General features: G+C 37.2%; 5 protein-coding genes across 5 annotated transcripts; 2 read left to right on the top strand and 3 right to left on the bottom strand.

Annotated features, from left to right (window-relative positions):
• Nucleotides 1-35,219: 35,219 nt before the first annotated feature.
• Nucleotides 35,220-37,545, bottom strand: K441DRAFT_668289 (phosphoglucomutase-like protein). The gene is made up of 2 exons (XM_067649975.1): nt 37,068-37,545; nt 35,220-36,951 (listed from the first exon to the last, which is right to left on the bottom strand). Exons 1-2 carry the CDS (start codon nt 37,393-37,395, stop codon nt 35,642-35,644), a joined length of 1,638 nt encoding a protein of 545 aa, XP_067498528.1. The 5' UTR covers nt 37,396-37,545; the 3' UTR covers nt 35,220-35,641.
• A 735-nt stretch (nt 37,546-38,280) lies between these two features.
• On the top strand, nt 38,281-40,114 carry K441DRAFT_585813 (uncharacterized protein; the record flags this gene model as incomplete). Its single annotated transcript, XM_067644599.1, has 2 exons — nt 38,281-38,513; nt 38,563-40,114. 2 exons carry the CDS (start codon nt 38,281-38,283, stop codon nt 40,112-40,114), a joined length of 1,785 nt encoding a protein of 594 aa, XP_067498527.1.
• Nucleotides 39,788-41,262, bottom strand: K441DRAFT_700170 (uncharacterized protein). The gene has a single exon (XM_067653231.1). The coding sequence runs from the start codon at nt 40,978-40,980 to the stop codon at nt 40,285-40,287; it is 696 nt and encodes a 231-aa protein (XP_067498526.1). The 5' UTR covers nt 40,981-41,262; the 3' UTR covers nt 39,788-40,284.
• A 123-nt stretch (nt 41,263-41,385) lies between these two features.
• On the top strand, nt 41,386-43,388 carry K441DRAFT_668287 (uncharacterized protein). The gene has a single exon (XM_067649974.1). It carries the CDS (start codon nt 41,608-41,610, stop codon nt 43,057-43,059), a length of 1,452 nt encoding a protein of 483 aa, XP_067498525.1. The 5' UTR covers nt 41,386-41,607; the 3' UTR covers nt 43,060-43,388.
• Nucleotides 43,389-65,131: 21,743 nt separating this feature from the next.
• K441DRAFT_700168 (uncharacterized protein) lies at nt 65,132-66,437 on the bottom strand (the record flags this gene model as incomplete). The annotated part of the gene is made up of 3 exons (XM_067653230.1): nt 65,132-66,192; nt 66,250-66,347; nt 66,400-66,437. 3 exons carry the CDS (start codon nt 66,435-66,437, stop codon nt 65,132-65,134), a joined length of 1,197 nt encoding a protein of 398 aa, XP_067498524.1.
• Between the last annotated feature and the right edge of the window lie 5,652 nt (nt 66,438-72,089).

The following is a 72,089-nucleotide window of genomic DNA, read 5'->3' as shown; positions in this document are numbered from 1 at the left end:
GTTAATAGTAAATAACGCAGTAATAGAAGAAAGGGTTAATAGAATTAGAGTAGTAAAGATTAAGTTACTATCTATCAAAAGGTACTTGGGAGAAAGATTAAAGCTTAAAGGATTTCTTACGTAAATGCACTTTAAGGTTACGTAAGAAGGAGCTAAACTACTAACACCTATAGATCGAATAGCCTATGCAGGACTATTCCTGTTAGGAAGGGCACTTAAATAGTTTAAGCTTTACCTTATGGAGATATAAGTAAATAGAATGACGACCACTAATTAAGAGGTGTGGTTTATATTTTTAAGCTAGGGAGGGCTCGCGGAATGACTTATATAGATATTCGGAGATTTAAAGGCGGTAACTATAGCAGAAAGAAGACTCTAAGATATTACGTAACGAACCTTAGCAATTAAGTATATAACGCAGTTCTAAACGCTAGCTATATAAGTTAAGTGGAATAATAAGGCGCTTATAGCATAGTATAAACAGGGACTTAAGGCTAAAGTTTAGGACGCGATTATCCTAATAGAAGATGCGGACACCCTAAGGGAACTAATAGATTAAGCAATTAAGATTAATAATTGGATCTACTAAAGGGAACAGGCTAAGAGAGGCTAGGATAGAGTTCTATAGTTATATAAGACGCAAAGTACATAACAACTAAAGCTAAGTTAGAAAATATAGTATAGCGTAGAGCTAATAAACCTAAGCGGTACTAAAGAAGCCTATAAGAGATAGAGTAAAAAACTATAGAAACCTAGAGGTTAAGGATCTAGTAATTATAGGACTAAGAAGTAGAGGCTAAACCAGAGATCTTAGCAGCAGAAAATATTTAGGCGGACTCTATAATAAAGTTAATGGTTTAAAGATAGAGCTTATATAAATTGCGGGAAATAAGGTTACTTCGCGAGGGATTATAAAGATAGTTAGAGATATTATATAATAAAGGGAACTAGATTAACGGCAGAAGACATATATATACAAAGGGACGATAGTATACTGCGAGAAATAAAAGAGTGTTTAATTAAAAGTTTCGCGTTCTATTATAACAACGCATGCTAAATATATAAAGACGCTAAGTATAGCGTAAGCTATTGGCCGTAGGAGCTAAAATCTATAGAGTATAAAGGAACTAACGAGCCAGTTCGTAGATCGGATATTAAGGATAATAAATTTAATATAGGCGAAACATTTTATAACAATAAGGTAATAAAGGCAGTTTACTAGGAATATATAGACCTTAGAGATATTATAATAGAGGCAGAGGATGATTCTATTATAGAATAGGGAATATTAGTAGGGATTAAGACCCTACTAGATATAATGTCTATCGCTTTACAAGACGCAAGAGAAGTAGGATAGTAAACCACTTCGGTACTTAATAAAGGTAAAAGGCCAAAGGATTAAGATTCTTAAGATGAGATAAGAGATAACTAAGATTCTTAAGATAAGATAAGGTAAGCTTAAGAACCTATAATGGATAAAAACCGATGGAGTAGAGCAGTAGCTTAGTTTAGCGATATACGAATGAGCTTAGGATAGAGTTTCCCACAGGTATAAGACTCTTAAGACGAGATAAGTAAGATTTAAGACTCTTAAGACGAGATAAGAATACCTAAGCCTAGTTGGACTAAGGCAGGAGCTAAGCTTAAGTTAGAAGCAAGCTTAGGATTAAAGAATCTAAGGGACTAAGAATTCGGAGTACAAATAAGGACACCTATAGGTAAGAGGTAAGCAGCTTCGTTATAGATTAGAGAATCTATAATATAAACAGTAGTTAAACTAGGAGATAGGTATATAGACCTAGAAGACCTATTAGGAGAATATAGTGTTCGGCCTAAAGATTAAGATGTTAATACTAAGATTAAGAAGTAAGAAGACTTTAAGGATCTACTTGTAAGGCGCGAAAAGAAAGAAACCATAAAGGAATTTAGAGTAAGAATTACCTTATAGCAAGATTAGAAACTAGATAAGAGATTTAGTATACTAGGTCGTATAAGGGATAAAGCACCTATATAAAGAATTACTAATAGGCCTAGGGCAGGTATACTAAGAGCTAAGTAGCTTACCGAACTGGAACAAGAAGAGGATCTTAGGATTCTAACTAGGTTTAAAAAACAACATATAAAAGGCTATCACGACGTAGTAATAAGAAGATACTTCCTTCTAGATGAGCCGTATACACTTTAGTAGCTATACTAAAAGTGGTATAGACAAAGATATAATGACGAGTGGGAAGATTTCTATATGTAGTTAGACGAAAAAGTTATCTAAAACCACTTAATTACAGAGAAGGCTATAAGTTATGTTAAAGGAGCCTTAATTATAACGTTAAAAGATCTAGAGGAGCGATTAGAGGACTAAAGAAGTAAGAGGTAAATTACAGTACCTATAAATAAAGTTATAACGCTTAGATTAATATAAGAGAGATTTAAACTTAAGAATAAAGATAAGCCAAGAGTTAACTTAAGACACTAAGTATATTATACATTAGTATGGATTGCGTGCGTAGATAATGCGTATAATATATATAAAGTACTAAAAGATAAGAACCGGAAGTACCCAGTAAGGATATACTAGTTATTAGACGAGGCGAAATATTAAAACGCCAGGTATATATATGGTTGGCACTTAATAGAAGTGCAAAGCTAAGGCGATTTAATATTTTAACTAGGAAGATTCCTTACGGAAGAATGCCTAGACGGATAATAGTAATAGAAATGCCTAAAGAACACGTGTCTATGGCATATTAAGGACAAAAAAAGAACTAAATATTGGCCTAAGTTGGACCAAATACAAGCAAGATTAAGCAGCTAATAGTTAGGAAAAGTAGAGGCCTATAGGACTAGAGGGAACTAGTAATAGAGCCTTAGACCCTTAAAGGAATTTAAGGATAACACCTAAATCTACGAGTTAAGTGGCAAGATTAACAGTTTAAGGCATTAATAGATAGTGGAGTAATAAGGAACTATATCTTATTAATAGCAGTTAAAAGAATAGGGTTACCATATAGGAAAAAGGAGTACTCTTACCTATTAGTAACAATTTTAGGAGATCTAATAGCCTACAGAGGAGGTATTATTAATCTTAAAACAGGACCTATTTAGTTAACTATTAAAGGGAGATAAATTAAGATATCTTTTAATATATTACCATTAGGAAATAATAAGGCAGTACTAGGAATACCTTAGTTATAGGAATATAATCCAAGGATCGATTGGGTTATAGGTTAGGTTAATATTAGGGATACTTAATACCGCAAGATATGATAATAAGCTAAGTTAGTATAGTACTAAGTAGGAGCAACCTATAAAGAAATAGAAAAGGGACTAAGTTATGTACTAAAAAGATACTATAAGTATGGTAAAAAACTATGGTTACTAAAAAGTAAAAAGCTATTAGAGTACGTAGTATAGGACTATAAGATAGAATTAGAACTAGGAATAAGTTTAAGGTTCTTTCTAATCTACAAGCTTACCGAAGAGGAAGGTAGAGCATTAAAAGAGTTTATTTAGGAAAATCTATAAAAGGGATATATTAGACCATCGCAGTTATTAGCGGGTTATCTAGTACTGTTCGTACTAAAGAAGAAAGGTAAACTAAGGCTGTGTATCGACTATAAGTAGTTAAATAGCATTACTAGGAAGGATAGGTATTCTTTACCCTTAATTAGCGAAATCTAAGATAGGATAGGTAACGCGTAAATCTTTATAAAGATAGACCTAAGATAGGCATACCATTAGATTAGAATTAAGGAAGGCAATAAATAGAAGGCAGCCTTTAGGTTAAAGGAAGGACTATATAAACTATTAGTTATACAATTTAGGCTTATAAACGCACTAGCAACGTTCTAGAAGCGCATTAATAATATATTAGGAGAATACTTGGATAAGTTTATTATGGTATATTTTAATGATATTATTATCTACTTAATAACTAAGAAAGAATACGGAGAATACGTTAAATAGGTTTTAAAGAGACTATAGGAAGAATAGATGCTAGTAGTAATTAAGAAATACAAGTTCTTTACTAGGAAAACCAATTTCGTTAGATTTATTATTAAACTAGGCCAACTTAGTATAGATCTAAAAAAGATCGAGGCTATAGTAAATTGGTAGGAACTAGAGAACGTTATATAGTTAAGATTATTTTTAGGGTTCTACAATTACTGCAGAAGGTTTATAGCGCAATAGTTAAAGAATATTAAACCATTTACGCGATTAACGAAGAAAGAAGAACTATAGGTATAGGGAAAAGAGTAGCAAGAGTTATTTAAAAAGGTTAAAGAGATATTTACCTAAGAGCTAGTTCTTAAGATCTATTAACTAGGACTAGAAACGATTATAGAAACGGATGCATTAGACTATATACTAGGGGTATGCTTTATATAGAAATATTAAAATAAATAGCACCTAGTAGTATACTACAGTTGGAAGATAATACTACTAGAGTTAAACCATAGCATCTATAATAAGGAGTTGTTAGGTATAGTTATAGTACTAAAGAAATAGAGAGTATTCTTATAAGGTATAGAAAAACTATTTATGGTTAAAATAGATTATAAAAACCTAATAGGATTCTTAATAATAAAGGAACTTAACTAAAGATAAGTTAGATAGGTAGAGATGCTTATAGAATACTATTCTAAGATTTAGTATACTAGAGGTATAGACAATACAAGAGCAGACGCTCTAAGTTAAAAAGCTAAACTATAAAATAACAAAAGGCCATTAGGGGCTTTACTGCGAAAAGATATAGACGGATTAATTAGGTATAATTATCCAAAAATTATAGCAACTTAAGAAAATAATAAACTATAGAAAGTTTACAAGTTACTAGAAAGCTTTTAGGTATAAAGAATTTTAGAGGTATAGCTAGAAGATCTATAGACGGATATATATAAAAATTAAGAAGTAAAGTATATCCTAAGAAGTATAGTAGAATAATTTATAAAGGAATTCTATAAGGGATTAACTTAAGGATATAATAGAGCTATAGGCTTAGTGTTAAGACTCTAAAAGGAGTATATTATTAATAGAATCTAGGGCTTAACGCGAAAAGTTATAAAAGAATATTTAAATTGCTAGAGAAATAAACTAATAAGGTATAAGCTATATAGAGGGCTATAACCTATTAAAGTACTAGAGAGACTATAGGAGGTTATATTATAGGACTTTATTATTAAGTTATTAAAGTTAAGAGATCCTATTACCGGACAAGATTATAACGCGATTTTAGTAATAGTAGATAAGCTTATAAAGTGGGGATACTTTATAGTATATATAGAAGAAATATCGGTAGAAGATGTTGCTAAAATTTATATTAAAGAAGTATTTATAAGATATAGAGCACTAAGTAAGATTATATCGGATAGAGATTTAAGATTCGTAGCAGTATTCTAGGAGGTATTCTTAGCGGAATAAGGAGTTAGAGTAGTAACTTTTACCGCATATTATCTGCAGACAGACGGTTAAATAAAAAGATTAAATTAGACACTAAAGTAGTATCTAAGGCATTATATTAATTACGCATAGAATAATTAGGTATTATTATTACTAGTTATATAGTTTATATATAATACAACACCTTAAGAAGGAATAGGCATATTACTATTTAAGGCAAATTATGGATATAAGCTAAGAATATNNTTATNNNTANNNTAAGNNAANAANATAAGTAGNANAGCTAAAGAAAGAATAAAGACGTTAATAAATCTTTATATAGACCTTATAGAATTAGTAAAGAAAGTATAAGAAAGAATAAAAAAGTACTATAATACTAAGAGATTTAAGGGACTAGATCTTAGGGAGGGAGATAAAGTATAGCTACTATATAAAAATTTTAAAAGTTAATAACTAAGTAAGAAGTTAGACTACGTTAGACTAGGACCTTTTAAAATTAAGTAGAGAATTTTACTAGTTATATTTAAGTTAAACCTACTAGCTAAGATAAAGATCTACCCTATATAGTATATCGTAATGCTAGAGCTAGTATATGGGAATATTAAGCTACTAGTTTATAAAGCAGACACATATAGAGGATAGAAAGAAGATAAATGGTAAGTTTCTAGGATTATTAGTTATAAGGACGTTGACGATAAAATATAGTATGAGGTTAAGTAGATAGGTTACACTAAGACTACCTAAAAGCTACTAGAGAATTTAAAGAACGCTATAAGAAAGGTACAGGAGTATTAGAAGAAATTAGGTTAGGTAGCATTAATAAAAAAGGATCGCTAAAGAATAAGTTACCTAAGGGGGACTTAAGAAGAGCAGTTGCCGAGCTACTTAGATCTATTTTCTTCTCTATTAGAAGAGAATTTATTCTTTTATTACTAAGTTCTTATAGATCCTATTCTACTAGCTTCTACTCCTTAAAATAAACCTTTTTATAAACCTTCTTAAGACGAAGTAAGTAAGTAGATGCCGCAATATAAGTATCTAAAGCCTTCTGTTCCGCATTATAAGAACATTCTAACTTAGTAAAGGCTTAAGATAGTTTACTATCTAACCGCGTAGTAGTAGATTAAATACGAGACCCTAAGACAAATTAATTAGGGAACTAAACGACTATTAAGAGTAATAGGTTGCGTATATTTAGCATTAAAAGTAGAGCGAATATCGCAGAACAAATAAATATTCGCTTTAGTGCACTCTAAGTAAGAGAATGGTTATTGCGAAGATGGACTTGCTAATATAACATAAACTAACCCCTTTTTTAAACAACAAGAATACGGAGATGGTATAATCTCACTAAGAGATAATATTGTAGTAATGGTGCGAGCACGACGTTAGGCGTATAAAGAAGAAATTGCTTTAGGTATAATAAGTAATAATATTAACCAAATTAATTAGACGGATATTATACCTCTAGTAAATAACTTAAAGATATTAGAAATCTTTAAGGATAAAGATAAAGAGGAGGGAGATAGTATTACGGACGCTTTAAGTACAATGTTATAACTACTTAGGGAAGAGTCGGAAGAAGCTATTTAGTTAATTTAGGCATAGGCTAGAATAGAGCTGATAGAACTATATAATGAGGAATAGTAACTAAGGTTATATAATGTGCTATATATAGAATAAAAGAAACGGAAGGAACTTATGTACTTTATATATAAGACGTATATTATATATAAGAAGGATTTTATAGGAGTACAGTTGTGTATTTAAGGACCCTTAGTTCCTACCTAGATAGTTCCTTCCTTATAGTAATTCTTAGAATATAATTAGAGTTAATCTATTAGGCAACCACTCTACTAGTTATTATTACGCTATTAACTTTACCTTATATTACCTACATACCTAGCCTAATAATAAGCCTATCGTAGTCCTTACTACAAGGTTCCGTTATAGTAGAACACTAGTAACCTTACTAAGCTTTTATTAAGCCTAAGTATCTAATTGTTTTAAGGTTTAGGAGGTAGCTTAAATACTACTAGTATACTTCTAGCAGTTTCGTCTACACTAGATCCTAAGGCGTTTTGCGGTTATATTGCTAGCGTATTACTATTAGGTATAGGCGTTAATTTTTTTTAAGGTATTGTAGAAAAATTAAACTAGCTATCCTTCTAAGGGGATTGGAAAGGATTTAAAAATAAGGTAAAGATATAAATAGGGAGTCTAATAATAGAATAATAGGTATATTATATAGATAGAGACAAATCCTTTAAGGAAAAAAAGGAGTCTATATATAAGGTAGGAAGGGTTTTCCCTAGGTATATATAGCGCACGTGCCTTATAGGTAAGTTACCCCTAGGTTACCTTAGGGCCGCCTATACCTTATAGCTATATAACTATTTACTTAGGTTTTACCTAATAGAATACTAATAGAATAAAGATAATAAGCTACTAGAAGAATATAAAAATAAAAACGCCTTATAGGTATTATAGCACTATTATAGACCTTAGTTAGGGGCTTAGCTAAGCCTTAACGCCATATATATAGACGTGTCCTTTCCTTAACCTTTGTTACGGAACCCTACCGTAGGGGCCTCTATAGGAGAGCCCCGTGCTCTTACGTACACCTTACATACAGCTTATATCAGCTACGCGTAGGTATATTACCTCCTTATACCCTCGACCCTTACAATTGATCGCGTAACGTCTTATAGACTCCTCGAATACATACGCTTTGTAGCCACTGCCCCCGTCCCATAACATTACGTTGCGCCTTTTTTACCACTAACGCTTAGCCTATGACTAATTTTACGTCTCTGTAATACTGTAGGCGCTGCTAAAAGCAGCGTATCTATAAATTATCTCACTTTACACTTTTAAGGAACCCACGATAGTAAGATAATATCCCTTATTAGCTACTATATTAAACCTAAAGAATAATTTAGTACCTATACTTAACCTATAACGCCAATTAATCCTAGGAGAATTCGATTTATTAGCCCTAGCCTTAACCCCTAAAAAGACGGACACTAATAATATTTTATCTTTTATTAACTATATAACTACGAATAAGCAAATAGAAAGGCTACTACCTATTAAAATTAAAATATAAGACGCTAAGATGTTTGCAAAAATAGTAGTACAAAACCCCGATAAATACTACTGCCTTTCATAAAACTACTACCTAAAGTTTATATAAGCTGAGATGCGTACTGCCTAAGATCGTAATATTATCTAAGACCTATAAGCTTATAAGGCGCTCGCCAATAATATATGTTAAGAAACTAAAGATAACCTCCGCGTGTTTAAACGCGACGTTTAATAGTTAAAGAAGGCTAAGATTGCACTAATTGCTATAGTTACTAAAAGAGAAGGCACAATTAAATACCTATAATCTTAGCTTAATAAGCATATTCGTAATAACGCTAGATACCTCTTTACTATATATAACGCCACCCAAGTCTCTACGCCCCCGGCAACTTTACCTACTTAACGCTTAATAAAGGGCCAGTGCTAAGCAGCTTTACCTAATAGGAACCCCTACTAAAGTAGTAATAACAAAAGCTATAATAATTAGACCTAAATTGTTACCGTAGGGTCTAATATATACTACCCTAATCCCCTAGTCTTTTAGGGAGACTATAAGGAATACAGCCACTAAAAGATATAAATCCGCAAAAAACTAACTTAGAGCGCCTGCCTTTTTCCTACGGAAGATATTAAGATTGGCTATATTATTAGGCGAATAAAGAGTATACTATTTAACAGACTCTTCGCCTAATAGGAGACTAGTAGCCCCTAGAAGTAGCAGTCCTACTAAGAAGTCCTTAATAATCTCAACTTAATATACCATAACTATAACCTACTGGCCACTAACCAAGTTAAACTATATGCCCTAAAGATAAGCCCTACTAAATTATTTAATAAATTCTATGTTAAATTCTAGGAATACACTAGAGCCCTCGCCTAAGACGATACTAAAGACTAAAAGGACCTCCTTAAAAAAGTTACTTATTGCCTTAGTCACGCAGCTACCAGCTATAACTACAATAATGTTTATAATATAGTAGCAGCTCTATAGAAGATTAAACAATAACTAAATTAGATTGCTACTGCTAACCCTTACCTAAAGACCTCTTTATAGAAGCCCCCTAGGCCTACTAAACCTATATATACTAAGCCACCGACGCCTACTACCTTAAGTACTACCAGAACTAATATTAATTTCTCTATACTAACCTTTCTATAAAAACTCCTAGATAGAGAGCGCGAGCTACTCTAGAAACTAGAACGCTGCTATAGATGCCGTTAAGAAGGCTATTATTACGATAACCTAAACTGCCTAATGGCTAGGTTTAGTAGCTACCGCCTAATACCTAACCTAATACCCTAAACACTAAATATATCGCTACGTACTACTACCGTATAAGATAAAGACGCAGTAATAGTGGTAGAGTTAGATACGGAAACGGAAAACGCTAAGTCTTAGCCCTAAGTTATAGGTTAGAACTATTACGGAGTAAGCATAAGCGGTAATAATATATAGCGAAGTAGGTATTATTAAGCTATATACATAAACTGCGTAATAAAGTTAAGACGTTGCGTAAGGAAGGAAGGTAGGAAAACAGAAAAAAAGGGTATATATCGTTAACTTAGTTGCTTAGTTAACACATACATAGGCAGAATAGGGTTTAGGTTGTGGTCCTAGCAGAACTTAGCAGAATTTAGTGGAACTTGGCAGAATATAGTAGAATGCCGTAGATTACCGTTAGATTGCCGTTAGATTGCCGTTAGATTGCCGTTAAATTGCTATTTTGCGGTTAGTCTCTAATTGCTAAGTTAGTAGAAACAGGTGGACGTGTGCAAGGTATTACGGGGGTGTCCCGTAATAAGAACGCCCTAACGACGGAGGGATCTATATATTAGCTTACTTAATAGATAACTCTATAAAGATAAATAGACAGAAATAGATAGTTTTACTTATAATAGGAACTACTACTAAAAAATAATATAAAAGCCGTTCTATAATTAATTACGAAGCTATTAATAAATTTATAAATACCTAATTTATGCGTACTTATAACCTACTTACCTTACCCCTTACTAAAGCCCGCGCCCTATAACTCGCTAACGGTAATTATACCGTATAGAAGATTACCTATATAGCATAACTCCACCTAGATATAAATGGGCACTAAGAAGAACTCTAGGCCTATATTACACTACTTACTAACTACCCTATTATTTTTAGAATAAACTAGCTTAAATAATATAACCCCGCTATTAACTAGAAGAAGAGAGAAGTAACCTTTAACTCTAAATACTGTAAAGAGACTTGCCTAGGGCATAGCCTAGCCACCTTTATTTACTCCCCAGGATATCAACCTAAGGAACCCCTTATTACCCTACCTACAACTAACTACTACTATATAAGTGCCCCGGCCTTCTACCGTATAGTATATAAAAAAGGCTAGACCGTTATTATAGCTTTCTAATTATAACTATATAAGCTTAATAAAGAATAAAATTACGTCCTCTATAGTAATAGGATAGATATAGTCAACCTTTTAGAAGACGACGCCCCTACGGAATTCTATAGACTTTTACCTTTAGACTTTAAGAAGTTTATAAAGCTTAAAAAAGGACTTACTAANNANGAACTCCNNAAGCTCCTCCNTAAGAGGTACTANNACTTTANNNATATNTGCTTATAAAAGAGNNTANATANACTCCCCCNATATTGACCTAATAACTATACCATTAATATTAAATAAGGAAAAATACTACCTTATAAGAGACCCTATCTAATATTAAAAGATAAACTTCTAGTTATAAAAAAGTATATTAACGAGCACCTTAATAAAGGATTTATTCGTCCTAGTATATTACTAGCAGCCACCCCTATCCTTCTTACTAAGAAGCTAAAANGAGGTATCTAATTCTACGTTAACTATAGAGGNCTTAACGCTATTACAATTAAAAACTAATACCTAGTACCGCTTATATGTGAGACCCTTAAGCGGCTTAGTTAAGCTAAAATCTATACTAAGCTTAATATTATCGCCGCCTTTAACCATCTCTAAATACGGAAAGGTAATAAATATAAAACCGTATTTGCATTGCGCTTCGGCCAATTTAAATATACTATTATACCCTTTAGCGTATATAACGGCCTAGGCACCTTTTAAAGCTATATTAATAACGCCTTATAGGACTACCTTAACAACTTCTGCTTTGCGTACCTAGACAATATACTTATTTATAGTAATAACCCCTCTAAGCATACTAAACACGTTTAAAAGGTCCTATAGCGCCTTAGGGACGTAGGACTTTATATTAATTTAAAGAAATGCGAATTCTTAGTTATAGAAGTAAAATACCTTAGACTAATTATTACTACTAAGGGTGTCCGTATGGACCCCAAGAAGGTACGTATAATTACTAAATAGCAAGCCTTTAACTATATTAAGGACGTATAAGCCTTCCTTAGTTTTGCCAACTTCTATCGGAAATTTATATATAACTTCTTAGGCGTAGTAGTACTACTTACAGCAATAATATAAACAAAGGGCCTTTCTGTAAAAGGAAGAAAAACGCACTTATACTTTACCTAAACGCCTAAATGTAAGAAGGCGTTCTAAGACCTTAAAAATGCCTTTACTAAAGCACCTGTCCTAGCTTACTTTATACTAAAACAATAACTCTACCTTAAAACTAACTCCTCAGACTACGTTAACGTAGGCGTCCTCTCCTAAATAGGTAACGATAGTCTTCTTTACCTAGTCGTATTCTACTTATTTAAGCTTATACTATAAAAGTATAACTATAAGATCTATAATAAAGAACTCCTTATAATTATATAAGCGTTTAAAGAATTCTAACCAGAACTCTCTTTAGTAAAGCCCGGCTAGCTAACTAAAGTCCTTACAGACTATCGCAACCTTAAGTACTTTATAACTATAAAGTAGCTAAACTAATACTAAGTACGTTGGAACGAGTTCCTCTCTAGTTTTAACCTTAAAATTGTATAACGTATTCTACCACCAAGCCGGCCACCCCACCGAGCCGGCCACTTCAAAATACACCAAAAAGCCGATATTTTAATCTTAAATATCTTAACCACTACTTAATAATATTTTCTAAAAATTTAAATATAAGCTTTTATATACCTATTTTAGTATATATTATAATATTAGAGCGTGCAGCTTGGTGGTTATTATAATATAGAGTTTAGGGGTTAGAAATAGAGATATTTCTAAATATCTTAACAACCACCGAAGCGCATACTCTTATATTGTAATAAGTACTAAAATAGGTATATAAGAGCTTATATTTAAATTTTTAGAAAATATTATTTAGTGGTGGTTGAGATATTTAAGATTAAAATATCGGCTTTTTGGTGTATTTTGAAGTGGCCGGCTTGGTGGGGTGGCCGGCTCAGTAGTAGAATACGTTATAGACTAGGAGTATAAGTGTCGGTATACTCACTTTATTAACGTACACGAATATCACTCAGGGTAGTACGTATGCGGTGTTGAAGTTGGTAGTTAATTGTTGTCTAGAAGTAAGGGGTTGCTCTAAGGTTAGATTAGTTAACCTCGCTCCGTGGTCTCGTGACCATATTACGTAATTAACGTTCCGACACTAGAGCAACTCTAAAAAAGAGGCTAATCTATACTCTAAAGTTAAGTCTACTTCTAGACTATACGTAGCGTATACGTAATAACGATTTTCTACTAAATTTTACTAAGTTGCCGAATTCTGCCAAATTCTGCTATGTTGCCAAATTCTGCTATTTTTTGCCAATTACATAACCCGCAAACCACCTTCTATTACTCCTTACGTTCCACCCAACCTACAGCCTATATATTGACTTAGTTCGTGTTAATAAGTCGCTGTAGAGCGATACAAGGCTTCCCCTTAGTCATTGCGTCCGTAGAGTTAGCTTCACCATCGATCCATTTAACCTCTATAATCTACCGACGTTCGTAGGCTTATTATAGGCACATTACATTAATTATTAATCGCTTCTCTTATATAGTTCTAAGTCGTACAAGATAGTTGTATAGCGACTTAAAATTGGTATAAAGCATAAGCGGGAGGTTAATCTGTAGGACCTTGTCTATTATAGACTTGATAGCAACAGCGATATTAAAGCCGTGAGCTATTTTATAGAGTTTAGAAGCCAGAACGCTTCTAGTAACTCTTTTATACTTAATTAAGCTCTAATAGACGATATTGGCCTTCTTAGTTGCGTTAGTTAGTATAATAACATAGCTAATTTATAAAGAGAGGTCCTTATTATTAGCAAATAAAGCGTCTATAAAGACTAAGAGCTATAGGGTCTTGGCCTCTAATTTAACAAACTTAAGACCTCTATATAAGTTCTAAATCTACTAACTTAGGCGCTTATTTAACTCCTTTATGTCTACCTCCTTAGGATTAGTTACCTAGGTAGTAGAGGATAAGTTAAATAAAGCCTTTAGCTAACAGACTAAGGCAATATAGGCTCCTCTAGCGCGTTAAGCGATATACTAGTCCTTTAGCGTAAGTAGGCTATACGTAACTCCTCTAAAGCTAGTGCTATCTACTAGCGTAATATTAACTATACTAAGGTTCTTATACTAGCGCCTTTACGTTAGTGTAATACTTCTATCTTATATTAATTAAATAAGTCCTCTATTAAACTTAATTAGTATATTAGTGGTTAATTACTCTTACTCCTTAGCTATAAATTCAGCCTTATATAGTTCGCTTTATTTAGCCTCTATAAAGGTATTATCTATAAGGAACAGCGTATTATTAGTCTATAGGCCGATAATTCTAAAAGGTTTATTACTATAAAGTAAGCAAGGGTTATACGTAGACTGGTCTATTTATAGCTGATTAATATAGTATAAATAGTATATCTTAAACTAGTGGTTTCTAGCTTTAGGTACTCTATAAAGTGGCTTTATAACCTTTAAAACGGAGTCCATATTAATTCCTAATTATTTATTTAGCTTATATAGCGGTTGTACGTAAAACTCGCGGTTTAGGTTTATAGTAGACTGGACGTAGGCTTATAAGATATCTTAGAGGTAAAGTCGTGTTTATAGTAGCATAGGAGCGATATAGAGAATTAGCCGCTAGCTAACTTATTAAATTGTTAGTAACTAAGTAAGGACTAGCTCTTTCTCTAAATTATTATAGGCCTATATAACGAGTTATAATTTCTTAAAGGCTTTATTAGTTCCCTTATTCTTAATCTTATTAATAAACCGTGAATTAAAGAGTCTAACCCCCTTTAGTATATTATATAGCTTAATAATCTTAAAGACGCCTTTCTTAAGTAGGCCTGTGACCTCCTTTTATTATAAAGCGCTGAATTAGGTGTTGTTATCGTTCTATAAGTAAATAGTAGTGTTAGCTATATCTGCGGTATCATTATCCTATAAGTAGATAGCGATATCAGCAATATCCGCAATATTACCTATAAGAGCGCCCATATCTATCGTAGTGTCCATAACAGCCGTATCTGCGACGGCCGTAAGTAATAGGTATTTGCAGGGGCGACCTCTGCCTTACTTTAGTAGTAGCTATAGTTCGGCTTTAGGTAACAATTAAGGTTTAGCTAGTAAAGGTACTAGTTTATCTAATTTGACAGACTTTTATAGTTTAACTGGGTCTTATAGGTCTAGTAGGTAAGATTTTACAACCATAAAGTAGAAGGTTATAGGCCTATTTAGTAGCTTTACAGTATAGGTCTTACCGTTAACGGTAAGTAGTATATATAGTCCGTCCTAATAACCACTCTAGCTAATATTGCCTTCTCTCCAGACTAAAACAGGCGAACTAGGTGGGAGGCCATAAATAGCGTTAGTTTGTAGTCTATTTCGCATATTAAGAGCGTCAGCAATTTATTATTTAGCTCGTAGCTTCTAGATTTCCACTATTACTTTCTTAATAGCCGCAGCTCGCTATACAACTAAAGGCGATGGCGCGTCCGATTTAACTATTTAGGGGTAAGCTCTAAAGACTAGGAGTGTAGGGACTAGGCCTTCTAGGCTAGCCGTATTATTAATAGCTTTAAAGGCCATTTATAGGGCCATCTCCTTGCTAATTTTAGGGATTTTAGTCGTAATGATTTAGTAGGCTTATTGTAGTGGACCATGGTAGCGTTTTACTATTCTAATAGAATTATATAATTTGACTAGGACTGACTTTATAGTTGCTTCTATAGTAGCAGCGTAGTGCTTAAACTTCTTACTAATAAAGTTCTTTTTAGCGTCTATAGTAATTAAGTCTGGTAGTTTTAAATAGCTATTAATTTAGCACATTTATAGAACGTCCTAAGTATACTTAGCGCTAATATCTTATAACTATCTGCCGGCTTAAAATTAAGTTGCTTTGTTAACTATGTATAGTAGGGGGGAGCCGCTAATATATATAATATTAACGATAATATTGTAATTAAAATTAACGTTATCTTATAGGGTAAAGCGGAATCTACCTAGAGATCTGCTAAACTTCTAGCAGTAGTGGCAGAGTCTAGTTAGTTCTTTAATAGCAAATCTATTAGTGTTATAGCCGTAGCCGGCCTTATTAAGAAGCTTTTATAGTCTATTAACTAACGGGTAACTAAATTAACGGTATAGACGTCGTAGTTCTACGTTAGTTAAGTAGTAAGGGTTTATATTAAAAGACTTAACTAAATAAGACTATAAGGAGAAGCTCTATAAGAGAAATAGGTGGCCAAATCGTCTAACTACTGGCACCTTTTTAGTGCGAGTGATAATGACATCCTTTAGGTTATCGTATTTAATATAAAGTCTATCCATATCTGCTAAGTAAAGTAGGAAAGGAGTATCTGCTTTAATGATATGGAATTATACCTTGCCTATAGGGCTATTAATATCTATAGTTCCGATAGACGTAGAGGCTCCAATCCTAAATTAGACAGTTACTTGGCCCTTAGTTAACGTGTTAAAACTTATAGACTTATCTACGGCCTATAGAGCTTAGAATTGGCCGTAGCTAGCTATAGACTTACGCGAAGCACCTATATTAATTATAATTCCCATAAAGACCGTTAAGGTATATTGTGACGCTGTGGCTATAGCCGTACTATAGGCAAATGGGTCAGTCTCTATGCAAGGTTCCGTAGTAGACTCCGTAGTGAGTTTTAAAGCCGTAAGTAGGTATATATAAGCCTTATTAGCTAGCTCTACACTTATAGAGGTTGCTTCCTCTATAGTAAGTGTTTTAAAGGTAGTAATATAGGTAGAACTATTATTAGGTTCTCCGGCATCGCTCCTAAAGTTATCAGCGTCGTATATATAGGCTTTAAAGTCTAAGTTATCCTCTTTATCTCTTTCGCAGACGGCAACGTATTGTTTAAAGTGGTTATTAAAGTTGCCTTTATTACGGCCTTTAATATTAATAAAGCGTCTCTTATAGTCGTCTCTAGATTAATTACACTCCTTATCTATATATTTCTATAAATGGCAGTCCTCCTTCTTATAGACGTAGCGCTTGGCCTTTAGTCTGCCGTTAGTTCTATAGGGGCGATTGCTACTATAGCAATTAGTGTTTTAGTCTCAATTCTGGTTATTTCGGTAGTAGCGTCAATCCGTAAAAAAAGCTTAGTAAGACGATCTTATTAAGGCCTATAGGGGGTATTCTTTTTCCCACGTAATAATAGAGAATTATAGCTTACTAATTAACTAAGAGAGGTTTTCTAAAGGGTTGGAGACAGTAATACAGTATACTAGTACTCCCTAGCAAGTAGTAACCAACTTATTTATAAGAATACGGTTTATATAAAAGTCTAGGTATAGTCCATAATGTTACTTTAGCAGCTTATCTATAAGTAGTTAGAAGTTCTAATAAATTGACTTATTAGGGTTCTTATCTATAACTCCTTAGAGGGTTATACTATTCTACTTTATAAGGTTCTTACAGTAGTATTCTAGCCCTTTAAAGAATTGTTGTATATGGTTATAGGCTTTAGTAAAAGGTCTTAACTCGAGGTTACTGTTATAGTAGTGGTCCTAAGTAAGCCCCTTTAGCATACTAGGGAATACCACTACATAGCCTTCTAGTGGTAAGCCAGATCTCTTACAGATGTTATAGAAGATAGTTAACTTAAAGTTAAAGCTGTCACTAACTCTATTGTACTTTTGGTCATCTATATAGATCTTTATAATCGTAGCTACCTCCTTATTATATCTAGGTCCTTGCCTAGGTCCTTACTCCACACTAGGTATAGCTAGTTTAGGTAGTGTATATATATATAGCTGCTGCAGTTACTATAGCTGCTGCAGTTACTGCTCTCTTAGCTATAGCAGTTGGTCAATAAGAGCATAGATTTGTTTGTAATTAGGGGATTAAGGACTAAAAGGGGTAGTAAGGGTAGCAGGGGTAGCAATTAGAGTAGCTAGTGGTGCAGTAATCGGAGTAGCTAGTAGTACAGCAATTGGAGTAGCTGGTGGAATTGGCAGAGTAGTTAGTGGTGGGGCTAGAGGTATAAATATAGGTGTTTGCGTACTAGACCCAGGTGGTATTGTAACTATAGCTATACGCTAAGCCGATAGACTGTTATAAGTGTAGTTTAACCTATTTTATAGTGCTCTCGTAGCTAGTAGTTCTGCTAACTCCTTAATAGTTACTACGATCTCCTTATCTATCCATTAATACAGCTCTTCTTATTATATAACTTTAAATAATAGTTTGGATATAGTAACTCTATTACTAGGTTTGCCTACGTATACACCTCCTTTAAGGAGATGTTTTTGCAGCTTAGATCTAGTATCTATACGCATCTTCTTAAAGTTCTTTACTATAAACCCTTTAAACTACTCTTAAAAGATAGTCTATAAGTTATTGTCCGTAAGGTCTTATATTAGGTATATTATCATCTATATAAACTCTACTAGTTTGTCCTTTATAGCCTTATCTACATTAATTCTATATCCGTATTTACTAGCTATTGCGGCCCATTCTTCCTCTATTTATACTATAGTTATAGATATAAGGGTAGGTATAAGGGTAGGTCGTCGTTTAAGTGTTAAAGTAAGAGTGTAAAGGTGTATACGTGTCCTATTAACGAATCTACAGTTCTTAGATACTATAGACGATTTTTAGCAAAGATATGGTCCTCTAGGCAATCTAACGTATTAACAGTTAAGTTAATACGTGGTTTTAAGCTTTAAGGGTCCTTTAGGCGATTTAACGCGTCAACAGTTAAGCTAATGCGTGGTTTTAAGCTTTAAGGATAACGTAGCTCTTTTTAAGTAAAGATACAATTCTCTAGGCGATCTAACGCATTAGCAGGCTAATACGTGGTCTTAAGCTTTAAGGATAACGTAGTTTTCTCCTTTAACTAAAATAGGGCGATAGCTCTGCAATTTAACGCGTTAGCAGTTAAGCTAATATATAGTTTTGAGCTTTGCTATTGCGTATTTCCTAATCTATACGTCTACTAATCAGTGTCGGTATACTCGCTTTATCAACATACACGAATATTACTCGTAGTAGTACGTATACGGTGTTAAAGTTAGTAGTTAATTATTATCTAAAAGTAAGGGGTTGCTCTAAGGTTAGATTAGTTAACCTCGCTCCGTAATCTCGTGACCATATCACGTGATTAACGTTCTAACAATAAGGTACTAAGCCTAATAGCCTAATACGCCGCTTATAAGACCTTCCTTAGTCTAAAGATAACCCTTATAATTAGTTCTAATAATAAATAATCCTAAAAGTATAAAATTTAGCCCTAGGTATACTACCTATAATAGAGCTAACTATACCCTAGCTTTATACTGTAGAACTAAAGTTACCTCCTAAAATTAATAAGCTTATCACTACGGCATATAACGCCTCTATTAACCTATTATTATATTAACTTATTACTATAAAGACCGCTAGCGCCTATATGCTACCTACTAACCTCTAAAGCTTAGGCTAGATTAATATAGCAGCCTTAGAAGTAAAAGAGAACAGGCTCTATTATAGAGGTCGCCTATTTATCCCTAACTTAGAAAATCTACAACGGTAACTAATTTAAATGGCCTATAACCTTTAATTAAGCGGCTACCTAGGTAAAGGAGAAACCTATAAGCTTCTTAGCCAATACTACTTCTAGCTAAAAATAATAGACTTAGTTAAACGCTTTATAGGCGCCTACTACGGTTATAAGCGCGCTAAGGCCTTTAATACAAAGTACTAAGGACTACTATACCCTCTATTAGTACCTATACGATAATAGGCAGATATTGCTATAGATTTCGTTATTAACTTACTACCCTATAAACGACACGGCCGTACCTATAAGAACATTCTTATAATAATATACCAACTTATAAAAGAGCGCCACTATATCTTAACTAAAGGCGTAGCCGTTAGCGACATTACTAACGCCTTCCTTTATAAAGTTTACTAATTATATAGGCTACCTAACTTAATTACATCTAACTAAGGTATATAATTTAACTCTAATATATAGAGACGAATCTACTAACGCCTTAGCATTTTTATTAAGATATCTACATCCTTCTACTATAAAACTACTAGGTAACTAGAAAACGCTAATACTAGTATAAAAGCATACCTATAACAGGTAGTCGCCTATAGTTAAGATAACTAGGTAGATTATCTCCTACTAGGTAAATTCGCAGCGAATAACTACGTCTTAACTACTATAGGACTTACCTTATTCTTCGCGAATAAGGGTTATTACCCCTAATCTAGTATAGAGCCACTAGAACCTATTAATAAAAAACTGCTATATAAAAAACGCCTTTAGATGCTACTTATTAACTAGCATACAGACCGTATAAAAAATCTACTTAACTACTACAAGGAAGAAATGGCCTAGGCTTAAGCAAAGCAGGCCTACTTTGCTAACTATTATAGAACGCCACCACCGGAGATATGTATTGGCGACTAGGTATAGCTAAATATATATAATATCTCTACGCAGAGGCCTATAAAGTTACTTAATTATAAGAACCTTAGCCCCTATTTAATTAAACGAGTTATTAATAGAGGAGCCGCATATAAGCTAAAACTCCTACTTACCCTAGCTACCCGCGGGATATAGCCCATATTTTACCTATAGCTACTACACCTCTATTAGCCTAACCCCTTACTAGGGTAAATATAGCCTAAACCCCTATTAGTACTAATCTAAGATAAGAACGAAGACGAGAACTATAAGGAGTAGACCGTTAAACAAATTATTAACTCTAAATACTTTAGCAAAGGTAGAGGACGACGGCTTTACTACAGAGCTATATATATAGGATTTAACATAAATTAGCCAGAATAGTAACTATAGGAAGTGTTAGTTATATAAGGGGATATTATATAGCTACGGTTCGTAGATAGTATAATAATTGTTATTCTTTTATATGTTAGGGAGGGCGAGGAGCTTAAGGCTCCTCACTACGCTACTACCGCGGCGACACGTGACGGCAACTTGCCGCACGTAACGGTAACTTGCTACCTATAATAGCAATTTACCTTATATAATAACCACTTGCCTTTATTTCTAACACTAGCAACTCTTCTTTTATGGTTGCTATCTATATATATATATACCGCTTAACTAGCGTAGCAAATATCAATCCTTTTTACTTACTATTGCTATTATAATATAAGTCTTGCTATCTTAAAATTTGCCTCTTAGTATATAGTGCTTTCTTACTTAGGAGTTATAGGTAGATATCTTATTCGGAGGGCCGCTAAGGCGCTAGTAGTAAGCAAGCTAATAGCGATTTTCTATCCCGGGGATAAAAAATCCTAATTAGCTAGGTTAAGTTAGGGTCTGCAGAATATTATACTTTAAAAAGTCTTGGTAAGAGAATCTAACTAATTAGACAACTTTAACCGCCGGTTGAAGTTCCTAGATATCTTAAGACCTTATGTAACTAAGAAATTTTTAGGGACTCCCTTTTAACCCAACCTTTAACTTATACACGTAGAGTATTTATATTAATAAACGTCTCTAGTACCTTATTTGGGTTCGCCTTCGTTATTATATCTACTAGGTTATCTTAGCTATTAATTTATTAAATCTTAAAGAGTTTTTAACGCTTATAGGATTGCTAAAGTGCTATAATATTGATTATAAGGCGCTTCTTCTTTATAGTACTAAGCTTAACTAAATACTTATAGAGGGAATATAAGTTGGTGTATATGATTATAGGGATAATAGGAAGTTTAAGTCGATCTATAATTATCTTTAGGGTAGTTCTAATTGTAATTGCTATATTAACTCTGCTAACCATTTTATATATCTCTAACACCAAAACACTTTAGGTAATGTGCTTGCTCTTAGTTAAGCTCTAATAGATAAGATTGCTATAGATTATAAAATTATTCTCTCTAGTAAATTCATTTGCGATAATAATTTTATATCCTAACTAGGAGCTAAAATCTTTATTATTTGCAAACGATCTATTAACAAATATAAAGAGCTTAGCGGTAGGAAGATTAATAGGCACATAAAGTAGTCCCTAATTGAGATGGTTTATTTACTAGAAAAAACACTTATTTAGGGTAAGGATATTATCCTTAATTAGTTCCTAGTGTTAGGCGGTAATAGAGAGATTAAATAAAGCCTTAGGTTAATAAATAGAAGTAATATAAGCTCCGCGAGCGCGTTGCTCTATATATCCTTACTTTTGAGAATTAGCGTTAATAACGTTAATCTTCTTACCTTAACCCTTCTGGCGCAGAGCAATAGAATCCTTGTTTAGGGAGAGGATACATTTATTAAAGAGTAATAGTATTATTAAACTAAGCTTTTTCTTTAGCTTTGCTATAAGATTTACTTTTACTAGCTTGTCTTCTTTAAGAGCTAAGAATTAGTCGTCTCCTAAGATAATTATATTATTAGTTTATATNCCNANNATTNTAAATAGNGTTCCNNTAGTTATAATAAGGAAGNANNNATNAAATATAGAAGTAGTTATTAAAAGCTTCTCTTTATAGTGCTTACTATAGGTAGCCTACTAGTAAGTTCCTACCTCTGCGATTCTATATAATGGCTTAAGCATAACTATAATTATATCTTTAGGATACTGGTAGCGAATTTACTCTAAAAGGTATACTAATATTAAGCGCTAAAGGTGCGTCTCTAATTAGGTGTAGGCTTAAGTATTATCTTATAAATAAACCGCCATTCCATTCTTTATTAAGGAGGGAGCTAGCGTAATAATAACTTACTAACTAGCTTATTAAATCGTGGGAGACTGCGTAAGAATTACCTTTTTACTATTATTGTTATAGCCTTAGATAATAAGCCTTAATTTCTTAAATAGGGCGTTAGTAGCTTTACCCTTAATCTTATTAACTATTCTTAACTTAAAGATATAAACTCTATTAAACTTAATAGGGTTATACTTCTTAAATTTAAAGACTCCTCTTATAATAAGACTATTGATCTCCTACTTATTAGATGCTTAGAAAGGAGCTCCTAAAGTTATAATACAACCTTCCTTTTAGAGCTATTTTACGAGTTTAAAGTTAGCCTTCTCCTTAGCTATTATAAAGGCTATTAATAACTTAACTCTATTCTTAATGGCGGCAACAAATTGTTCTTTAAAATTAATAAGATATTAGCGATTTTATAATCCCTTCGGGCGACCTCTACCACGTCATGGTTATAGCGCATCTACTATAATTATATCGGGATTATAGTCGCCTTCTAGAGTATATTAATTGTAGTTCTCTTCTAGGGTATCTTCTAGGGCATCCTATAAAGGCTTAAAATTATTATCTTTATAATAAGGCTTAATAATAGTTAAACGGAATTAAGTAGGTTTGTAAGGCATCTAAATAGTATAAGTTTAACTATTAATTATAATAAGTTAGTATAGGCCTAACTATCCTCCCTTTTTACGCTATACGCGTACCTTAAACTAGAGTAGCAGATTAAGCGTAGTTAAGGTATTTAGGCCATTTCTTATTCCTAGTGCATTATTAACCTAGCGTATAGCGTAGAGATATTACACCTCCTTTATTACCTTGCGAATAGCCTTAGCTTATTATATAATAAAGGGAAATAGTAGAGAATTATTAGTTATTTAAGGGTAGGCGCTAAAGACTAGTAATATAGGTATAAGTCTATCCGGGCCAGCAGAATTATTAATAGCTTTAATAGCCATTTGTAAGGTAAGTTCTTTACTAGTATCCTTTAGTTTTAAAGACATAATCTTATATATACGGCGTAATAGTATATAATATTTTTTTACTTTTCTAACGCTATTATATGCCTTAATAGGGACTTCCTTAACCTTAATTACTATTACCTTTATCTATTATTAAAACTCTATAAATAAGAAGTTCTTTCCTATGTCGTAGATAATTTAATTAGGGTGTCCTAAATAGACATTAATTTAGTATAACTAAAGGGTCTCCTATGCGTTTCTAGCTAATATATCTTTTAAGAAACACGCGGCTTAGAAGGAGGTTAAGAAGATAATAACTTAGAGCACTGGCTTGCCGCTAAGATATATAACGTTAATAATAATATAGAAGTTAAAGTTATAGTTATTTTTAAGGGTAAACTTAAATTGGCTAGGGGACTTCTGGTTTATTTAGTAGTAATAATAATACTTTATAAGATGCTTAATTGCCTTAACCTTAACTTTATAGCCTACTTACTAAAGAACCCTAAGCAATTAATAAACAGATAGGTGGCTAAAATAATGGTATAGTTAGCGTAATTCCAACTTAGTTAAGTAGCTTTAAGTAATACTCTTTTCTAGTTAATAAAGAAGCAACTAGGGGTAACCCTACTTACGTATAATAGGTACCTAATTATCTCCCTAAATAAGTATATTCTTAAGGTTATTAAGCCTAATACCTAATTTATCTATATCTTTAATATAAAATAGAAATAAAGTATTTATAGGAATAATGTGAAAACTAATGTACCCTAAGGGGGTTTAAACCCTAATTGTGCCGAGAGAGATTGTAGTACCTTTACTAAAACGAATTGTATACTGGCCTGCTGTTAAATAGTTAATCTAAACAGAGCTATTAAGCTACTAAAGGGCTCAAACTTAAGGTTCTCCTACTATAGATACTCCTACGGCTCTAGTATCCGGTATAATACTATAAAAGACATTTACTAAGTATTTATCGTTAAAGGAAAACACGAAGCTCTCCTTTGGCTTATTAAAGATATCTAACTTCGTAATAGAATAGAGCGTAGATTAGTTATTAAGGATAGCAACGGTTTATATACCATTTACCTTACTATACTTAGTAAAGTATTAGTTAGGTAAGTAATCCTCAATTTCTATATTTATAAGGAGCTATTTAGTCTTATTAACCTCACCCTTAAGGTCTTTTACGCCTTTATATTGAACTAGAAAGCTTTAGAAGTAGGCTATAGTAACCTTATAATTTCTAACATTTCTTATACTCTAACAGAACTTATTATATACCTCTTTTCGCTTATTAAGGGAGTATCTAGTTAACTAGCAATTTAGCTTCTTATAAATATAGCATTTCTTTTAGCAATTACTTTAAAATAAACCTCTATAAGGACCTCCATAATTACCTTATAGTTAATATTAATTATACCCTCTTCCATATTCCCTACCGCGGCCACTATATATTTAATTAGTCTAGTTATAATTATATTAGTTAGGAATACTTAGTTAGGTAGGGTTTTCGGTATAGAACTATTAAGATTCTTATATTTGTATTATAGTACCTATAGCGGAGCGTAGCTTAGTATATACTCCTTTAAATATATCTATAGGTTTATATAGCACTAAGTTATACTTAGGAACGCTATAGCATACTAAGATAACCTAGTCCCTTAGGCTATTCTTATTTTAGTAAGTTTTAGTAAGGCTATATTAGATTTTCTAGAGTTTATTAAAGAGTAGTTAAAGGCACTCTAAATAAGTCTTTATTAGGTTAAAAGCAATAACTCTCTAAAATATAGTCTCCCGCTATTTAGATATATAAAGTTAGTAATTCTTATTAGTCTTAAAGTGGGCTCTAATAAGCTAAAGCATTACATTAAAGTTATAGTTTTTACCCGTAATATAGTCGTAATAAAATATTACCGCCCGTCCCTTTAATATAACAGAGAAAGCGTAATAGTATTAGTAGCGTTAAATTTTAACCTTATTGCAACAGTTATAAAAGACCTATAGTTTTGCTCTAAGTATGTTATACAGTTCTCCTCTAAACTTCTTCTCTTTGTCCGAATATACCTTTATTAAATTCGTAACTTCTTATAGTAAAGGCTTACTAATTAGCTAGAGTAAAGGAGGTAGAGGCAAAGCAACTCTAAATAGAAGAGCACCTCTAGGTAAGAGAGTAGCTTTAAGTAAGGGGTTAGCGTTCTAGGGGTTTTAATACGAATTAAAGTTACTTTCTAAAGAATATGGGTTGTTTTTAGGTTTCCGTAGTTAACATATAATCTTAGCTTCCGTCTATATTAGTTCTTCTATACTAGTAATAATGGCCTAAATATTACTAGTAATTAGGTTACCGTTTTTAGTAACGTATACCCTATTTCTATAGAGGAAGTCTTAAAAGTCTTAAATAATATTAACGTTGCTAAGTGCCTAGGTATTAGCAGTCTATCCTATAAAATCCTCCCTAAAATACTCCTATAGTTATAAGTCGGCGTAGTATCTATTTTAGTAGAATATAATATAGTATAAAAGAAAGCCGTTAACTTATTTTACGGTATAAGTTATTATATTAAAGGCAAATTCGTCCTAATCTTTATTAATAAGTTTCGCGTACTTAGCTACCCCTAGTAGTAAGAAGTCTTTTTAGTTATTTAAGGTAGGCGTAGCCATATTTTTAGAGGGAGGGAAGTATTATTAGTATAGGGATTGTTGTTTAGTACGCGTTTATGATATATATTTATCATTTAGTACACGTTTGTTATTTAGTACGCGTTTATAACATATATTTGCGGTTATAGGGCTTAAAACTAGTTCTAGCCTTAAATCGCAAAGACTTATAAAGTATGTTATTCTGCGTAATAGACGCAAAAATCTATAATCTTAGAAAGGCTTAGGACTAGTTCTGGCCTTTAGATCCTTAAATTTATAAAAGAGTTCTATTTAAGGTTTAGGACTAGTTCTAACCTTAAAAGACAGCTTCCTCTAGCATAAGTAGCACTAGTATAGTAGCTTATCTCTTCTTAGTGGAATACCTAGCTATTCTATAGTATAATAGTAAAGTTAACTACTAATTAGTATTGGTTATATAAGGGGATATTATATAACTACGGTTCGTAGATAGTATAATAATTATTGTTCTTTTATATATTAGGGAGGGCGAGGAGCTTAAGGCTCCTCGCTATACTACTACCGCGGCAACACGTGACAGCAACTTGCCGCACATAACGGCAACTTGCCACCTATAATGGCAATTTGCCTTATATAGTGACTACTTGCCTTTATTCCTAATAGGAAGACTTTAAAAATGCAAAGGATCTAATTAGCGACTTTTACTACGCAAACCTATAGAAACTAGGCCTAAGTAGAAACTTTATACCTAATCCTCTATAGGAGCCCTTATAGAGTTAAACCGTTATATATTACTATATAAGGGTAAATTACCGTTAAATTTCCGTTAGATTGCGGTAAAGTGCGATCACGTGACTAGAATATCGTTAAGATGTTTAGGAATTTTAACCGGCAGTTAAAGTTATCTAATTGGTTAGATTTTTAGATACTAAGCCCTATTATATAACGTTGTTTCAAGCCTTTAGTAATACCCCCCTTTTCTTCTTTTCTATACCTTAAGTGTCCCTTCTATATATATATAGTAGCCACAGCATCGCCGGAGCTCCGCCTCTATAAGAGGGGGGGTAGTGTTACGGAACCCCACCGTAGGGGCCTCTATAGGAGAGCCCCGTGCTCTCGCGTACACCTTGCGTATAGCTTATATTAGCTACGCGTAGGTATATCACCTCCTTACGCCCTCGACCCTTACGATCGATTACGTAACGTCTTGTAGACTCCTCAAATATATACGCTTTGTAGCCACTACCCCCGTCCCGTAACAACCTTCTTCCAGACTTTGTTTTAGAATTCTCGTTTACTAGCTACTAATAGATTCTATTCTTTTAACTAAGCCTTTATAATAGGTATAATATAGACTATAAAGCCTAAGGGCAGGCTTTTTTAGAGGGGGGGGGTAATATTACATCTAGAGATGTATATAACTATTAGATTAGTTATATAAGTTATAATTATTATATAATCTAACTAATCATAATTATAATTAACCCTTATGATTATAATAATCAATATAATCACCCGCGGTAAGAACGCGTAGGAACAGAATGTGGTGATAAAGCTTTAGTGTTAAGAGAGCTACTTCTTGATTTTCCTCATAATGATCGGCGCTTACTAGAAAGCGCCGAGCCCGTACTTTTGTATACAAAAAACGTCCGTGCGGGCTTTTAGAAAAAGTTGATGTACACGCGCCAACGCATATCCCCTTTTTAATCACCATCCACCTGTATTTTTACACCCATATACTACTATGTCTTCCTTACAACGCACATTTACGCAAGCCTCTACCTAAAAGCAACTCAACGCGCAGAGTACCCACGCCTCTCACAAATGGCCACTGACATCCTCTCTATACCAGCTATGTCAGCTAAAGTAGAACGCGTCTTCTCTAGCGCTTGGCGAACAATATTATAGGAGCTATTAAGGCCTGGAGCAAGAGTAGTAGAGCGATTAGAGTGTTTAGAAAGCTGGCTTCAGCAGGTCGTCAAGTTGGGAGGCTTCGCGACGGTAGATATAGCCGTCGAAGTTATCAACCTTAAAGGATCTATTGATAAAACGACGATCTATAATATGGGCAAGAGCACGGAGCAAGCAGGAAGCAAATAAGGCAGTAGATTTAATAAGAGAATAAAGTAGTAAGGGCGACTTATAGAGCCTCTCTTAAGCCCTAATCAATCTAATCCTAATTAGGAAATTAGTATATAACTAATATAACCAATATAACCAATATAATTAATTATAATCAGATGGGGTGATTATATAATAATTAAAATCTATAGGCTGATTACAATTACGTTGATTATGTGCAACCCTAATTACAGCACTAGTAGAAAGTAGTAGAACCTAGTAAAACTTAGTAGAACTTAGTAGATAGCTATAGTTATATAACTAAAAGATTATATAAAACTCTAAATAGCGCTACTTGTCTTTTTCTCCTTTCCTTTTCTCTAGCTTTAGATTCTCATTTATAGACAATCTAATTATATAGGCTTACGCGTCTCTCTTAATATATCCGTGCCTTAATTAGCTAAGTCGCTAACAGTTTTAGTATATCTTAACTAGTTTAAAAAAGGTAAAAAGCGTCTTCTTCTACTTAAGTCTTTTAAGCTAGTTTTATAAGGCATATTGCCTAGGTATACGGTAGGGAGCAGGCAAGCCGAGCATGAGTTATAAGGAGAGTCGATGGAAGAGGACGATATGGTAAAGAGTATGGCAATAGCCTCGTACGGAGACAAACCGATAAGGAGGAAAAGGGCTGTAAACCCAAGGTGCTTATAAGGAGGTGCCAAGCCTAGCCTTCGGCTAGGTCTTGGCTACCCCTAAGCGGCCCTTGGGCGATACACCCGAGTAAGGGTCAAAATAACCCTTATATTTTTATCCTCATCTAGCTTATAGAGCTTTGTTTTCCCCTAGTTATTAATATCCTATAGTAAGACTTAAACAGATTCTTTAAGCTTTAGTAAATTAGTCTTGGGTATTAATAGGTTGACGTACTTCCATAGACGATTATTATTGGCTTTTAACTTAATAACCTTAATCCATTTATCCTAGTCGTTTGGGCTTATAAGAATAACGGGTAAGATAATAACGGGAGTGGCTTCTTATTAAGAGGTTATTTTTATGGGTGTCTATAGTCAAAATGACGATGGAAATTAATGGGAATAATGGCTTTTAAATTAAGGATGATGCAGTAGACGGCCCGGGCTCATAACTGTTAAACGGACGATCAGGAATGAGAACTGTCTTATTAAATGTGGCTCTAGAGCCTCTATACATACATAAGAAAGGGGTAGTAGACTACGTCGGAGGCCGAGTCGGAGACCGAGACAATAGTAAGACGGTGGTAAGGAAATCCGATTCAGTTCGACAGCTATACTGTAGTAACTAAGACGCCTTAATATAGGACTGTACGCAGTAACCATGACTAAGACGTTTTAATAACGTCTTCTAGTATATAATATAGCAACTCTCTACGTATATATACTGCCTTAACTATATATGGTGGTAATAATAGAACGCGTTTAGGTGTTTGAATTTTAGAGTAATATTACGCGACCGCCTATAAGGTACCGATCTAACTTCAGGGGCCCGGCTAGCACAGCTACGCTCGGGGCAGGTCTAAGACTAGGCTCGGAAAAATAGCAGAAGCGGGCGGCGATTTGTAATTCTTGTATAAAAGTAAGCGCTATATAGTAATATCTCCCACTGACTGACTACTAACCAACACCTACACGAACTAACGGCCAACGGCACGTTGTAGAACTGGACAAGGCGAATCGAACGCAGCAAAAAGCATCTAATTTGGCCTAGCAGTTGTTGCAGGATTCGGGGTTCCGACGGCCCTGCGTGAGCTCTACATCCGAAGGCCCCGCACGAAAGCTCTACACGAAGGCTCTGCGTACGGAGGCTCTACGTATAAAGGCTTTGCATATAGAGCCTCTCTGCGTAAAGCCTTTGTATGCAGAGCCTCCGTACGCAGAGTCCTTGTGTAGAGCCTTTGGATGCAGAGCCTTCGTGCAAGCGACGCGACAACGAGATCGAATTTAGGAAATTGGACGACGCAGTCTTGTAAATCACAGTCAATTTAGTTATTCTGGCCATTACGAAGAGCTTCAAGTGTTGTGGTGGTTGATAGATTTGGGAACAGAAAGGTGTATTTTGGCCCTTCTGGCTCGTTTCTTCCTACCAAAAATCCGAAGCGCATACCAGACCTTCTGGCCGAAAATAGCTTAGTGCGTAGTTGAACCTCGGAGGAAGGTCTGTCCGGGATAATCGTTAGCGCGGCATATTCGAGTCTATAATCTCGAATTCTCTTCGTACGGATCGTCTTGTCTCCTTCCGATAATCCCGAATACTATGTGTCTTTGATCTAAAACCGGGTGGCGTATATCTTTGTGCTAGAGCATAACTAGTCCTGCTTCCGTCCCGCTGGAAGGAGAAGCAGGTAAATCGCTTGATGCATGTGGTGTCTCCCATACTCTTTCTAAGTCCCGATCTCGTGGATCGGGGAGCCTTGCGGCATTGGTTCCGCAGTGCGATTGTAACTGAACCTAAACACCGCGGTCCGACACTCATTGCAGGTCAAATCCGGTGCTAGCTTCCCAGCGATGCGGCAGTTGTCACACCTCAGCGCCTGGATCCGTCCGAGATCTTCTACATCTGCGAAGTCGCCAGCAGTCTGCGATGGTGGAGGTGGAGGAGGACGAGAAGGTGGCATAGGGGATATAGTGGACTCAGAGTATGGCGAATCCGACGTCGAGAGGTTGGAGATATCTGAGAGGAGTCGTGATGCCAGGGCCGACGAATCTCGTGTATTCGGAATTGGTGGCCATGTGGTGTAAGACGTGTAGGGAAAAGGCACAGGTTTATCTTCTGAACGACCTGTTTCGGGGTTTGGAGCCAGGTGATACAATCCTTCCGGTGGACTCTGAGTCAAAGCTGACGCAATCGCAGCGATGGATGCCACAGAATTCGGCTCATAAGGCATTGAATGCGGAGGCCCGGGCGGTGGGATCGAGTATGTTTCCTCCTGGTCGTCGTCCTTTTCGGCTAGCTCATGCTGTTGTAATGTGGCATAGGTAGTTTGGGGAGCAGCCGCATCCTGCGCTGAACTTTCTTGGTGTTCGGCTGTTTGCATGAGCTTGAGGACTCGCGCTTTGCGCTCTTCGGTGATGTTCATGTTGGGTGCAAACCCGACTCGAGTCGCCGACATACTGAAACCCCAGCTCCCCTGGGATAGCCCGCTTACGGAGGCTCCACCGCCCAAGAGAGTCTCCACCACATCTGGCCAACCAAAATATGCCGCATATCGAAGAGGTTGCCAACCCTGTTCGTCCTTTTGCCTGATTGACGCGCCGCGAGTAATAAGTTCGCGAACCACTGAGAGCTGTCCGTACTTGGCGGCTAGACAGAGAGGCGAATCCTCGTGATATTGGCCTTGGAAAAATTTCAAGCGCATTGCTGCACCACGGTCTAGTAATAACTGAACAAGGTCCGCGTTCCCGTTGGCGCTGGCGAGACACAGCGGACGTTCGCTAGCGGCATCGCGAGCATCGATAGATGCACCTCGATCTAGGAGGAGATCGATGACTTCACGGAACCCATTGCTGGTCGCAATGTGTATAGGTCTTCTCCCTAGGCTAGTTGCCGCTGCCTCCAACTCGGCGTTACCGCTTAGCAATAGCTGCACAAGGTCCACATCACCAGCCTCGCAAGCATAATGCAACGGTCTCATCGAGTTGGCACATTGGGCTTCAACAAACCCGCCACGTCGCATCAGAAGCTCGGCTGTTGAGAAGTTTCTTGAGAGGACCGCAACGTGAAGTGGCGTTCTTCCGTCTTTCGTGCGAGCATCAATTGGGACTCGCTTCTGAAGGAGGAGGTTGACAATCTCGTCGTGCCCATTGTAACTAGCCCAGTGCAACGCCGTCATATCTCCATCTCCTTTGTGCTTCAAGGACGCCTTCTTCTTAATCAGAAGCTTGACAACGTCCATGGATCCAGGAGATCCCGATGAGCAAGCGCACATGAGTGCTGTCTTGGATTCTTTCCCGCAACTCTCAATGCTTGCCTTGTTTTTCAGCAGGATGTCCACGGTGCCAGCATGCCCATTCTCAGCAGCATAATGAAGCGCGCTCATAAAGTCACGGTCCTTGGCTTCGACATCCGCACCGTTTGCGAGAAGGAGATTGACCATGGGTTCATCTCCCTGCTTGGCAGCCGCGTGAAGCGCAGTAAGTTGTTTTCCATCTCTTATATTGACCCTCGCGCGGTGCTGAAGTAACAGCTCGGTTACGTCGTCGTATCCGTTCTCAGAAGCGAGACGAAGCGGTGTTTTCTTCGCAGGTCCAGGGGAATCTACGTCCACGCCTTCTCCTAGTAAGTGTTCGACAACCTCGTTGTGTCCTCGCGCCGCAGCAAGATGCAGCGGAGCCATCCCGGTCACGTCGACGACGTCCGTTCTTGCGCCATGAGCGATGAGTAGCTTGACGATATAATCATGGCCACAGTGGGAAGCTACAGCGAGTGCAGTGCGGCCAGTCGGAGCATGCACCTCTTCAATCTTTGCGCCTTGGTCAAGCAGACTCTCAATTTCCATACTGGAGCCTTCTTGAGCTGCCCGAACAATGGGAGGAGCAGCAAACCCACCTTGTGAAGAGAGGTCAATGCTTCGCTTCAGGTCATTTTCTGAGCGTCGTCTGCCGCGACGCCCGACTGGTGTTGACGGCGTGCTAGGAGGGGGTTTCTGTCCTGAAAATGAAAGACTGGGTCGGCTGCGTCGCTTGAAGAGGTCGGGCATCCAATTTTTCATTTCTGAAGGCTTTGCTCGGAGCAGGGGTTGAACATTCCGTCCATTCGGACTGAATCCGCTAGAAGAGATTGACATTTCGTACGGCTGTGGTCTCTGCCATTGCTCTAATTGTTCAATGTTCGGTGACAGCTTGTCTCTCGGAGCGGTAGCCTCATCCAACGTCAGCACTGGCACGAGCTGTCTCGCCTGGCTTCGCCCTCCTTGTCTAGAACCATTCGGGGCTGCGTCCCAGCGTGCTTGAGCCCCCGCTATTTGGTCCTCGCGCTTTCCGATGGCTTCAGCACCATTGTTTCGATAAGGTCCCGAGTTTATAATCTCGCGATCAAATGGGAACACTGTGCTTCCCACCGTTGAATTTGTCCGAGTAATTATCGACTCCGGGCCGGCATTGGTTGATTGTGCAATTGTCCGGAGGGAAGAGGTGTCGTCTCGGATTCTCTCGATGATTTGGCGATTTTTAGGTTCCCGCAACAATGCAGCTTGACCTGGGAGAGACGGACTAGAAAGGTGTTAGACCAAGAGACCAACATGTCGGAGACGGATATACACATACACCTGGACCGCCTGTATCAAAAGCTGTAGCGCACTAACCTGGGCATGGAGTCGCTGTTGATGGATCCTCATATTGGCCTCATTCAATAAAGTTCTCGCACGAGTGGAGAAGTCTGACCGGTCATTTGCCAGGCTCTCAACCTCGGCGGCCAGCATGTTCATAGCAAGGCCGCAGCCATCCAAGGAGACTTCGAACACGGAGCGAAGATCCTCCTGGATGGGACTGGTGGGCGTAAAAGTATACTTCGCCCAGCCGTCAATCCGTACCAGAGCTGCTTGAATTGTAAGGAGCTCTGTGATAAGTAGTCCAATTGTAGTATCGGCCTCCTGGAATCTCTCCCGAAGCTCGGACAGCTTCTGGACAGTCTTCAAGATCGCAGCGATAATGCCGGCACCCGCTCCCACGGCACCGAGGAATGAAACGGGGTCCATCTGTATATGTATGTGCTTACTCTAGGTCCCCGAATCGAATTGCGGCCACTTTGCCTTGTGGATTACTCGTTCAGGAGGTTGTGATTGCTCAACGACTGGGACAGCGGCGAATTGGCTTGCTCGCGGAAAAGGCGCCAGGCGATAGGAACAATAAGTAATTGAAGCATTGATAGGACAATCAGCGCCGAAAGCTTCCGTAGGAAAGAAACTAGAGTTTGAATGTGGACGAGGCTCTCAAGGAGTCAGGGCACGCGGGTGTCAGCCGGGTGCGGCTGAGCTTTGGGCACGTGGAGGCCGGGGCCTAAGGCCTTCGCTACTTTTGCGTCAAGGAGGCTGTGCGATCTAGGCGCGCCATTAGGATTGCTTTTTGCTGCAGGCACCTTCCTGCGGAGACCCGCCCGTCATGATAGACGCGACGTGCACGACTCCCGCGGCGCCTAAACCAGCCAACGCAGGTCCTGCCAGCATACCGACCTCACTCCTAGTCAACTGCCGTACCCAGCAGCGCGCGAGAAGCTCACCGTTGACGGCGTTGTCATAGCACCCTTCCTTTGACATTGTCGGGCACGGCCACCAGCTCGAATTGGTCGTCTGGGTGCCGCGACTTGAAGAACTCGCTCATCCACTCTGCTTTGGCTACATCTCTTACTGTGCCGCGGACGTGGTAGCCGTGGGCGAGAAGCTGGTCCGCGATGTGGCTGCCGATGAACCCATTCACGCCTGTCACAAGGACTAAGGAGCCAGGTTTCAACGCGGGCTCAGCCATTGTTTTTGAGATAGAAAAGGGGTGAGGGTAGGAAGTGTAGAAATTTTACGAAAACAAGGAATGGAGTAAGACAAAAGGGGTGGCAGAAAATAGGAGAGAATTGAGGAAGAGAGCAGAGAATTGAGAAGGGAAAAGGGGAGAAGAGCGAGCAGAATTCTTTGGACTCTGCCTCATTAAATAGTCTGTGTTCATTTTCAAGCGCGTGCAGAGCAATCTTTGTCCTTGGAGCCGGATGACTGATAGGCTGGCGTATGCAGGGACACATCATTGCGAGGTTGGCTAACCAAAATAGGAAAACAAGAGCTGAACGGAGAGAGGATGAGATGGAAAGCCACATCTTCAATGCAGACGCTCTACCCTTCTGGGGGTCGCGGTCTTCCTTGCCACCTGCTAATCTCCTTAGGATTTAGTAAATCAGTAAGCAAGACGAATATCCCTTTTATGATTTGTGGTGGAAACTAGAGTATTCTGTGGAAAAGAAAAATCACGCGGTACTGTGCTCATGAGCATCGTTCATATACGAACGAGAATGTGCGCTAATTCCTGTATAGTTCAATGTTCATCTTAGCTAAATCACAGAGTTTAGAGACATCTCATAGAACTGAATATAGAGTGGAAAATGGGTCTGCTGAAGATCACCTAATGAATAATGAACAACTCTACCTCTTTTGTGAATGCTGCTTCTTGCTAGCAGATAAGTGAAAGAAGAATTTACAATAGCACCACAAGGCACTGTCAATGTATCTTCAAGAAAGCCAGCCAAGGAGCGGCACTTTTATAGAATGTTCACTATGAAACCATGTATCACGTCATTCTCCGTAAGCCTTTCCACCTGCTCATTATCCATCATGCGCCTTCCGCGCTGAACAAATACGCTCGTACATCATCATATCTATTCAACCCTCTATATCCCGATTAGGTCTTTACATCGGGTTCGGTGCGTCCGATAAACTCCTGGAGTCTCAAGAGTTCGGTCGCCATCTTGATGTTGTCCTTCAGGTACACCTGTGCGTCAAGATCCCACTTTGATGGGTCTGAGTCATACTTCTCGATGTACAGACGAATCGTGGCACCACTGCTGCCTGTGCCAGACAGGCGCACGACAATGCGGCTTCCGTCGTCGAACTTGACGTAGATGCCCTGGTTCTTGCTGACACTTCCATCGAGGTCAGTGTAGGAGAAGTCATCTGCTTCGAGGACTTTGCGACCAGCGGTGGTTGAGCCGACGAACTCCCTTTTCTTCGTCGTGATGAGTTCCCTCATGTGCGCAGTCACCATGTTGGCACCCTCAATCTCGCAGCCTTCGTAGTCGTACCGTGTGAAGAAAGTGCGTCCGTATGTCTCCCAGAAATCGCGCTGGATGGACTTGATGCTGGGCGTAGTGCCGGTTTGCTGGCCGACACCAGCAATAATGTTGAGCCATGCGACAACAGCCCACAGTCCGTCCTTCTCACGGATGTGGTTGCTGCCGGTACCGAAGCTCTCCTCACCGCAGATGTTCATCTTGTTGGCATCGAAGAGGCCACAGAAGAATTTCCAGCCAGTCGGTACTTCGTAGCATTCTATGCCTTGCTCCTCGGCGACAAGATCGATTGCGCCGGAAGTTGGCATGCTTCGTGCAAGCCCGTAGATGCCCTGCTTCTTAAAGTATGGGATGAGTTGGGCGTGGTGTGCGATAATGGCCAAGCTGTCACCAGGCGAGACGAAGCTGTTGGCTCCATAGATCATGTTGCGATCACCATCGCCATCACTGGCGGCTCCGAAGTGAATTCCGTTCTTGTCTACAGCCTCGACGAGGGAGTGGGCGTAAACTAAATTAGGATCAGGGTGGTGTCCGCCAAAGTCAGGCTTAGGGATGCAGTTTTGGGTGCTGCCCTTGAGACCAAACTCTTTCTCGAAGATGTCGATTCCGTATGAGCCAGTGACGCCGCTCAGACCATCGAAGAGCACCTTGAAGTCTTGGTGCTGCTTCAGGAATGATTTGATTAGGTCGAAGTCAAAGATGTCCCTTAGCATATCCATATAGTCCTTCGTAGAGTGAATAATTTCAACCTCCAACGGGCCATAGGTCTTGGTGCCAATTGTGGAGATATCAATGTCGGGGATGTCAGCGATCTTGTAGGAGGTGAGGGTCTTGGAAGTCTCGAAGATCTTATTCGTGACGCTTTCAGGCGCAGGCGCACCGTTTGCCAAGTTGTATTTGATACCAAAATCTTCAGTGGGGCCTGAAAAATGGATGTGAAGTTAGCGGAAGGTCGTTTCCCAAGAGTGTAAGAGGGAAGGGATATGTTCTCTATATTAGGAGATAAAAAAAGATAGAGTAAAACAACATCGTACACACCTCCAGGATTATGACTTGCAGTCAAAAGAATACCACCGGTCGCCTTTCGTATTCTAATGACATGGCTGGCAGCAGGAGTGCTCAGAATGCCATTCTGTCCGATCACCAGTTTCTTGACACCGTACGCGGCACCAATCTTGGCGATCAATTGCGTGACCTCGGGGTTCCAGTATCGTCCATCTCCACCAATGACCAAAAAGCTGCCATCGACGCCTTCGGGGATGGATAGAAGAATACTAGCAACGAAGGCCTCGCTGTAGTTCTCCTGCTGGAAGACCTTGACCTTCTTGCGAAGGCCAGAGCTGGTTCGAAACCACGAGTTAGCCATGATCCTCTATTGCACACATTGGAGACAATGAAGAGGAGATAGTAAGAGAATGGCGTGTGACAAAAAATATTGTTAGGTTATCCAGCTTCATAAAACTGTTGCAAGGATATAAAAGGGTCTGTTAAGACAGGTAATGTTGCATAGCCAAAATCTTAACTTACGTTCCGGGCTTTTGGTCCGTATACGGTTTCAATGAAACCGCCCTGACGCTCATGGTGAAATCTGGCAGATTTTGGGCAGTAAGATTAAAGGAGGGGAAAAATTGAAGCTCTTGGTGAGAGAATTGGATGAGCTGAGAGCGGGCAGAGTGGGGGTTTTACTTGTAAACATGACGCACGACCGCCACAAGCGAGCCAATGAAGAGCCCTCCAGCACGCACAAGCCCAGCCACACGCATTCAGCGCGACCGAGAACGCCGCGAACCATCGATGCACATGCAGAACACGCATAGTTTGCAGCCAGAGCATGCAGACTCTTGATACAGTAAGACATCTCACCGCCGGTCGACTGCAGCGATATCACAGCGATACCACGGAGACGCCATAGCTCAACAGCCCTTCGCGCACGCGGCTAATCGTTTCTGGTTCGTTGTTGAATTCGTATTATTCTTGGATTATCAGTGCCTCTGACGGGCGGGGTGTCCATGGTCAGTAGGCCGAAGTGGCTGAGTCGAATTGAGTAGCGCTTCAGCCTCTGCGAGGCCTTTCTCCAACACATGCCCACTATCTCAACCGTTGCTCCACACTGTATCGAGACTGCAGGCATCTGTTCGAGGCCTCCGGAGCCCACTTCCTCCTTTTGAATAGAATTATAAGCCTCGCGCTCTTGAATCTATTTGAATTTTCCTTATGAAGAGAACACTTGTTTTAACTTCTGCCCATCAATATGGGTATTCCGCGTCTCATCGCCCATCTCGAGCCCTTTGCCTCTTCGGTGCAATTTAGTTTGAATGCCTCGGGGATTCAAAGCACGGTTGCTATCGACGGACCAGGACTGGCATTTCACATATACAATCAAGGCCAAGGCCGAAGCTCCGAGCTTCGTACATCTCCATACAGCGAGCTTGGTCAGGCCACTATTCTTTGGCTCCGTCAACTGCAGGTCCATGGCCTACGAGTGTGAGTTGGAACCACCAATCCATGTATCTCGGACTGACCAAGTGAGCAGTGCTGCGATATTCTTTGATGGCTTTCTCCCTGCCTCGAAAATTCCAGAGCGCCTTTCAAGACTGCAAAGCGCCGTGCATAAGTTAACAAAATTCAGAGCCACCTACAGTGGACCGAAACGCGTACATGCTGGTGTGGATTATTCCTTGTCGCATCAACCGTTACCGGCTCGTTTAGGTCCTATGAATAGCCCCTTCCTCGTGGCGGCTGTCATCGAGGCTCTTTTCGTTAGCGAGTTTTCCCGCTTGACAGCCGTCATACCTGGAGAAGCCGATTCATGGTGTGCGGAGTATGCAAAGACGACTGGAAGCATTGTTCTCACTGGTGATTCAGATTTGCTGATTCATGACCTTGGGTCCCACGGTTCCGTTGCATTTTTCAAGCACATTCAGACTTCCATTGAACCGATTGGGACGGTGCTCAGGAGCTTGCAGTACCATCCAATCGAGATAGCAAACCGACTTGGACTGAGTAGTTTGCTACCTCTTGCGTATACTATTCTTCAAGATCACACCCGAAGCCTCGATGAATGCATCCAGGTAGCTCGTGAGTGCGCAACAGATACACCGGAGTTCGAGCAGTTCATTGAGGGGTACTCGCATCACCAAGCTCAGCAAGTTTTCGCGGTAGATCTTGATAAGCCTCGACAAAATGTACTACAATACAACCTACGAAGGATCGACCCTCGTGTTTCAGAATTTGTTCATCAGGCACTTCCATCATGTTTTATAACTCCAGGGGGCCTCCAACCTACCACAATATACATTTATTTGCCATTCTTAATCGATGATCCAGCTCGAGCATCATCCTGGAGCTTTGGAAATTCCATACGTTGTTTAGGCTACTCAATCATTACTCCCGCCCATTCGCCAACTTTTTGGATGAAAGAGATAGGGCGAAGAGGGCAACGGATTGCGGAGACAAATCATGCGCTCTACCCAACAGAAACGACCATCGCAGAATGCGGTCGTCTTACATTGATCATGCGTCAATGGGCAAGCACATTCCAAGAACTATCAATAACACAGACGTGGAGACTATTCGGAATATATCTAATATTTAGGGAGCTTTTCGGCCATGACTCTGCTATGATACCTAGTGAATATATCAAGCAACTGGTCAATTGCCAAATTTCAGCAATGAACTGGGCATTTATTCATTTCTCGGCTCAACTCCAGGCAGTTCTCTACTCACTCAGGATGCTTCAACAGTTCACCAATGTTTTTGTTACAGCATTTCCAGAACGTTTTAGAGGTGGAGATTTCATTAACGCGGTTACAGGATTGCATCAACATCTAAGTAATCTCCCACTATTGCACGAGCTTTTTCCGAAAGAGGATCAAAATTTTCAGCAAGTCAACGACGAGGCCAAGTTGACTGCCGCTATTACGAAAATGTACGGTTTACTTGGTATCGGCGAGACGGCAATCTCTCAACCGGATCAGAAGGTGAAGAAAAAAGGGAAGTCGAAAGGTGAAAAGCACGACCAGAGAAATGGAGCATTGTCTCCCGAGAAGCCGTTAAACATGTACAGCGTGCTCAGCGAAAACTAACCATCTGAAACCGCTCAAATTTAGATTAAAAAAAAAAAGAAGCATTATCCCATGTTTGCCGAACCCATTTACCTCCATGCCGTGAGCCAGCAGAAACCGTGATCACTGAATCCTCCCCCCATTTTTCCACTACGGCAAAGAGAGAACCCCCCCCCCCAGAATGCCCAATCTTACATGTTTTCTCTAAACATACTCCTCCGCTCCGATGGACTGTTCTCATTGCTCTCCACGCCCGCCTTGCTCTGATGCTCCCGCTGCTGCTGCTGCTCCACGAGCCGCGGACTCACTCCCCTCAAACTACTCGCCGCATCGTCCCCAAACGGATTATTCCCTCCATACCCCACCTCCTCATCATAGCGATCAGCCAGATCGCGCGTCCGGCTCCTGCCGCGCTCCGGCGCGGGAGCGAAGCCCGGCGACGGCGCGCCGTACCCGCCGCCGCCGTACGCCGTCGATGGGGCATGCAGGCCGAGCTCCTGCTCCTCATAATACGCCTCGTTATCGACTCCGGCATCCCAGGGCTCGTCGGGGTCGAGCGGGCCGCGGGCGCTGCGGCCGCCGCTGCGGCCGCCGGCCGAGTACGGCTCCTCGTACGCTCCCGTTGCGTGGCGCCGGTTCTTGAAGGCGCGGACCTTGTCGTTGATCCAGCCGGCCACGCCGCCGGGCGCCGGCGCTGGGTACGGCGGCGCGGCGCTGCTGCGGCTGCTGGAGAATGGGTTGAGCGGTGGGGCGGGGAGGCCCAGACGGCGGGCCCGCAGGCGCGAGTAGAGGACCCAGCCGCCAAAGGCGAGGATGGCGAGGAGGATCACGACGATTAAGAAGATCCAGCCGCCGCCGAGGCCGTGAGAGTCACGCCGTGTCAGCATCGTGGGTGGTGTGAGTGGTGGTGGGAGGAGGGAGAGGTAGTGCGCATGCGGAAGTCGGTGGGTTCGATGTATCTGCAGTGTGGTGTTGCTGGAGGTTTTAGAATTCGGAGGATGGGTGGCAGGGATGGGGTTTTTGGGAAGCGGAGTGGGTGTAAGCAGAGGCTGTACAGCTGAGGTGATGGTGTTGAATCTTGCTCGTATAGTTGGCCGGCAGCAACGGCTGGAGCTTGGACGGCAGAAGCCTGACGTCGCAGGGCTGATGAGTCCCGGTTATGCTGGGGATGGAGGGGGGAAAGCTAGAGAGATGCCAAGTTTGGGCTGATGCCTTTTATTATGACATCGACCGCTCGAACACGGGGTTTCAGGATATATCATCGTCTTACACGCTAGCAGTAGGCATTTTCAATATCTTTAATCATTTCTTGGGCATGAATTAGGAGCTTGTCGAGAGATTTCAAATGACTCTCTGCTCGCTGTTGGAATTTTTGGCACACAGTGTAGCCGACTCCACCTCAGCCAAGCCTCTTTTGAGCGACTTGCATACCCATGCTAGCAACCGATGCGCCTCTTGATTACTTTTCGCTTTGATTATACCTACTTGAGTCAACTTCAACTACGCTCTTCAACATGGGAGCTGAATCTCCTGAAAATACCTTGAGAGAAGCTACTGCTCAAGTTCAAGAAGAAGATGGCAGAACAGGAGTGGGCTTCACCTACGACCAGTCAGCATCCAGGCTGACATATCGCGATCTAGTCAGCAATGAAATCACGATAAACGGTGCCGACATCATTGGAGCATTTCCGAAGCCACATAAACGCCCAGAACATGATATAGTCTATGCGTTAGACGCGAACGAGCCGGGAAAGCAAGATAAACCTCCTAGGGTATGCTCCATTACTGCTCCCAAGCTGCCCGACGAGTTTCTTCATGACTACGGCTATGAGTTTGCTAGTGATGATGAGAAGCAAGGACGATTTACAAAAGAGCAACCCCCAAATACCCACGTTATCGTCTCGACACTCTCAGGAACTTGCCTTGCAAAAGAATTTTATGAGCGAGCCGTGCAACGGATTCTTACTTACCTCGGCCTAAAGGAGGAAGAAGACTATGTACTCCATTATACGCAATCCGTAAAGACCATCACGGATCTCACGACATCCGTTTTTCTTCCCCGGGCCAATCAGGGAACTCGACAAAACATCATCCTTCTCTCTGGCGACGGTGGTGTCATCGACATCATCAATGCACTCCTATCAGCTCCAATCGAGCAGGCCTTCAGAGCGCCAGAGCTGTCCATCCTCCCTCTAGGGACCGGGAATGCGCTAGCGCATTCCACTGGCGTCACCAAAGACAATACATTCGGGTTGGCAACTCTGGTGCGAGGACATCCAAAACAACTGCCAATCTTCAAAGCCACCTTCTCACCAGGAGCACGTCTGCTTATCGAGGAAGGCAGCGCAGAAGAAGAGCTCGCCCACGATTCACAAAGTGGCGCCCCGACGCTGTACGGAGGCGTCGTTTGCAGCTGGGGCATGCACGCTAGCCTTGTTGGTGATAGCGACACCGCCGAATACCGCAAATATGGCGTCGAGCGGTTCAAGATGGCTGCGAAGGAAGCTCTATTCCCTGCAGATGGATCGCCACCGCATGCTTACAAGGCGAAAGTCTTGATTTTCAAACCGGACGGCTTTGGACAGGAGAAATGGGAGCCCATCCCTCGAGAAGAGCATATGTATGTCTTGGCGGCGTTGGTTTCGAACCTGGAGAAGAGCTTCACTATCTCGCCGGATTCAAAACCATTAGAGGGGCAGCTGCGGCTTGTGCATTTTGGGCCAATGTCTGCGGAGGAGATTATGAGGATCATGGGATTGGTATACCAGGGCGGGCGGCATGTCAACGAGCCGGCGGTTGGGTACGAGGAGATCGGTGGACTACGAATCGAGTTTGAAGGGAAGGAAGAGGATGCTCGATGGAGACGGGTCTGCGTTGATGGGAAGATTATCAGGGTTGAGAAAGATGGTTGGGTGGAGTTGAGGAAAGGAAAAAAGCATATACTGGATGTTGTTTGTATGGCTTAAATGGGACTAGGTATGTTGGCGATGGATCAACGGAACTCATGACTTAGTCGTTTTCAAAATATCGGCAAAAATCGCCAAGCCGAATGAGCCGCACCGCACCTCAGCAAAATTTTGCAGAGGGGGTATGATTTCAATTTTACCACTCATAATACGCTGAGTCTTGGTTATAACTGCCTAAAATTGAAGTCATTAACCTGCCCAATTAAGCCAACTGTATACAATTCTTAGTGTTGCCCTCTATATCCCGGCAGTCGTCTTTTACTCTAAAACCATCTGAACGAAAGCGAGCTCAGTCTATGCCTATCCTACTACCCCCAAGCCGTCTAAGAGGGTTAAAAGGGAGCTAAAGCTAAAGCTGCATATAGCAAGGAAGGCAAAGAGGCCAAAATCGCCGTCGCCGTCGCCGTTGCCGGCGCCCCCGCTATCGGCTTAGCCTATATTCGTGGATTCGGATTCGATAAGGACGAGGAGGATAAGGGCGAGGATGAGGGCGAGGACGAGGACGAGGAGCTAGTAGAGACTGGGCACGAGGATTCAAGCACGTCGTCACCGCCGCCGCCGCCACCCGCACGCTTTACAAGTGTTTGAAAGGCAACTGTCCATAGTGGAAAAGAGACTCTACCTAGACGAAGTCAGCTATATATGGCACCAATAATCTATACCTATTCTAGCTAGAGGAGTGGAGAGAGTAGGTCTTATTGGATCCATTACCGCGAAAGTTTAAGGTTAGCCAGCTTAAAGCTATCGCATTGTATAAGAAGGCGTAGTAAGTTAACTACTGCCCCCAAGGGATTTGCTCTCGCGATAATCTTAAGTAAGCTGTTAATATAGTTAAGGAGTGGCACTAGCGCTGGCCTTTAAGATCTTTAGCCTTAAACTTCACCTTGTATTTAGTTAAGGAAAAGGAACTAAAGACTTAAGTTTTTACTAATACTTAAAGCTAGTAATTAGGTAAAAGACCTATAGGTAGAAGGATAAGTATATAGGCTTAACTTGCTGCTCTACCTAGTATACTTACTACTAAGGAAGCCTTTAGTAATTAAATACTCGTAATTGCCGATTAGTAGCCTTATATAAATGCTTACTATTATAATAAGGGTAAGACTTATTAGTAGAATAAGAAGTCGCCTAACTTACCTAATTCGGCAATTAACTATTATTCTATTAATATAAATAATTTTCTAAAGTAGAATAAAGAGCTACTTAGTGGCATATTTATAGTTAAGTAATTATTATAGAATATTATTATTAATTTAGTAAACTAGAAGGAGAGAAGCTAGGGGAGTTATAAGAAGTAGGTAGTAGAAAAGAAAGAATCTATACTATTAATAAATAATCTTTTTATAGCCTTTATAGTGTCTTACTATAAGGGTTATTTTGACCCTTACTCGGGTACATCGCCTAAGGGCCGCTTAGGGGTAGCCAAGGCCTAGCCGAAGGCTAGGCTTGGCACCTCCTTATAAGCACCTCGGGCTTGCAGCCCTTTCCCTCCTCATCGGTTCGTCTCTCTCTCTCTCTGTACGAGGCTATTGCCTACCCTCATCACCATATCGTCCTCTTCCATCGACTCTCCTTGTGACTCATGCTCGGCTTGCCTGCTCCCTACCGTACACCCTAGCAATGTGCCTTACACTTACTTTAGGCTAGCTAATTACTTACCTGTTTAGCCTTATTACTCCTACCCTCCGCTATATATAGGTATTAAGCCGCCCTAAAACTTTAGCCCTATTTAGTTAGAAATAGACCTAATTAAGCTGCTTAGTTAGTTCTTTAAATAGCTAGCGTATAAGCTAAGCTTTTATAGTAAGTAATAGAGGGTGATTTTAGAGTAAATTAAAGATAAGCTAGCTTAAACTAGGAGTAAGATCTTTGCCTTTAAGTAGTCTAGATAGTAGCTATTTATTAATCTATAATACATCCTACTTCTTAAAAGTATTACCCTATATACATCCTATATACTTAACTAGCAATAAAATATAGAAAGGTATTAAAGCTTTTTAACTTCTTAACTAGCCGCTAGTTCCTTTTAATCTAAGCCTTAATATTATTAAAATGTTAGCGACTTAGTTAATCGAGGCACAAGTACGGCAAGAGGGGCGCGCAAGCCTATATAATTGGATTATCTATAAACGAGAATCTACAGCTAGAGAGAGAAAAAAGGAGAAGAATAGTAGCGCCACTCGAAGTTTTATGCGGTCCTTAAGTCACGTAAGCTTACATAACTCCGCGTCTACTATAACGTCTACTATAGTGTCACGGGAGTCACTCGCGCACGTTCGTCCCGTGACACCTGCGCACGTTCTACGACCACCCCTATTTCTTTGACCACGTTAACCTGACCTGTTCTGTTTCTGTATCTAAATGTCTTTATATTAACCACGCATAGTTACGCGTACGTAGCCTTCTTCAATTACTACCCCGTTTAGTACATTGTATTCCAGCTTGTACCTACTTCCGTAATATATAGTCTATCGTTTTCCACTATCGCTATAATATTACCCCCCTCCTTCTAAAAAGCCTGCCCTTAGGCTTTATATATCCGTGTTATATCTATAGGGTATTCTTATTGTCGGGAATGAGGCAAGCGGTCGTCACGTGTCGCCGCGGCACTAGCGTAGTGAGGAGTCTTAAGCTCCTCGCCCTTCCTCATTCCAAACAAGAAGCTTTATTAACTAACATCACTGTAACCCTACTCGAGTAGTCGTTATTAGTGAGTTACCCTATATAACCAACACTAATTAGTAGTTAAATACATAGTTAACCACAGAGCAGCTAGGTTTTTAAATAGAAGAGACAGTCTTATATAGGGGTGCTATATGCGCTTATATAGAATGGATCCTGGCGATACTGTGCTACCTTAGACTTGCGGAAAACTAGTAACAGAAGTATTACTAAGTACTAGGAGATACTAAGTTGCGTCTATTATATAGAACAACCGCGTTTACAAAGATTTGGTTAAGTACTTTAGGTTAGAAGTGTTACTAAACCTAGGGTCCTAAGTTAACGTCTAAAATGCGTTAAATAATATCTTAAATTGCCTACCTCTTAACAGTAAACCTATAAGATCCTATAAAACCGAAAATCCTACCTACCTTTGACGTATAACACCCTATTAATTTTATACCTACTATGGCGTTAACCTACCCAAAGAAGTATAAGGAAGATATTAACCTAAAGATATAGAATAAAGTTATAATTAACCTTATAAACGCTAATAAATAAGACTTAAATAGATTTTTATTATACTGTATGGCATATTATAAGGATAGTAAATATAATAATACCGCGCTATAGGAATATATAAAGGAGGACTTTATTAGATGGATAAAGGAAATATAGGCCCCTATAAATAAGGATATTGTATAGGACTTCTGTAACTTCTTTTAGGAGAATAGAGTATTTGTCCCTAAGGATGGGGGTACTATTAGAGATAATATTTAGGAGTAGGTTATTAACGTAAAAGAAGAGCACGAATGGACTCTATAAGAGATTAAGCACTAACTACGCACTATAAGAAAGCTTAACTTATAATGGAACCTAAGTAATATACCTCTAGAGACGAACCTACCTTCGCCTTTAATTCCTCTGTATCTAATTTAACCCATAACCTTAATATTAGATACTATACCCTAATAAGAGTAGGTATAGGATCCCATTACTTTATAATTTAATAACCTTTGGACTCTACCGACTAGACCTATATCCCTACTATAGCTTATAATGCAACCCCTACCTCCTCTATCTTAATCTTAAATTAGAGGTAGTTTAAAATTGCTTATAAAGCTTACGAAGCTCTATTTAGATTAGGAAAAGAAGTTTAGTGGGGAATTATATAATATTCTTAATTTAAAACTACGTATCTTCTATAACTATTGCTAAAAGGTAGGAATAGAGTTTAATTAATACTATAATGCCTATTCTGTTATGCTTAAGGGCCGAGCTAGTACCTTCTATTATAATTGTTTAGTAGGAAAAGGATATAATTTTAACCGTATAATATATAAGTTAAGATACTACTTTAAAACAGAAGAGAATAAGTAGTAGTATATGTTAGAATAGAGAGAGATTACCTTCCTAAGGATTATTGCTATAAACCTAGGTGTCCCTTGGCTTAATTATCTTTAAAAGCTCTTTAATTAACTTTAGATAATTTAGTATGGATTATCCAAATTATATTAAGAGGACTTTAGCCTATATAATTAAGTTATTAGCGTATGCTAAGGTGTTAAAGAATATAACCTTGCTCTTTTTAATCCTGTAAATACTTATAAAGGAGTATATACTTAATTAAGATCTTCTATTAGCACCGCTCTACGCTCTTAAGAAGTATAGTAATTTAATACTTAACTCTAACCTACTTTAATTAACCCGCCTAACCAATATGATTATAACTAGACTAATTAAATATATGGTGGCTGGGGTAGGTAATACGGTAAAGGGTATAATTAATAACTATAAGGTAAAGGTGGAGGCCCTTATAGAGGTTCATTTTAGAACAATTATTAGAAGAAGTGCTACGTTTATAAGAAGCCAAATTGCTAGTTAACTAGGCACCCCCTTAATAAACAAAAGAAGGTATATAATAAGTTCCGCTAGAGTATACAAAACGTTAGAAATTATAAGGTTACTATAGCCTACTTTTAAAGCTTCCTAGTTTAATATAAAGGTATAAAAGATTTTAAGGGTAAGGTTAATGAGGCCAAATAGCTTCTTATAGATATAGAAATTAAGGACTATTCTTCTAACTAATACTTTACTAAGTATAGTAAGGTAAATGGCATATAAACTATTGCTGTCCTTAATAACCAATCTACGCTCTATTCTGTTATAAAGTTAGATATTTTTAATAAGCTAAAGGAAAGTTTTACGTTCTCCTTTAATAATAGATACTCGGCGAACGTCTTTTATAGTATTATACTAGATACTAGAGCTATAGGAGTATCTATAGTAGGNGAACCTTAAGTTTAAGCTCTTTAGTAGCTAGATAGCTTTATTTAGATTAACTAATTAACGGCAGGCTAATATACAATTTGCTTTAGTAAGGGTACTATAACCTTTTTTAGTATAATTAAAGTCTAAACCCCATTAGGATATATTACTTTCTATATTATTCCTATAAACACCCTATTTCTATTCTGTATCTAAGATATAGATAAATTAGGCGTTAAGCTCAATAACCTTAAAAATATGCTTATTTAGGGAGACAATTGGGTGCCCATTATACGCAAGTAGGGTCATCTTTAGTTACTCCTTTAATAGCCAGAAAGAAGCGTTGCTTAGAGCCATCTAACTAAGTCAGAGCTACGTTAACTACATCGTCGTTTTAGCCACCTATCTGTTTACTAACTACTTAGGGTCCTTTAGCGAGTAGGCTATAAGGTTAAGGTTAAGGCGATTAAGCATTTTATAAAGTACTATTATTACTACTAAATAAACCAGAAGTCCCCTAGCCGATTTAAGTTTACCCTTAAAGATAACTACAACTTTAACTTTTATATTATTATTAATGTTATATATCTTAGCGGCAAGCTAGTACTCTAAGTCGTTAACTTCTTAACCTCTTTCTAAGCCGCACGATTCTTAAAGGATATATTAGCTAAGAATGTATAGGATACCTTTTAATTATACTAGATTAATATCTACCTAGGACACCCTAATTAAATTATCTATAATATAGGAAAGAACTTCTTATTTATAGAGTTTCAATAATAAATAAAGGCAATGGCAATTAAGGTTAAGGAAGTCCCTATTAAGGCATATAATAGCGTTAAAAAAGTAGAGTAATATTATACGCTATTACGCCGCGTATATAAGATTATCTCTTTAGAACTAAAGAATGCTAGTAAAGAACTTACCTTATAAATAGCTGTTAAAGCTATTAATAATTCTGCTAGCCCAGATAAACTTATACCCACGTTACTAGTCTTTAGCACCTACCCTTAAATAACTAATAATTCTCTACTATCTCCCTCCGTCGTGTAATAAGCTAAGGCTATTTATAAAGCAATAAAGGAGGTATAACGTCTCTACGCTATACACTAGGTCAATAACGCACTAGAAATAAGAAATAGCCTAAATACTTTAACTACGCTTAATCTGCCACTTTAGTCTAAGGTACGCGTATAGCGTAAAAAGGGAGGGTAGTTAGGCCCATATTAACTTATTGTAATTAATAGTTAAACTTATACTATTTAAATGCCTTACGGACCCACTTAATTCCGTTTAACTATTATTAAGCCTTATTATAAAGATAACAGTTCTAAGCCTTTATAAAATACCCTAGAAGAGGCCCTAAAGGAGAACTATAATTAATATGCTCTAGAAGGCGACTACAATTCTAATATAATTGTAGTAGATGCGCCGCAACTATAACGCGGTAGAGGTCGCCCAAAGGGATTACAAAATCGCTAACATCTTATTAATTTTAAAGAGCAATTCGTTGCCGCCATTAAGAATGGAGTTAAGCTATTAATAACCTTTATAACAGCTAAAGAGAAGGCTAACTTTAAGCTCGCAAAATAGCTCTAAAAGGAAGGTTATATTATAACTCTAAGAGCCCCCTTCTAAGCATTTAACAAACGGGAGATTAACGGTCTTATTGCAAAAGGAGTCTTTAAATTTAAGAAGTATGACCCTACTAAGTATAATGGAGTTTACATCTTTAAGTTAAAAATAGTTAATAAAATTAAGGGTAAAGCTACTGACGCCCTATTTAAGAAATTAAGGCTTGTTATCTAAGTCTATAATAATAACAGTAAGGAGACAATTCTTATGCAATCTCCTATAATATAACGAGCTAGTTAATAAGTTATTATTGCACTAGCTCCCTCCTTAATAAAGAACGGAATAGTAGTTTATTTATAAGATATCACTTAAGCCTATACCCAATTAGAGGCGCATCTTTAGCGTTTAATATTAGCATATCTTCTAGAGTAAATTCGCCACTAATATCCCAAAGATATAATTATGGTTGTTCTTAAGCTATTATATAGAATTACAGAGGTAGGAACTTATTAGTGGGCTACTTATAGCAAGTACTATAAAGAGAAGCTTCTAATAACTACTTTTATATTTAATCTCTGCTTCCTTATTATAACTACGGGAACTCTATTTAGAATTATTAATATACAAACTAACGATATAATTATCTTAGGAGACGACTAGTTCTTAGCTCTTAAAGAAGATAAGCTAGTAAAGGTAAATCTTATAGTAAAGCCAAAGGAAAAGCTTAATTTAATAACACTATTACTCTTTAATAGATATATCCTTTCCCTAAACGAGAATTCTATTGCTTTACACTAGAAGGGTTAAGGTAAGAAAATTAATATTATTAACGTTAATCCCTTAAAGTAAGGATATATAGAGCAACGCACTTATAAAGCTTATATTGCTTCTATCTATTAACCTAAGGCTTTATTTAATCTCTCTGTTACTACCTAATACTAGGAACTAACTAAGGACAACATTCTTGCCCTAAATAAACGTTTTTTCTAGTAAATAAACCATCTTAATTGGGGACTACTCTATGTGCTTATTAATCTTCCTACCGCTAAGCTCTTTATATTTATTAATGGATTATTTATAAATAATAAAGACTTTAGCTCCTAGTTGGGATATAAGATTATTATCGCAAACGAATTTACTAAAGAGAATAACTTTATAATCTACGGTAATCTTATCTATTAGAGCTTAACTAAGAGTAAGCGCGTTATTTAAAGAGTTCTAGCGTTAGAGATATATAAAATAGTTAGCGGAGTTAACATAGCAATTTCAATTAGAACTACCCTAAAGATAATTATAGATTAACTCGAACTTCCCATTATCCCTATAATTATATGCACCAACTTATACTCCCTCTATAAGTGTTTAGTTAAGCTTAATACTATAAAGGAAAAGCGCCTTATAATTAATATTATGGCACTTCAGTAATTCTACAAACAGCAAAAACTCTTTAAAATTTAATAAATTAACGGCTAAGACAACCTAGTAGATATAATAATAAAGGTAAACCTAAATAAGGCTCTAGAGATATTTATTAATATAAATACTCTATATATACGAGTTAAAGGTTGGGTTAAAAGGGAGTAAGAGCAAGACTTATATTATAATGGTAATAGTTAATAGGCACGTACTATGCGCTATTATGGCTTAGCAGAATTTGGTAGAAGTCTATAGCTTAGCAGAATTTAGTAGAATTCCATAGCGTGGTAGAATATAGTAGATTGCGGCAGATTGCGGCAAATTGCGGTCTTATAACTGGGCTTGATCGGTGGGCGTGTATAAGGTATTACGGGGTGGTCCTATAATACTACGCTAGTTAAGCAGTATTTGTATATAGATGGCAACCATAAAAGAAGAGTTGCTAGTGTCGGGAATGAGGCAAGCGGTCGTCACGTGTCGCCGCGGCACTAGCGTGGCGAGGAGTCTTAAGCTTTTTGCCCTTCCTCATTCTAAACAAGAAGCTTTATTAACCAACATCACTGTAACCCTACTCGAGTAGTCGTTATTAGTGAGTCACCCTGTGTGACCAACACTTATCTTTATACTTAATTAACAGCTTATTATCTTTGCTATACTAATACTCTATTTACTTATTAAAATACTTTAAAGGTTTAGGCTTATTAGGGTATTAGTTATAAAACCCTTTAAACTTTTAAGGGTAGCTTATAAAGTTCTAAGCGGGGTACTAGGTTAGGTCTAGAATTATAGCCTTTCTATTAGATACGGTATTATAGCATTCCTTATACTAGTTTGTAGGCTAGTATTTTATTAACTTCCTATTTATTATTTCTATTAACTTAAATTAGTAAAGTAGGTTTATTCTTTTATTTAGGTAACGGGCTATAGAGGGCTTTATTATTATAAAATATTCTAAGGCTTTATAATTAGAAACTACCTAAATAGGCTTAGGTGTCCCTTCTAGCTATATATACTAGTACTTTAAGCTAGAGATAATAGCTAGCATTTCTTTATTATAAATATAGTAGTTTAGTTTAGTATTTACTATAGTCTTTAAATAGTATATAATAGGGTGCCATTTTCTATCTAGTTGCTTTTAAAAATAAACGCCTGCTATTATACTGTTTAAGGTAGTAGTTTTTAGTATTAAAGGCCGTTTCAAGTAAAAGAGTTAGTCTTTTTAGGTAAGGCGGTTAAAAGGCCTAATAATCTTACTGTAGTCCTTAATAAAGTATTAGTAGAAGTTATAAAAACCTAGAAATAATTATACCTCCTTTATAGTCTGTAGGAATACCTATTAGGTAATTATAACCCTTTTTTTATATTAGTCTTAATTTTATCTATACTAATAATAAACCCTAAATACTTTATACGCTTAATACTAAACTCTAACTTCCTAATATTAGCTTAGAGACTAGCTTTATAGAACTATTATAAAACTTTATAGATATACTCTTTATATTCTAGTTTATTTTTAAAGTAGATTATAATATTATCTAGGTAGGCTGTATAGAAGTTATTAAGGTAGTTAAAGAGTATATTATTTATATATCGCTAGTATATAGCTAGTCTATTAATTAGTTTAAAAAGAAGTACTTTATATTTATACGTTCCATAATAGGTCTAAAATATAATGAAAAATTTAAACCTAAGGTTTATCCTAATTTAGTAAAAGGCCTAGTAGATATTAAGTTATATAAAAACCTTAGCTCTACTTATTTAGGCTAAAGTTTTATTAAGTAGGGGTAATAGATAGTGGTCCTTACGGGTTATATTATTTAGTTTATAGTAGTTAATATAGAAACAGAGTTCTTTATTTAGCTTTTTAGTAAAGAAAACAAGTAAGTTAAAAAGGGCTTGGCTAGGCTTAATTAAGCCCTTATCTAGGTTATTAATAAGGTACTACTTTATAGCCTATGATTTAGTAATAAACTACTAAAAAGGGGGCTAAAACTAAAGGTATTTTCTTTATCTAGCTTAATCTTAACTTTATAGTTATATAGTTAGTAAGGCGGCAGTATATTAAATACTGCCTTAGAGAATACGTCCTTAAATTTCTAGTATTAATAGGGTAGTTTCTATTCTACTAGCTCCTTATCTATAAACTTACTTTCCTATCTATTAAGCTTACTTTCTAATTTCTTAATTATTTAATTAATTTTATATAATCTAGTAGTAAAGGTAATAGCATTAAGTTAAGCTAAGTTTTAGTAGAATCCTACAGCGTTAATATAATAGATATTAACTAGTAAAAGGTCTATAGGTTTCTTTATAGACTTTTATTAGGCCATATTTTATAGTATAAGGTTTATAATCTTCCTTAGCTTATATTCTATTTCTATAAGTTATCCTTCTAGTTTATTAGTCTAATATAGCGTTTAGTATTTCTAGCCTTCCTTTATAACTATATAGAGCCTAAGCTTTCTATAGTGGACTTAGGTAGGTTATTACTAACTTTTTAAGTCTTTAGTGTAAGTAGTATAATATAGGTAGTCTAGTGGTAGTATAGTATATAGATCTACTATATATTAAGCTATATATCCTTTTTAAAGGCCTAGTCCCTATATATAGTATTAGCCTAATAAATAGTATTAATCTAGGGCTGTATAAGGTTTTCTATTATAATNNTAATTTCTTTTATAAANNNAGGGGNTAGGNGTANANTTTTAGGCTANATAAGCCNNCTACTNTATATATTAAGCTATAAGCCTAAATAGGCTAGCTATTTTCTTTTTAAGATTATATTATAGCTTTCTAGATCTATAATAAGGAAGGGGGTATTATATTACCTTTATCCATCAACATAAAGGTAACCCTATAAAATAGTTATAATAGGTAGCCCTATTTATCTATTATACCTATAAATAAGAATTAGTTTATATAGTCCTTTAAGGGGCGTATTTAAAAAGTTAGCCAGCTTTATAGTATACTAGGTATCTATTAAAGTAAAGATATTTACTTTAGAGTTAGCTAAAGTAGAGGTTAAACTTAATATTTATTATAGAATAAAGTAAAAGAATAATATAGCTTTTTGTAAGCTTTTGCAGTATATAGGAATTAAATAAGCAACTTGATTGTAAATCTATAAAAATCAAGTGGTATATATACATAAAAGTAGAGTCATGACCGTAGGGTCTATAACTCAATTTTAACTATATATAAGGTATATGAGGTATATAAAAGTAGTATTAATACAGCCTTTTAGGCTGCAACCTTGTGTCTTAGTACAGTCCAGGTAGTCGGTTATATACCCCCCTAGATTTAACGGTATAGTTAAAGCTATAGAAAACAAAAATAAAGGTAGAAAATTGTACTAAAATAGGAAATTTAGATACAAATTAGGAGTGGTAAAGCTTAATTTAATTCGCTAATAGGCCGATATTAATGCTCTAGTGACGTTATAGACGTCGTATTTAGTAATATTACGGTTGTTATAACTGGTGCTAATATAGGCTGGACAGGAATTGCTTTAATTATATCTAGGATATCGTCTTAAAGTCCTTATGGTGTTTAATACTAGTAGATCTAGAGGTACTATTCTACTAGAAGTTAGTAATACAGTCCTATATAGAATTAGTAACTATTTAGCATCCTTTATAAGAGGCTCTACTAAATTAATTAATTTAGGTGTAGTAATTTAATCTACATTTAAGGCAGTTAATTAATCTGTACTTGCGGTAGACCTTTTTAATCTATAGTTAAGGTAGATATAAAGGTAGATCTTTAAAGCTGTTTAATTATATTAACGTGTTTATAAAGCTGCTTAATTACATTAATATACTTTGGACGCTGCTATTATTGCAAAAAAGACGCTACTGTTGTTGCAGGAGATTAACGTAGTTATTTAGTAACTCTATTAACGTTAAGACGTTAAATTTAATGACGTTAAGACGTCAGATTTAGTAACGTTAAGATATCGGGATTAGTGCTTTAGAATTAAAATTAATTATTCCTGTATTAATATTGGCTTTAGCCTAATTTAATTAATTAATTAATTAAATTATTCTGGTGTTTAAACGGTTATTATACGGCTTTAGTGACGGTAGTTTCTTAATTAAATGTCCTTTAGTAACTATCCATCTAGTATCCAGTTAAGCTATAGTAGTACTAGATCCTTCCATACTGTTTTAGTAATTGTTTATCTAGCATAAGCCTTATATCTGGCCCTATTACCTTATATCTGGTTTGCCCTATAAGCTTATAGTACTATAGAAGTTATCTATTGTAACTAGTTATAGAAAGTCGTTCGCTATTAATTTAAAAGGGTTAAGAAGGGTCTAATTAGTGTCTTAGCGTAACCTTATTTAGACATTCCGAGCTTTTAATTTAATTCGTTAGTTGTTATTTATTGGTCGGGTTTATACGCTTAGTTTAATCGTCCGTTTAGTGTAGTATTGGTACCTCCCTAGGAAGCCTTAATTTAATTTCGTAATAGGCCTATATTAAGGCTCTGGTTTGGTTTTATTTAATATTTAATATTTAATCCAGTTAAATTAATCTGGTGTTTGCTAGCTAGTCATTTAAACAGTTATCTAGTTTTGGTAACAGTCCTCTAGCTACTATCGGTTTAGTGCCTTCCTTATATCTACCTAGTATCCTTATCTCTTACTATTAATATATCTAAGCTAGCTTCTACTCTAGCTTCGTGCTCTAATATCTCGCTCTAGCTTTATGCTCTAGCATCTTGCTCTAGCTTTATGCTCTAGCATCTTGCTCTAGCTTTATGCTCTAGCATCTTGCTCTAGCTTTATGCTCGGGCTATTACGCTAGCTAAGCTCTTACTTAGACGCCATATAAGGTTATTACGCTATAGTAGATAGGTCGATTTTATTAAATGGTTATATATCTAGGTTGAAGGAGGTTAGGGTTCGTATGGTCGGGTTTATACAGTTAGGTTTAGTTTGGTTTAATTAATGTTTAATATAATTAATATTTAATTATCCATCCGTTTGGTAAATAAAGGTAATTATAAGTATAAAAGAGGTACCTAAAAGAAGCTTAAAACACTTATAAAGATAGAAGAAGTGGTAACTTCTTAAACGAGGTAGCAGATTAATTGCTTAATAAGCGCTAAATATATAGATTAGATACAGTACGGTAGGCAGGCTGGGCTTATAACTATAAGCTTTTACAGTATATAGGAATTAAACGAGCAACTTAATTATAAATCTATAGAAATTAAGTAGTATATATATATAAAAGTAGAGTTATAACCATAGGGTCTATAACTCGATTTTAACTATATATAAGGTATATAAGGTATACAAAAGTAGTATTAATACAGTCTTCTAGGCTATAACCTTGTGTCTTAGTACAGTCCAGGTAGTTAGTTATACACCCCCCTAGATTTAACGGTGTAGTTAAAGCTATAGAAAACAAAAATAAAGGTAGAAAATTGTACTAAAATAAGAAATTTAGATACAAATTAGGAGTGGTAAAGCTTAATTTAATTCGCTAATAGGCTAATATTAATGCTCTGGTGACGTTACAGACGTTATATTTAGTAATGTTGCGGTTATTGCAACTGGTGCCAATATAGGCTAAACAGGAATTGCTTTAATTGTATCTAAAATATCGTCTTAAAGTCTTTATAGTGTTTGACGCTAGTAGATCTAGAGGTACCATTCTACTAGGAGTTAGTAATACAGTCCTTAGCCCGCGCTATATCCTATAGCTCGTCTAGTTTATTAAAAAGTATCCGTTATAACGGCGCTGGAGCGCGTTACCTAGTTAGTGGTTTTGCTTAGGACTTAGCGTGTATATATAGACGTAGCCTCATTACCTTCTCTTGCTCCTTAGCTTAATATCTTTATAATATAGCATTCGTTCGCTTAATCTTACAAGCATTTATTTAATAGTCTGAGCCGTTATATTATATTAAGCTCCCTAGTTATATATAGGCTATAGTACTTATATCTTGGGTTTACAAAGTCCTATAATAACTAGGTTGCGAGAAGCTTAGTCCCTATACTATATAGGCACCCTTATATTTTTATTTTTATTCTCTTCTTTTTTTTCCCTTCTCTCTACTAAATAGCCGCCTATGCTATAGGGAAGCACGTGCTAGGTAGTAACCTCTTTCCGACTATATGGGCTCGTCAACTAACTAAGCAACGCGTATATCTATTAACTAAACGCGTATGCCTACCGACCGACCTATTAACCGAATAACGACAACGCGTCTAACGCGTATATCTGTCGACGATTAGTTAACCAACTAATGAACGACAGTACGTCTATAGACGCTAGCACTGTACTACTACCTAAATGGTCCTTTTTAATAGACACTAAGCTATATACGCTGCGAGGAACGAAATCGGCTAATACTAAGACTAGTATTATATACTGGCTGTAATAAACGACCCTAACTAATACTAAGCTATATGAGCTTTAAGGAACGAAATCAACTAGGACTACCAATGCTAGTATTACTCTGCTATTAACTACTAATTATACCAATATATATACGATCTATATACTAGACAATAGTAGCGCTAATATACCTGCTACTATAATCTGACTATAATTATGCCGATACGCCTATAGTCTTCTAACCGTATAATTGCGCCGTTACGCCTACGATCTACAACTTCCGCTTATATCGTACTGCTACAAACCAGATAAATAATAGCGCCGTTATACCTGCTATTTATTAACTAATTAATAGCCCGAGCTTTATGTTTAACCTACTATTATAAGACAACCAATAGACAAGCTCTATACTCAACTACTATTGTTACCGCCGCTAGTACTATACTACTACCCAAATAGATATCTATTACTCCTACCTACAGCTAATCCAATTTAACAATTGCTGCTCTACCTATAGTACCACAATTGACTTCTACTGCTTCTACCTGTAGTATTATAACTAACAACTGCTGCTACGCCTACAGCTGACCTTAATTTAACCATTACTGCTCCTGCCTGTAGTACTATAATAGACATCCGCTGCTCTGCCTATAGCATCTTATTAACTACTACTACCCTACCTATAGTAAATAACTATAACTATATATAAGGTAGATAAGTACTAAAGAATATCGCCTAAAGGCAGGCTTTTTTCAAAGGGGGGGGGGGGGTAATNTNACGGCGCTAGAGCGCGTCACCTAGTTAGGGGTTNGCTTAAGACTTGGCNTATATATATAGACGTGGCCTTACCACCTTCTCTTGCTCCTTAGCTTAATATCTTTATAATATAGCATTCGTTCGCTTAATCTTGCAAGCATTTATTTAAGTCTCTATTAAGACATTTATTTGATAGTTTAAGCCGTTATATCTATAACACTTCTGCTATAAGGTTTATAACAATAATAAGGAATAGATAAAAGTTACTAAATTTAAACTTCTAGGCCTCCTTTCTTTTTTACTACTTTTATTTTATTTTGTAATATCTTATATAAGGAGAAGTATAAATAGAGAGAGTAGAATTAATTAGTTAGGAAGTTAAGAGCGTTAGTAGAATATTTATACGCTAAGAAATATAGTTAAGACTATCTAAAGACTATCCGGATAGTCTCTAGATACTATTAACTAATAGGCTTATTATCCGCAAGTGTGACATTCCTTATATTAAGTAGCGATGCGGTAGAATAACTTACCGCCCGTATATATACCCTATTAATTGGTATTCAAGGCCCGGCTAATTATTAGTTAGCTAAAAAAAATCACGTGTTTAGCTAGCCACTTAGGGCAGATTCAAGTATCTCTATAGCGCCACCAGCGCTAAGCCGTAGAGATATGCGTATTAAGGACCACCCACTAATTAAGCCGCTGGTTAACGCCGACCGTAGGGTAATTAAGGCCATTAGGGCCCTAAGTATATATAAAAAGTACTCCCTGCCTAATCTTTAATTGTAGTAGCACGTCTACTATTATACCTACTATGTAAAATGGCGCTAACTAATTGCGTAGAGATTAAAATCGCTAATAATGCCAAATTACGCGCTAACGTATAGTATGTCCTTGCCCTTACGCGTGCCGCTAAACCTAAGAATATGTCTTTAATATATAATCCAAAGTAGAAAGAGTTTAAGGTAATACCCCCCCCCCCCCCCCCCCTTCTAAAAGTATTGCGGCCTACGGCTAACGCGTTATCTAGCTCTAGGCCTTTTAGAAATAGAAGTAGTATTATAACAACGATACTATTATAGAGGGTAAGCTACTTTTTTATTATTAAGGAGGTTATAGGCTAGCCCTTAAAAGGGAAGAGCTTTAAAGCTAATGTTAATAAACCCTAAAAGGAGACGCAGCTTTTATATGGAGTTTTCTATCCTAGTTACTTATTTTAGGTTTAATTAAGTGCGCATTTAGTAATAAGGAATGCTTTTAGTCCTAAAGATAGAGATAAGGATACTTCTAGCTATATAGCTCTTAATTATTCCATAAGGATTCGTCTAAATTGTTCTACTTTACCATTTTGTTCTTTGGTATACAGTGCTTAACACTTAAAGGTAATGCCTTTATCTACACACTATGTCTATAATATATCTTTGGTTTATCTAAATATACGTTTATTATTTCTTTAAAAGAAGATAATGTCTTAGTAGGGTCGTATTTTAATTAATTGGTAAGTCTTATAAATAGTAGGTAGAATAGTAGCTTTGTTCTTATTCTTAGCGGTAAATATAAAGTTAAGTTTAAAATATATATAGTAAAAATATATAATATATCTATTACTATTATATCCTAGTTCTCTAAGGCTAATAATATTAAATACTAGCCGTTTAAATGGTTAAGTAGCTAGAGATTTATATTCTTGTCTTTAAGAGATCTACTATATATACTTTACTATTAAGCAAATTTTATATTTAATTTTAAGCAGTACTCGTTTGGTGGTTAATTTGGTTAGTACTACGCTACTAATGTACTTAAGAAGCTGCTTAATAGTATTAGGTCCTATATAGCCGAGTATTTTATACCATTTTATAGCTGTAGCTCCGACTAGTTTATAGGCTATATGGCTAAGCTAGAATCTTTTAGAGGTTAAGAATGTTAATTAAGTCAAATCTAGGGTACTTATAGGCGTAGGCTCTCTATATATTAGTGCCTAGTAGCCCCCTAGTTATTTCGCATAGTAGACTATTTTGCTAGTTACTAGATAGTATAGTAAGTTTTATCCTAAGTCAAAATAGATATAATTATTAGTAGCTCTTAGGAGTGTTATAATATTTGTAAAAAAAGGTAGGTGCTAGTACTATATAGAATAGCTTCATTTTTAACTTTCTAGTAGATGTGTTAATAATAATAGTTACTATTCTATAAGCTTAAATCTTTTTAAAAAAATTATTAGCAATATGGTAGTTATCTTTTACTACTAGGTAGAAGAATATAAAGTCTTCTTTATTATTATAGACGTGCGTATCTATACTAGGGTTAGGTATCTAGGTGTTCTAGAGTTTAAATAGAATTTAATTAGTACTAAATACGGTAGTAAAACTAGTCGGTATTATAGAAGGTAGAGTTTTAGAATTAAAATTAATTATAGATTTTAAATTATTCTTTACTTTCTTTTCTTCCTTTTAGATTTAATTAACTAAGTATTTAACCTACGGTATAGATAATATCTTTTCTTTTCTTTTATTCTGGACGTCTAGCCTTAGTTTCTATCTTTAAGGGCGCTTTTACTTAGCAATATAGTAGTAGTTATTATACCAATATAAGGCCGCACATACATTTCTTGTTCTATTTTAAATTGGAATTAGAATTAGAATTATTTTAAAGGGTTATAAATGTGGAGATATTAGCAGTAGTAGTAGGGGATGCAATTTACTGCATACGGTAGTGCTCTTTAAATTCCTTAATTAGATCGATAATAGATAGGGCAGCTTTATCCTTCTATTCTTTATAAATAAGATCTACTTCTAAAGCTCCTATAAAGCTAGAAAAGATAGATTTAATAGCTTAAATAAAATTATAGTGCAGCCTAAATCCCTATACATCTAGTAGCTCTAATTATTCCGCAAGCTTATAAATATTCCGCTAGCTATTCAGCCATTTATTAGTAGTAGTTCTTTAATTAACATCTAATACGGATTCTATCTTGGCCCACGCAGACTACTTCGTTACAGGGGGGAAAACTTATAATTTATATAAAGAAAACCCTGCAGTTAGGGAAGGAAAAACCCTATAAGCAGCCTTAGTAGGATAAAAAACCCCAATTTGCCATGTTTGTATATAGCAGCGGCCCTACGGGCCTACTACACGTCCTCCTCCTTAGATGTTTTAAACTCCTTAGGAACCACTACTTCCTTCTCTAGCTTATTAAAGCTAGGGTTTACTACGTCCCAGCTAGGCCTTACTAATTAATTGCTGTGTCTTATTGTCTCTTTATATCCCATATCTTGCCTATCCCCTATATGCTATCTCTTATATAAACCACTACCATATACGCCTTACCTCCCCCCCCCTTAGAGCTATTAAAGGCGTAAGAGGGATTTATTTATTCTAACTACTGTAATACTAATAAGCGAGCGGGATATTGTGTGTATTTAGGTATCTTTTATACCTAGGCCCTAGCTAGGCCCTCTCTAAGGGTTACTACTCTATTAAAAGAAGATAGGGAAAACCGTGGGTCGCAATCTAAGCTGCTAGGTAGTATTTGGTAGTTAAAAACGGCGAGTAACCGTATACTCCGCGGGCGACTGCCCTAGGGGTTAGAAGGGGCCGTATATTTACTTATTTGTTTATTCGCTCGTACGCTTATTTATCCGTTAATATAAGGTCGTTAATGCTTTCCATTAGGGGCTAGGGGATGCTTTTAAAAGCTGTTTATCCACGTTAGATTATATAGGTGCTTAGTAGGAGAACTAGTGGCTATATTGTAAAGGGGTACCGTTAGTAGTGGTTTTCAAGATCTTACCATCCCATATAAAAACTTTTTACTACGCCCCACAACGCATACAACTACTAGGTCCTACTTGCACGCGCTATACAACGTCTCTGCGTTGGCTCTAGGTCTAAACTTCGAAGACTTAGGTTCGTAGCCGTCACCACGTACAGGTGCAGAATCCGTTTTCGACGGCCTTCAGCCATTTATTAATGCTTTGCTTTTTATTGTAGGCTTTTAGGGCCATATATTAATTAAGAACGTCGTGCTTCTAATTTAAGGTAGTAGGGGCAAGTGCAGTCTCTAATACTTAAAGCCGTTTGTATACCGTTTCAAGGCCATTAATAAGGGAAAGGTAGGCTACTAATATTATTTATGGCCTATTCCCGCCCTCAGTATATACCGAGATTGTCCTTATATTTGGCATAAAGCTAGTTATAAGCAGTAAGCTAGTTTTAGTTTAGTTAAGCTATCGATATAGCTATAGGTAGTACGTCTGTGGTATAGGCCAATTTAGTGGTTCCAGCTTTAAAACCCCATTTTTCTTCTTAAATAGGTCGACATACTGCCATACCTTATTAGTTTTAGCAGTGTCTTAGATAATAAAGAACTATTAAATCCAATTAGATGGCTGGTTAAGGATAAGGTTGATTTTTAAATAAGATTCATTCGTAGTGGTCGCCATTTTAGGGTTTAAAAGGGTCTAGAGAAGGGTTTAATTGGCGTCTTAGCGAAACCTTATTTTAACGTTTCGAGCTTTTTAATTTAATTCGTTAGTTCGTTCGTTGGTTAGGTACGTCCGTCAATTAGGTTTAACCGCCCGTCTATTTAGTGAGTAAAGAAGGTTAAGACACTTATAAAGGTAGTAAAAGTAGTAACTTCTTAAATAAGGTAGTAGATTAATTAGATAGTATAACAAGTAGTATAATTTAGGTAATTACTTAGCAGGTAGTACGACCTAGGCTTATAACTATAAGCTTTACAATATAGGTATTAAATAAGCGACTTAATTTTAAATATAGCTTTAAAGACTCTATTTATATATAAGGTAGGTAGTAAGAAGATAACAACAATAATGCATAATTACCTCGGTAGATAGCGCTTACAGTCGGCAATAGGTAATGAAAATAGGTAGTAAGACATAGGTAGTAAGATATACAATATTAAGAAACAAGGTAGTAAGTCGCAAGGTAGCGAAAGCCTTAGTAGTCGGTTGCAATATATTATATAAGGTTATAAAGTAATCTAATAGCTCTGCGCTTTTTCTATAACTTCTTAACCTTTTTAAAGTCTATTTTACAATATATAGTTACTATTTCTTTATAAGTTCCTTTTATATTAATTTTAATAATAAAGGCCTAGACGTAAAGGTTAGTAATATAGCTAAAGTAATAAAGTCTATGTTCTTTACGTAACTTAGCTAATATATTTAGATATAGGGCTTAAAGAATTGCATTAATATAAGTGTATATCTATAAGGACGCCTACTATATTCTCACTACTATATTTGCTAGCTACTTTATAAAGCTTAAGAACTACTTAACAATACCTACCATCTTTACTAATAAAGTAGTCTATAACTCCAAAAATTGTATATAAATTTAGTAATGTCTAAAGATTGAAAGACACTAATATTATACTATAGGCGTCCTTTAACTTTTCCCTTAGTAATACCTTCCGCTTCTTAAACGATTTTATTATATATTTATAAATTATTTAGCTTACTTAAGGGAGGAACTTAATAAGGCCCAGGTAGAGGAAGTGGAGGAGTTAATAGAAGTAGGCATTCTTAAACTAGAAGAAGGTAATATAGTAGTAAATAATTTATTGGATTAGGAGAACTTTAAAGGCTTTAAAGTTATAATTTAAATTAATTTAAATTAAGCAATCTGGCCTCTAGATAAGCTTTAAGTATTAGCTAATTTAGTTAACTTCCTTCTCAGTAAAAAGCTTACCTATTATCTTATCTATATAGTAATCCTCTATAGGGTAATCCATAGCGGTAGATCTTCTAAATAACACCATATAGAGTTTAAACTTCTTAATTATCTCTAACTCGTCAGCTGCTAGATTAGTACTCTTTAACGCGCGTATAATATTATTGAATATAGGTGGGCCACGAATTAATAAATATTAATCACCAAAGCAGCTAATTGGCCTACTTATATACATTAATACCTCTACGCTCTATCCTTTTACTCTACCTATTTGAATTAGGCTAGAGAACTGGAGCTCTAGGAGCTCTACGGCTTTAATCCCACTCTATCCACCAATTAAACTAATAGGATTTACCTTTAATGTAGATCTAGCTCCGCGCTAGAGCTCTAACTTTAACCCAGTTTAATTAGATTACTAGTTATATGGCTATAGGCATAAAATAAACAGCGAGGAGAGTAATCTATAAGACGTTACTGCTTTTTAACCGCTAGTGATCGTATATAGATGTCGTGCAGCAATTTAACCAGCTTCTTAGGAAAATACTATACTAGGATCTATAAAGAAAGCTATTTCTTTTCTCTTAAAGCCCCTAAGGATATATACCCTAAAAGCCTATAATTAGCTTTCTTTTAGCTAAAGCTAGGAAGAGGCTACTTTAAATTCTTCCTTAAGACAATGGGGAAGGATAAAGAAGATATAGTGCTATATAAACCCCTAGGCACCTACTACTAGACTATAACCTATATAGAGGAAAGAGAAAGGAAATATAAGAGTAAATAGGACCCCCCCCTAAAGAAGTTATTTTATATAAAGGAAATGAAGTACCTTTTCTATTTTTAGATAAGATAGAAATAGCTACTAGAAAGTGGCTAATAGTAGTAAGATCCTTAGGGGGAGGTAGCTCCTATTAGGTTCCTAATAGATAGATATTAAAGAGTAAAAGGATAGAAATAAATGATAAATAGGACAGGGATAGGCGTTAGGGTTTCTTATAGTCTTTTCTATTTTCTTACTCAAGGTACATTAAATGGTAGATTGGACTCCGGCTTTAGTACGAGACTTTATATCAAGGGAGATACAAGCCCAGCTGCTCATCAGTCGCTTCGAAGGTCGATGCCAAGCTCAACACATGAATTGGAGCAGCCCAGTCACTACCCAGTCGGACGATCCCAAGGCCTCCAGAGGGACAACGGATGGAGTATTCGAGAGCAGCAATTACAGTAATGATACAAACGACGAGGACCCACGACTTACAAAGCGACGGAAGCTGGCCTCGGAACTCCCACAAAATTACGAGCACCACATCCCACGCCGTTCTCAAAGGCCCTCCGTTGCAATAGAGTCGTACTAGTTGCTGAGTATCGGGACTTGCCTGACCGGCCACCATATCCATTGGCGATGTTCTTCATTCAGCAAAAGATGAATCTGTGTCATTAGGTGAGTACTCCAGCCCTCTCCCCACCAAATCGAGTTCATCTGGTCAAGAAGCACACAGAAGAAGGCAAATATACAGAGGGATTCTTGTTCCCGATCCCTGAGCAGAAGTAAATACTTCTCAGGAACGCGATGGACCCACATGATGGCGTCTGTGGCCCCATGGTTGTACTTGTAAAGGTTAAAGGCCATAAATGATTTACGGAGCTCCTCGATAGCTTTAACGTATATATCGAACGTCGTTCGGTCCGGGATCGTCTCGGCGATGAGGTGTCGAAGTACATTAAGCTGCTCTTCTCCAGTTGAGGGTTTGTTCGTAGGCAGCTCCCGCAGTTGGACTCTTCGGAAGCCGTCTTGATACATCGGTCCAAGAGGTCCAGATATGAGTGCTGCCAAAGAACTTTCCATGATAACATGGGTTCCTCGAAACATCAACAGCCAAGGCGCTATTCCTGTTTCTCCGACGAGCAGAAAGTCCTCCGGCTTTCGAGGACTAGCCAGAGTATATATAGCAACAAGTATAGAGAAGATGCAGAGCCCAGAACAATTCTCTTGCGTCATATGTGGTAAGAGCTTCCCGCCTCTGTGGAGACTGATTTGGTGGTGTATTTGGGCGCGTGATACGTAGAAGTCCTTCTTTGGATAGAGGTAGGCCAAATGGAGTGCTGACAAGGCGAGTATGCCATGCATAACGAAATCGAAGGAAAATGCAAGTTGAGGAACGTTGATCCGCCATATACTCTGATGCACAGGATCGCTCTGTAAAGTGTAACATGTCTTCGTACAAAAGTTGTTAAACAGCTCTCGATCAAGGAGGATTAATCTATTGATGCTTTCAGGGGAAGGCTTGCTGCCAGCTTCGGCTATCGCGTTGTTCGTAATCTCGAGAAGGAAAGAATCCTCTTCTGGTGCTTTGGTTGATATGGTAAGATAGTCGCTTTGTGGTGAATGGTACCTAACATTTTCATGCTTCTCTGTTGGAAATGTTAGCTTTGCTCGATAGAATATCACAAGTATCTAGAGTCACTTACCATCCTTCGATGATGTCACTTCAGCCGCCTTGATAGGTTTCTTTTTCGTGTACTTGAAGAATTCCCACTCTTTAAGAATCATTTCCCATTTCCGTTCACTATAGATAGGAGTCAGTCCATGAACTACTTTGAAACATGTGGTCGTCCCACCTTGCCATGAACCCGTGATTTTCTTCCATTATCGACATAGTGGTCTGGAGAGTGTTGTTTTCCTTCATATAGATCCAATAAATTTCCTTCTTGTGAAACTCCCATTTTTCATCATTCGGCGAGCGGCGGGAACTATTCATGGTAAAGCCCAGAGAGTTTAAGTGAAAATATCAATTGAGGAATTACACGAGAAATGTGAAGGGACACGAGGCTTTTTGTTCGTCCATATCCTGAAGCTGGCCACTCGCAGCGGGGTACAAAGTGCAAAATTGCTAACCCTGCGAACTGTCGCGTCACAAATGGCGTTCTTTCATGACAACGCGCCAAAGTGCAAATTTCCGTACTTCTAACGTCTTAGCCACCCATACGAGTCAGCCACCCACCCGAGCCAACTACTACCCCCCTGAATGCGTGCACGGACACTGACCAGAATCAAGATCAATTTGACATCAAAATCAACCCCAAATTTACCCTATTATATAAATACACTATAATCCATTGGAAGCTCCTTCCAAGCCTTCTTCGCAAATGTAATAACACCCCGTAATACGGCCTTCCTTTCCCTTACTATGGTCTCTGGCTGTTCCTTTTGAAGCTTTTTCTTATTTTTATTTCGCGCCTCTGCCACTGATAGAACGCGTGCCATACCATACGTGGCTTTTGTCTTACTACAACGCTGCTTCCGCTACTTCTTAAGAAGCCCTTGATTTGTTTGCTTGAGGATTGTATTATTAGCTACCGTATTTAAAGTGAACTGCTTAATATTATGCATAACTTTAGAACAGGCATGGCAGTAAGCCTTTCAAGTCTTCCACCAACCTCGGACTTGAATTGAATTTCGTGGCGCTCTAATATCATGGAATTCTATGAAGCGCCGCTGGCTACAAGAATATATGGCATCATTAGCGTAGTGTTAAGGCTTTTGGCAGTGGTGATATCAATATTCAATATCAGGGTGAGGCCATATTGATATTGATATTGAATAATATTGAATATTGAATTCTTGCCAAGCCTCCATATAAATATAGGGTGCGAACCGTGCACAACCAAAGCCTCAGCCCAAATGCACGCCCAGACATCGCCTAAAATGGACACCTTACATTGTCCCTATAACCTTTATACACCTTATTATACTATTGTATATATAATATAGTATATATACTTATTGTAGTAAAAGCCATAAAACTAGCTATATATATATACTATTATATATTCTCTTTCAATATTCAATATCTTTCAGTATTGAACATATCGTATTGATATTGATATTGAACGTTCAATATTCAATACTAATAACACCACTGGCTTTTAGTGGCAGGATCAGGTTGTTATCACTATCTATTAGTTTTCTATTTACTGCTTAAGCTGTTCTGTATCTACTTAGCGGCTCATATAGCCTCGTTTAGATGGCGGAGGAATTCGCCTCCAGTTGAGACCTTTACACGCATCTACTTCTAAATTCGGCGAGCCATCTACTAGGTCTATATTAGTAGCGCGACTATTAAAGGTTATAAGTCTTCTAAAGCTCTATAGGTACCTATAATTTACTCGGGCCCGTAAAGGGTATAGATAAAGTAGTCTCTATATCTATATAGATAGAAATAAATAGTAATGTTAATCGGTAGATAAACAATACATTTTAAAAGGACGTTTAGCGGATATAAACTCTATAACTTTAGCAAGCTTAGTAGCTTAGATATTCCTCTAAAGTACCTATAAAGACCTATAGGATGAACAGAAGTTGCTGAATACTAATAGGAGACCTGAGGGGACTTACCAGATCCTTTGTTAATACCTTAAAGGCATTTTAACCAAAAATCTTACCCAATTAATTTAAACAATTTAAGCCACCCTACTCCTCTGCACTAGAATTGTCACTTAACACCGCCTCGTAAATTATATTGATTTAAATTTCTTTATAATTAATTCAAGTCAATTCGCCCTTAATTAGAAGCAGTGATGGCAATAATTAGTTAGTTAGTTACGATTATATTATATAATATAGGAACATAACCAACCTAATTATAATCGTATCTACTGGTTATATTACGTAAATAACTATATTATCAACTGCGGAAATAGCGGAAATAAAAAGAGGGAGAGATAGGAGGGAGCTATAAAGGCTTAGTTAAAGAAACAGAATCTATTAGTAGCCAATAAACAAGAATTCCAAGACGAGGACTGGAAGAAGGTCAAGGAAAGGGCACGTCTATATATTTAGCGCTAAGGCTTAGCCAAGCCCCTAACTAGGATCTGTAACAGTGCTATAATAAGAGCTCTAGGTAAGCTCTAGGGCTGATTATAGTTATATAGTTATTGCCATCACTAATTAGAAGACTTATTACTATATTTATTTTAAAATAGAAAGCTAATATGCTTTATAAAAGTTGCTTAAATATTTTAGTAAGTCTTTTCATTACAGAAGGAGATGTAGATATATTAAATTAATAGCTATTCCTATCTATAAAGCCTATATAGAAAGGAGTTATTAGCTAAAGATTTTTTAAAATAATTAAAGGATTAAATAGTAAAGGCTAATTACCCGCTATGTACTTACTATATTAGTTAGCTATATAGCTTTATATTTATTTGTACTAACTTAATAGCATAAGTAAGTCGTATCCACGGGCACGAAATACGTGTAGTATCGTATGCTTGTTTAAATGGTGACTGTCGATTCTATTAAGGTAGACTACGTGGTCTATATACTAACGCGCCTCCCCCCTAATTAGTCAGCACGTAGGTAGTTAGTGCATAAACGCGTATTTACGCATTTATACACCAGGTGCTATAATTATACACTAGCGGTACTTAGAAAATAAAACCACTTATATACAGCCTCCGTAATTGCCTTAATAGAACCATAAAACATATAAGAAAATATATAAGAAACTCCTCCTAAGGTGCCTTCTAGGCTGCCTTCCAAACGGTACCCCAAGCTGGCCGTAAGTCCTGCTTACGGTCCGTAAAATAAACCATACGGCCTTTTAACGGGCAGTAGATAAGCCATAAGTCAGATCTTAAGGGCCGCTAAGACGCTAGTGCTAAGCAAGCCAATAGCGATTTTCCATGCCCGGCATGGAAAATCGTAATTGGTGGATTTAACCACTGTGGCAGAATATAGCAGAATTTGGCAGGTTATATAAGTCCACTAAGTTCCATTGCAGCTTTCTACCATTTTCTACCTAATAGCTTACAGTCCATAGAATAGGCCGTATAATAAGCCGTACGGCCTTCTAATAGGCCGTAGGCGTACCGTAGGTACTCCGTTAGTCCCATTCTACCCATTCTATAACTTTTAGGTTAAGCTTATTCGTATTAATTAGGGTTTTAAGGGCTTAATACGGCTTTGCCTTAGTCATAGCGTCTACTAAGTTATTTCCGCCGCTAATCTATTTAACCTCTGTAATTTTATATCGTTTATAGGCCTAATATAAGCACATTAGGTCAACTATAAGCCTCTTCTCTTATATTATACCTATTTTAACTAAGCAGTCGTAAAGGGACTTTAAATTGGTGCATAAAACCAGGGGTAACTACTCTAGTTATAGAATCTTCTAGACCGTTAATTTAATTGCGGCTGCTATATTAAAGCCATAAGCTAGTATATATAGTTTAGAGGCTAGTATACTGCGGGTTACTTATTTATACTTAATTAAAGACTAGTACAGTATATTTACGTCCTAATTACGGTCCGTAAGTACGATTATAAAGCCGATTTGCGATAATAGGTCCCTATTATTGGTAAAGGAGGCGTCTATAAATACCAGTAAGCTAAGGGAACTTAGGTCTAGTAATACAAAAGTAAGTCCCCTTACTATATTATCAATTTGCCACTAAATGCGCTTATTAAGCTGCTTAATATTTTCTTTTTATAGATCTACTGCCTAGGCCGTAAAGGACAAATTATAGGCAGATTTGGGTTAACAGACTATAGCAATATAGGCGCCTCTTACACGCTATATAACGTATTAGTCCTTTGTATTTATAGTCTTATGGGTCTCTCTATAGGAGCTAGTAAGGTCCGTAGGCTTTGCTATAATAGGCTTTAGGTTTTAAGCTTAGCGTTCCTAAGTTAGCTTAATTAAGTTACCCTTTTATATAATTAGGCCTCCATTAAACTTAATCGGATTCTGCTTAGTTAACTACTCTTACGGCTTTACTAAGAACTTGGCCTTTTATAGTTTAGTTTCTTTAGCGTCTATAAAGGTCTAGTCTGCTAGGAATAGGGTATCGTCTATTTAGAGTCTAACAATACTAAGGCCGTTTAATAGGCTGTATAGGAGGCAGGGGTCGTAGGTTAACTATTTTATTTTAAGTTTACTAACGTGGTGCTAGTAATATATCTTAAACTAGTAGTTTTTAGCTTCTAGTACCCCGTAAAGAGGTTTTACAACCTATAAAATTATTCCTAGTTATAGGTTAAGCTCACGGGGTAGTTGTATAAAGATATCCCTACTTAAGTAGGTATTTGACTGCACGTAGGCTTATAAGATGTTCCGTAAGTAAAGGGCTACAGGTTTAGTTTGCTGTAGTCTAGGCATAAGTGCAAGTATAATCTATTAACTAACTCGTTAAATTATAGGCGATTGTATAAGGACTAGGTCCTTTCCCTAGTCGTTATAAGCTTATATAATAAGCCTTAATTTCTTAAAAGCTTTATTAGTACTAGGGTGCTTAATCTCGTTAATAAAGCGTAAGTTAAATATACGGACGCCTTATAAAACATCTTTTTCTATTATAACTATAAAGACGCCCTTTTTAAGTAGTCCGTTAATCTCTTTACGCCATAAGTCCGTAAAAGGGGTTTCCTATACTAGGACTAATATATCCGCAGGCAGAGATTGTTTTACGGATATACCTATAGAGGTTAGGTAATTCTTTATTACGGGGTTCTTAGTTACGGGATACTTTTAGGGGCGTCCTTAGCCACGCTTTATAGTAGGTTTAGTAGGTTTAGTAAGTTCCTAGGGGACTTCTAAGGTAGGTGGGGGTACTTCTAGTTTATCTAGTTCAGTAGGTGCTTCCAGTTCATCTGGTTTAACGTCATAGGTATTTTTAAATTAAAAGTAGGGTTTTATAGACGTGCTTCTAAAGCTAGTTGGCCCACTAGGAAGCTATACACAGCACATCTCGTTTTCTACGGCTAGTAGGCAATAGGGTCCATTCCAGCTGCCGCTTTTACGCTATATAAGGACTTTAGAGTTAAGTGGGAGGTTATATACTAAGGTCGTATTAGGTCCATTACGGTAGTATAGGGCGTTATTAACAGTTTGTTTAGCCCATAATTTAACTATTTCGGCCATTACCTTCCGTATTATAGCTGTTCGTTCCGTAATAGATAGGGTAAAAGGGCCTAGGTTGCTTATCCTTAGGTAGGCTCCGTAAACTAAGAGGGTAGGTACTAGTTTATTAGGGCCAGCAGTGTTATTAACAGCTTTTACGGCCATCTATAAAGCTAGTTCCTTTTAAATATCCTTATACTCGTCTATAATAATCTAATAAGCTCTCTATAAAGCTAGGTAAGCTTACTTAATAAGCCTAACGGACTAATACGCCTTAACTAGAACAGCTTTTGTTAATATAGCTATGGCTATAGCATACTACTAGAATTCCTTACTAATAAAGTTCCTACCAGCGTCGTAGGTAATATACTTAGGAGGTTTAACGTACGTATTAATCTAGCAGGT

Source organism: Cenococcum geophilum, assembly GCF_001692895.1.
Source record: "Cenococcum geophilum 1.58 unplaced genomic scaffold K441scaffold_61, whole genome shotgun sequence".
Lineage (NCBI taxonomy): Eukaryota > Fungi > Ascomycota > Dothideomycetes > Gloniales > Gloniaceae > Cenococcum > Cenococcum geophilum.
The sequence above is the reverse complement of the archived record's forward strand: the minus strand, read 5'-3'. Positions and strand labels throughout refer to the sequence as shown.

Coding starts and splice junctions, on each gene's coding strand:
- K441DRAFT_700170 (XM_067653231.1), bottom strand. CDS start 40,980: ATGCTGACACGGCGTGACTCTCACGGCCTCGGCGGCGGCTGGATCTTC.
- K441DRAFT_668289 (XM_067649975.1), bottom strand. CDS start 37,395: ATGGCTAACTCGTGGTTTCGAACCAGCTCTGGCCTTCGCAAGAAGGTC. Junction 36,952..37,067: donor TGCAAGTCATAATCCTGGAG/GTGTGTACGATG, acceptor TCCATTTTTCAG/GCCCCACTGAAGATTTTGGT.
- K441DRAFT_668287 (XM_067649974.1), top strand. CDS start 41,608: ATGGGAGCTGAATCTCCTGAAAATACCTTGAGAGAAGCTACTGCTCAA.